We start from the raw sequence: 71,452 nt of genomic DNA on the forward strand, positions 1-71,452 counted from the left end.
CCCTGAACACTGCACAGCGGTTAAGATGACCATTGCTACAAAAAAGAAATTGAAACTCATCCTATTTTGTTTTAATTTTCCCTTACTAAATTATACAGTTACTAATGCTATGGACTGTGGGATTACTAACAGGCTATTAACAAAAATCTGTCTCCAAACCTCTTTTCTCTTTATTAAAAGTTGGTCTAGACAAGTACTACATGATAGAATCAAATGTTTTGCAAATCCGCTCTGAAGCCCCGATCAAATGATTCGAAACGCGCTTCGGAGTCCCGATCTGAATCAAATGTTTTGCGAACTCGCTCCGAAGCCCCGATCTCAAATGATTCGCGAAACACGATTCGGAGTCCCGATCTGAATCAAATGTTTTGCAAACTCCGAAGCCCCGATCAAATGATTCGCGAAACGCGTTCGGAGTCCCGGTCTGAATCAAATGTTTTGCCAACTCGCTCCGAAGCCCCGATGAAATGATTCGCGGAACGCGCTTCGGAGTCCCGATCTGAATCAAATGTTTTGTTAACTCCGAAGCCCCGATCAAATGATTCGCAAAACACGCTTCGGAGTCCCGGTCTGAATCAAATGTTTTGTAAACTCCGAAGCCCCGATCAAATGATTCACGAAACGCGTTCGGAGTCCCGGTCTGAATCAAATGTTTTGCGAACTCGCTCCGAAGCCCCGATCTCAAACGATTCGCGAAACGCGAGGCAAAGTTTTTTTTAACTGCACGTAGATCACAAACCTCTGAAATCGGTTGATAAATGTGAACGTTATCGTGTTTTTATTCAGTAAAAACCGCAGCTCCCCCGTTTACTTTCATTTGTTTTAAGGCAGTCTTGCCCTCACTAACATGGCGGACGCGTTGACGTATCGCGGCAACGGCTCAAAAGCGGCCAATGAGGCGTCTAGGTATTTATATAATGGGTCTATCCTGATCAGCGATGAGAAAAGTAACAGATACCACATGATATCGCCATTCGTTTATTTCTGAGTGAGAAACGACAGAAATAAACAGTTACAATATGATAAATATTATTTAGAGCAATTATAGACAACACATGGACTTCTAGTCTTACTTACAAACTCTATTTCTTCTTTTTCGCAATGCTTTTATTTTGCTTTAGAACTGATGAATTGATACAGCATATTTTATAGTTATTTATATTTTAACCGAATAATGAGTAAATAGAACGACCTTTAACCACAGTAAAATAATTTTGAGATGAACGATCGATTAAATATATATATTTTTTTAAGAATTTTGGTCGGCAGTGGCAAGGCGTGATGACGTCAGCGCGCCATTGCGTTCCAACGCGTGTTTCTCTGCAGAAGTAGGTGTTTGCGCATTTCGCTGTTTTGATTTTTTTATTCCGTTTGTGTTTTTATTGCTCTTTTAAATCACAGGTAAAGGGTTTTAAGAGCAGCTCTAATGGGATCGTGATCACGTGTTTGCCGTCACTCTCTGTCTGCGGTTGGTTCATCTGTACGTGTTTGATTGTGTTTTTCCATGTGTGATTTTAAATGATTTCTGTTGCTTTTGAAACACCTCATTGGTCTTAAAGACATAAGAGACCCTTTTATTGCATTTAGGTGTCTTAAGATGATGTGAACACTTCTGTGTGTTGTCACAGGTCCATCATGGAGGCTCTGACCCAGGCTCTCTCCTCCAGCTTCTCTGTATCCAGAGAACCAAACAGCACTTCTGCTCCCCATCCACGCCTGGCCCAGTACAAGAGCAAATACAGCATCCTGGAGCAGAGTGAACGCCGCAGGAGGTTCCTGGAGCTGCAGAAAGAGTGAGTTAACTCTATACAACCCCCAGAACACAAGAACAGCTGCTTATCAACCACCTACAGCACGTTATTTTGATGCACTGCCACTGATAGAATACATTATGTTGGCAGGAAGAGGCTAAACTACGTGAATCACGCCCGTCGGCTGGCTGATGGAGACTGGACCGGAGCTGACAGCGAGGATGAGGAAGATGAAGAGAAGAAGAGTCCGAGGCAGCTGGAGAACAGCGCTGATGAAGAAGGGATGGAGATCGAGCAGAGGAAAAAGCTACCGAAGCATTATGCTAACCAGGTGCTTAAAAACACAGTGATTGATATAGTTGTTTACATGAAATATACAGTTTATTTAGTTTACAAATATACATTTTCAGATTATTTGTACAAATGTTTCAGATATGATGCACGGTAATAGTTATGAAAGTTTTAATTGTTCAGGCTGAGTAGCCTGTGGGGAAAAACTGTTCTGGTGGTTGGTGCTTTGTATTTACTTATGTAAATATTTTATAATAAAAGTGATGCATTATAATGCAGTCTGGAAACAAAAAAAGTTGTATTTTATATTTCTGATCTATTTTATATTTCTTCTGTTTCTGATTTCTGATTTTTTTTCACTTCACTTTCATTTCTATTCTCTAGCTGATGCTGTCAGAGTGGTTAGTGGATGTCCCTGCAGATCTGAGCTCTGATTGGCTGATGGTGGTTTGTCCAGTTGGGAAGCGTTCCCTCGTTGTTGCCTCAAAGGTTTGGATCTTTTTTCCATCCGTCATAAAATATCATGAGACCAGACATATTCTAATGCTCAAAAGTTTGGGTTTAGGAATTCAACAAAAAGAAAACATACTTTTATTCAGAAAGGATGCATTAAATTGAGCAAAAGTCTCAACAAAATCTTTTATATTGTTAAAAGACGTCTATTTCAAGTTCTCTCTCACTTTTTATTCTTCAAACATTCCTGAAACAAATGTAGCACAGTTTTCCACAAAAATAGTAAGCAGCACAACTAATTTCAACAGTGATGATCATCAGAAATGTTTATGTATTGTACTGTACTTACTGTATTTTTGATCGAATAAATGTACTCTTTGTGAAGAAAAGACTTCTTTCAAAAACTGTTTCAAAATTTTTTTTATGATTTTATCTTCAGGGATCCACGTCATCTTACACCAAGAGTGGCTACTGTGTCAATCGATTCCCTTCTCTTATCCCTGGTGGCAACAGACACAACTCTGCAGTAGGAAAAGGTCTGCAGCATCCTACAGATTGACTACACTAGAGTGTGCTAGAGTACTGCAGTTCTGAACTATTCTGGAAAATGAGGGACAAATATGTTTTATATAGATTACACCATCCTGGACTGCATCTACAGTGACGTGGACAGAACATACTACATCCTGGACGTCATGTGCTGGAGGGGACATCCTGTGTATGACTGCTCAGTGAGTCCTCATTTCCTCTAATGATATCTATATAAACTTAAGTGACATATTCTACACTTTCGCACCATGTTATAGAATTAATATCTCAGGAGTGCACTTATGTTTGTTGCACCAAAACAATCCCGAATTTAGTTTTAAGATGTGACTGCTGCTGTTCAATTTGGGTCAATCTTTTGTTTGTTTGTTTTTTTTTTTTTAAGAAAATGAATACTTTTATTCAGCAAGGAGACATTAAGGTTGGTTAAAAGTAACAAAAAAGACATTTATAATGTTACAAAAGATGTTTTTGAACTTTCTTATCCTCAAAGAATCATGAAAAAAGTATCAGTTTCCAGCAACATATTAAGCAGCAATTTTTCAAAACTAGTAATAATAATAAATGTTTCTTGAACACCAAACCAGTATATTAGAACGATTTCAGCTGTGCATCACAGAAACAACTTCTGATTGTTAGTCTATGTAAATGACCGCAGTTCTGGCTAAAAACTTTGCATGTGGAATGAATTTTCATAAATGGTTCTGTATTCAAATTCTAGTCCCAATGAAAAGCAACCTGTTTTTACAGACAGAGTTCCGTTTCTACTGGTTGCAGTCTAAAGTGGAAGAGGTCGAAGGTCTTTCTGAAATATCCAGGATTAATCCTGTAAGTGAGCAGTAACCGCATCTGTGTGTGTGTGTGTGTGTGTGTGAACAAGGCCGAACTTTGAGCTGAAGCACTTGGTTCATGCTCTGTTTTGTCTCGGCAGTTCCGGTTTGTGAGTCTGAACAGCATCAGCTGTTTGACAGAGTCCATCCAGACTGCTCTTGCACACGAGTACAACTTTACAGTAAGAACCACCATTATTTAACATTTCTAAGTCTATAAATTAACATTGACTGAGCTAATTATTTACAGTCATGGCCAAAAATATCGGCACCCCTGGTAAATATGATCAAAGAAGGCTGTGAAAACTATTAATCCTTTTGTCTTTTATTTAAAAAAAAAAAAAAAAATGTATCCTTTCATCACATCACAATAAGAATTTAAAATGGGCGGAAATATAATTATGAAATTAAGGTTTTTCTCTAATACACACTGGCCACAATTAACGGCACCCGGCGTTTATTCAATACTTTTTAAACCTTCATTTGCCAGTTTAACAGCTCTAAATGTTCTCCTATAATGTCTGATGAGTTTACAGAACACCTGACAAGAGATCAGAGACCATTCCTTCATCCAGAATCACTCCAGACCCTTCAGATTCCCAGCTTCTCCTCTTCAGTTCACTCCTCTCATTTTCTATAGGGTTCAGGTCAGAGGACTGGAATAGCTATAGAAGAAGCTTGGTTTTGTGCTCAGTGACCCATTTCTGTTGTTTTTGAGGTTTGTGTTTGGATTATTGTACAGTCGGAAGATCCAAACATGGCCCATTATAAGATTTCTAACAGAGTCAGTCACTTTTTGAATTTTTATCTGTTGGTATTTGATAGAATCAAAGATGCCATGTATCTTAACAAGATGTCCAGGACCTCCAGCAGAAACTTAGGCCCACAACATCAAAAATACAGCAGTTTATTTCATTGTACACATGGGGTACTTTTTATCCGTGTTCATCAAACCCATCTTGAGTGTTTGCTGCTAAAAAGCTCATTTTTTAGTTTAATTTCACCATAGAAGCCAGTCCCATTTGAAGTTCCAGTCATGTCTTCCTCCCAAACAACATGTGTTGATGTAGGGTCTGTTTGAGAATTTTTTAAAAGGTTTTCTGAACCAGAAACTCAACTATTTTCTGCAATTCTCCAGCTGTGATCCTTGGAGAGTCTTTAGCCACTCAAACTGACCTCCTCACCATGCATTAGGACGATATAGGCACACGACCTCTTCCAGGCAGTTTTGTATCATTTTATGTTGATTGTAAATTATTAATTATTACCCTGATGGTGGAAATGGGAATTTTCACTGCTCTAGCTCTTTTCTTAGAGCCATTTGACTTATTTATGAAGCTCAATTATCTTTTGCTGCACATCAGAAATATATTCTTTGGTTTTTCTTATTTTGATGGATGATTTAAAAGAATTTAGGCTTTGTTTTTCCTCCTCTTTGTATCTCTGTGAAACAGGAACCCATGGCTGGATAATTTCATGTTTATAATCATGCTAGAGTGCTCAGAATTGTGAATATGAATGGTAATATACTTCAGAGATATTTTACTCATAAGAATTTATAGAGGTGCCAATAATTGTGTCTAACGAGTATTTGAGAAAAAACTTTATTTCATAATGATATTTCCCCCATTTTAAATTCTTATTATCCAATGAAAGGACACATTTTTGTGAATTTTTAATTAAAATATCAGAAGAATTAACAATGCAGATTCATTTTCACAGCCTTCTTTGTTCATATTTACTAAGGATGCCGATATTTTTGGCCATGACTGTATGATATTTTAGTGGTATTCAGGGCTCGATACTTTTATTTACACGCACAATTAAAATTAATTGTGAAACACAGGTTTTAGCCCTGGTATAGCTGAACTCAAAATGTGTTCCTCTCTTCTAGGTGGACGGGCTTCTTTTCTACCACAAGGAGACCCACTACACCCCTGGCAGCACGCCGTTGGTCGGCTGGCTCAGACCCTATATGGTGGCAGATATCTTGGGCATCGAGGTGCCACAGTGTCCCCTCACCAGCAAGCCTGATTATGCCAGCCATCAGCTTCAGCAGATCCTGGAGCACAAGAAAACCTCTACAGAAGTTCGTCCGGCTGACCAAAATGGCCGATATGAACTGGAACATCTGTCCACGCCAGAGGCACAGCTGGAGAACTCTCACAGCGCTCAGAAAGAGATCATGGAGGCCTGAGTATCTCTTTTTTTTAGAGAGCACTTTTTTCAAGCCTGTGCATGACTGTGAGGATGATCTCATTTCAGGAGAACACTTATGTCAATGGGTTTTTAACTGCTATATTTAAAATCATAATTCAGTTCTAAGTAACTCAGATGGACCTATTTCTGTAATCGCAAAAATTAATCTATTTCTGATTTGTTTGCAGATATTATTTAAGGAAGCATATAGGTATAAATGATAGTAGACCCTAATGCTCTGCTGTATTCAGCTACTCCGTTTAGTCATGCATCTTCACTGGATTTTATATATAGCTTTTTAACTCAATCTTTTCTGTGGAAATTGATCATTAAGATTCAGCTGGTGAAGAAGCTTATAAGTATTTATTTTGTGTGTGTGTGTTATGACCTCAATAAAGTTTTACTGTCTGTATTGTTAACCCCTTTGTCTAAAATATTTTTGAACGTCTAAAATTTTATTGGTTACAAATACACATTGATGAAAGTTTGAGGTCAGCACATTTTAGTGCGGATGTAGCTCAGTGGTAGAGCGCATGCTTTGCATGTATGAGGTCCTGGGTTCAATCCCCAGCATCTCCAAACACTGTTTGCAGGGGAAGTCGTGGCCTAATGGTTAGAGGGTTGGACTCCCAATCGAAGGGTTGTGGGTTCTAGTCTTGGGCCGGACGGAATTGTAGGTGGGTGTAGTGCATGAACAGTTCTCTCTCCACCTTCAATACCACGACTTAGGTGCCCTTGAGCAAGGCATCGAACCCCCAACTGCTCCCCGGGCGCCGCAGCATAAATGGCTGCCCACTGCTCCGGGTGTGTGCTCACAGTGTGTGTGTGTGTTCACTGCTCTGTGTGTGTGCACTTCGGATGGGTTAAATGCAGAGCACAAATTCTGAGTACGGGTCACCATACTTGGCTGAATGTCACTTCACTTCACTTTTATTACTATTATTATTATCATTATTATAAAAAATAAAATAAAAAATTGTGTTAAATTGTGTGATTTTAAGTATACTTTTATTTAACAAGGAAACATTAAATTAATAAAAAATGACTGCCCCAAATTTGTACATGTTTTTGAACTTTCCATTCATCAAAGAATAATGAAAAAAGTATGATTTCCACAAAATACTAAGCAGCACAACTGTTTTTGACTTGATTCTAATGAGAACTGTTTCTTGAGCATCAAATCAACATATTAGAATAATTTCTGCAGGATCATGTGACACTGGAGACTGGAGTAATGCTGAAAATTCATATATATATATATATATATAAATATATACACACACACAATTATTATTTCATAAAGTAATTAAAGTATATAATATAAACATTCTAAAAACGTTTATATATACACACAAACGTCCTAAATCAATAATTATAATAACAATAAGGGTTTTAAATACTAAATAATGTCTAATCTCTGGCATCATTGCAACAGCACTGAGTCTTTATCTTTGAAAAGGAAATGCTGGCATCATCAACATCTCCTCTGGCTGAATGTCAAACACCTCAGACACATATGTGCAGGAGGTTATAGTGAGGCTGCTTTCGTTGATTTGCAACCACTAGGTCACTTCCTTCAGAAAACCAGAGCGTAATCTGAGAGTTTTGTTATTAGTCAGTAGCTGCTTTCCAGGAACTCGCAGCACCTGTTAGCCTAGAACAGCCTTCCCGGATCACTCATGACCGACATTGAGTAAGACCTGTCAATCAATAAAGTGTGTCAACAGCCTAGGCCTATTCAAAACATATAGTATGCCAAAAGTCATGTCTAATTTTTGAGACGTGGTCTTGATTCCCTGCTTCTCAAATCCTGTTTTGCCTGACTGTTTTTGAGTTTATATTTTAATTTGGGACTATGACGGTTCACTGTGAGTGTGACTTTATTCTCTGAAAGAAAAAGAACTTGTGTGCATTTTTCCTGCACCATATCATCATACTCTCTTGTCAATCATTCAAGCCAGGGTTGCCAGGTTTTCACAACAAAACATGCCCAATTGATACTCAAAACTAGTCCAAAACTAGCACAATCTCTTTCGAGTAGCCTTCCCCAGTAAAATAGGCATTTCGTGGGCTAAATATCACATTACTGGGGGTCGCTTCAACCCGCGGCAACAATGTTAGCCCAATTCCGCGGGAAACCCGCCCACAGGAAGTTCTTTGTTGTTGCTCAGTTTCTTGCGTCAGGTTTAAACAGTGATATTTTTAAAATACTGACATCAAATATTGCTGTCATCTAGATTTAGCTGTAGTTTAGGAACAAAATTAAACACAAAAATAAGCTAAATGCTTTACATTTTGTAGGTCCCAATATATATACATTTAAGCACAATTTGAAAATTTACATTGTTATGAAAACATTAGAAGAATATGTCATCATTTACATAACTAGGTGTGTGTGTGTGTGTGTGTGTGTGTGTGTGTATGTGTGTCTGTGCGTGCATGCGTGCGTGCGTGTGTGTGTGTGTGTGTGACGTCTGATTCGCTAATGAATTGTTCTAAAATATTTGAAAGTGATTTCAAAATCACTCGGCTCACATGGAATCACAAAATTGCAACAACAATTTTCAAAAAAAAACAAAAACAAAAAAACACGTAATTTGGCGCACAGGAACTCATCTAAATACTTAAATATTTACATTTACATTTATTCATTTAGCAGATGCTTTTTATCCAAAGCGACTTACAGATGAGGACAGTGGAAGCAATCAAAAGAGCAATGTTATATAAGTGCTTTAACAGGTCTCAGTTAGGTTAACACAGTTCACGTAGCATGGGCTTTTAAGTAATATAATAAATAAAAAGAAAACAGAATAAAAAAATAGAGCAAGCTAGTGTTCGAGGTCTTTACACACACACACACAATTGTATTATAAATGAAAATAAAATAGAATACAAAAAGATTAGAAAGGTAGTTAGATTTTTTTTAAAGAATTTAATTAGAATAGTGAGTGTTAAAGTAAGAGGGTCAAATAAAGTTGGAAGAGATATGTTTTAAGCACTGATCTATATATATAGTGGTTTTAAGCCGATTCTTGAAGATGGCTAAGGACTCAGCTGCTCGGATTGAGTTTGGGAGGTCATTCATAAATAAAAACAAAACACCCGACTATTTGAAAGGAAAATACAAAAAAATCAGTTTCACTGAAAGGAGCCGTCCAAACGAACCGATTCTGTACAATGAAGCGGACTCTTCAAGGTTTTTATGAATGGAGAGGAGGAGCGTCGTTCAGTTTGCAGTTCTCCATTGTGTCCTGTAGAGGGGGCGTCATCTTTCATCTTTCACTGCTGCTCTTCAAGACCGTCTGATCTTCACTCGCCTTCTCGTGTTATAAGCGTCTTAAAGCTCCCGGATGACGCCGAGCCGATCGTTTAATTTAATAGCGTAATATCCAAACAAACTAACCGGCCTTCGACGAGTTTCGACGGAGCACCGTGATGAATTTCTCCCTCCGTCATACAGGCGGGCGGACCGAAGCTCCGCTGGAGCACCATTAATGTATGTGTGTAAAAAAATATATATATGTGGATCCAACCGAACCCGGAGCGGATCATGAACACGCCGCTGTGTCGCGTGCCGTGCTGAAGTGGCGGGCTGAAAACGGCGCGAGTCTCGCGCTGCTGCTGCGGCTAGCCTTACAGGCCTAAAAAAACGCTGACTCCAGTCTGATTTCTACAGTCTTCAACAGCCGTGTGAGCTTTAATAAGATTCTCCAGCGGGGAGAGCAGAGGATGGCCGGCCGCCTGAGCGCTGAGGAGGAGCAGGTATGAAATACTGTCACAATCCGGTGAACACCGAAGCAACGCGGGGACACCGTCCAGTTGATTAAAAAAAAATTGCAATGGTTTACCATGGTCAACTTTATTTCAGACTAACGTACCTAATTAACAGAGTTTTTATTATTATTATTGAGTGCGGTCAAATTATGCGTACGATTTTTATTAAAATGTAGACAAACATATGAAATAAAAATATTAAAAACATCAGCCAGGAAAAAAACTTAAAATTAATACCTGTCAGCGTAACCTAAATATTAATATTAAATGTTATATATGCTATATGTTATAAACCGCATTATACGTTTAACATTTTAAAACATTTTAATATTTTTAACAAAATAAAAGTTTCTGTGCTTTCTTAAGCTCAAATGGTAGATAATGGTGCTCGCGACATCAGGATAATGGGTTCGAATCCCGGTCAAATTAACATGATAAACCGATACAAATTTATGCCTTCAGTGCAGTGTACGCTTCTTTGGATAAAGGTGTCTGCCAAATGCAAAAAAAATTGACTATTTATTTTTATTTTATTTTATACTTTTTATTACACTTTATTTACATTTTTCTTAATTTACTTTTAGCTCTATTTTTTATTTTAATAAGTAAAAAAAAAGGACTGACCCAAATAATGACTACATTTCAGTCTGTTCCTCAAACAAAGCTCTATCACTTTAGAAGACTTGTAGTACGGTGCCATTTTTGTTTTATTTATAGCTGCAGTCATTTTTTTTTAATTAGCCGAAATTTATATTTGAGTAAGTGCATAACCAGCCAGTGTTAAAACGATCACCTTACTTTAGCCCGATTTCACAACGTTTATGTTATAAAATTGTTTTCTAATTTGAGTGGTACGGGTAGGTTTTCGCGGTAAATTCAAGCATGCTGCTGCATCATAACGCCACGTCTGTAATCATAAAGAAGTTGTTCTGGCTACTAAACTATCACATGTTAGGATCCTCCAGCCTTTTTTTCACAGCAGCTAGAATTAAATGTATCAGTTTGATGGCGAATTGTGATCCAGAAAGGATTTTGTGTTTATGAAATGCATGTTAATTAAATTAAAATAAATTCAGGTTTTAAATGGGCCTCTGATTACAGATAACCTGGTATTACACCGGTCAAATACTCCAAGACGTAGGCTAGAATATGTGATTGCGAAGTACATATCCACACCGGTGCGGTTACTGACTGCCACTGTTACACACATACTCTTCAAAACATTAGATTCGTCTGTGCCGGAGCACAACCACACAAAGGAAGATAATTCTGTACACAGCTGCAATTGCAGGCTTTCAAACAGAGATGGCGACAAAGAGGCAAAACTTAAGGGCTGCAGTTATAAGTTATATTAAAATACGTGAATTATATTGAAAACACTGACCAAGATATTCTTTAAAAATTCACCTTTTGTTTTACTTAAAAGAAAACCAGGTGTGTTTGGGTTAACATCATAGTGTGTTAGGGGTGTGTGCCATATCATACCATCCACGATAATACCGGTATAAATTTTTAAATGATAAAAAAAAGTGTCATATTACGATATCAGTACAGTCTGCAAGCAGAGAGCCACGTCTACAGCCCTTAAAATGGTCACATATGCGACCTTTTGAAATGACAAATCGCAGTTTTAAACAAAGAGAAAAGGATGCGAAAGAGCTCAATTCAGCACTGCAGTGTTCTGGTGTTCAGGGCGCACGCAGAGACGCGTCTCAACATCTTCTTGCTTTTGTACCGACAACAAATACATAAAAAATATGTCAAAATACCTGTCTTGGAAAGTGTGTTCGAAAAGCCTGTGGCTATGTCTTAAGTGAAAGTAAAGAGTTGGAAAGAAATCGGATGTGTTTCTTTATAATGGATGCACTGTCTCTTAAAGTGACCACGCCTAAATTACTAGCTCTGCTATCAGTGTCTTTAATGTATGAAAATGAAAGTAAATCACTCACTGCTCTTGATTGAATTACTTTGTAGTTTTAACAAGAATTTATCCACAGTCAAACAAATAATCTGATATAATTTATTATATTGTTTTACTGGTGGGTGCAGGACACTGGTTCATTTATTTAAGTGAGTATAGCAAAATACAGCGAACTGTGAAATATTATAACCAAAAATTCCTCATATTGTAGACTACCAGTAAAATTGATAAATATATATATATTAAATTAGGACCTGACCATGTTTCGCTTAAGTGTTTTTTTCTTTAATTGCTAATGCAACCTTTTCACACCACAGACAGAACTGAAAATTAAGCATTTCTTGGTAATTGTTCAACAAAGTATGGATAGTTGTGTAAATATTGTCATTCTGACAGTTATCTGAAGTTTTGGTTGATTCCATTACGGTACATATTTTTCTATCAAAGTTATGTATCAAGAGGAATTTGTTCTGACACAGTTTGACTCTTGAGTTCTTGTCATTTTATTACCAATTTCTAAACTATAACAAATAATAATAAAACCTGCACAGGAACCCCGCAAACTCCAGCTACGGCCCTGTCCCACGATCGGTCTGCTTCAAGTCGAACACACTGCTGCTGCTGCCACTTTATGACAATAGATTTACACTTCACATTATGTAGTCTGTCATCGATGACAGTAGCTCATTGGAAAAGCATTGAAAATGCCCTTCATTTTGTTTGCTCTAATAAATACTGCTGCCTATGTTTTTTTTTCTTCTATATCGTCATAAATACCGTTATCACAAATATTCTTGAAATATCGTTATATAATTTTGAGGTCATATCAGCAACCCCGAGTGCGTAAATGACCGTATTCAAATTTTTGGGTGAAATATTTCTTGAACCTAAACCGAAAACGCTCAAAAATGCCTTTAAGATTTAATCGCACGTATGCTTGTTTCAAACGTGTGTTTATGAAGCAGTGTGGTGGGAAAAACAGTTTTGTAGTATACACAGGAAATGGTCATTATATAAGTCTGCTTTTTATTTATAGCTCACTTTCAGACTGGTGTGTAGTTTAAAGTCGTGCAAATCTTTGAATGGTTTTGTTTGTACTAAAATGTAATGAATGACTCATTAAGTCTCAGTAACCTGTTTTAATAAGAGGGGAAAGTGTTGATTTCTTAAACAAGGCCTCTCTGTGTCCTCCGTCCTGCTGTGAAATCTCATTTAAATAAACCCCCAGTTGTCCGTCCGTCCATTCATTCATTCATTCATCCATCCGCCGGTCAGCAGTCAGTGTCTTATCGCCGGTCTCTGCATGTGCTAATGCTCAGGAATCCCAGCTGAGTGAATGACACTCCGGGGTCTGGTCTCCGAGGCCTTATGGGGGCTGCTGGATCCTGCTGGACAAATGTGAGCGAGTGATTAGATGTGGGACAGGCTGTGTCTGGTGCTCCTAGGTCCTGAGGGACATGAGCTGCTAAAAGCATTTCCACTGGAGAAGCTCATGCAGGGAATGCAGAAGCAGAGAGAAAGAGGAGATGTGGGTTCAGTTCATGACGTGGTTTTCTTCCTGTTCAGACATGACTGATGCCAAAGTAGAGAGGAGTGGTGACGGTTTAAAAAATAACCATGGTTTTACTATAGTAAAAGTCAAGTAACCATGTGTTTGGGAAATTGATTGCCATTTGTATAACCACAATTTCAATCGAGATTCCATGGTAAAACTCTGGTTAAGAGTGGCAAAACCATGGTTAATTTGTGGTTCTCGTTGTTTTGCTCTAATAACCATGTTTTTTAGTTTTATTTGTATTTATGTATTTAATGTTTTATTTGTTACGGACAGATACAATAAACATAGATGAAAATGAAACAACAGTCATCCCATGCATGTACCATAGTGCTTGTTGCCAAAGCTAATTTGCTACAATTACATATTACATTTCATTTACAATAAACAAGTAGCACACAAATGTATAATAGAAGTAAACTAAACGTGACTACAGGTAGTAAAACCATGGTTAATCTTTTAAAGGATACCCTCACAAAATGAGGAAAAACTAAATATTGTGATTTTTTTTCTTAAACCACCCCAAAATTATTATAATAGTAATAATAATGATTAATATTATTATTAAAAATATGGTGTATGTATATGCTTTTATGGGAATTAAAGTCTACAAATTATTTTTGTAAGATCTGTTTAAAAAATATATTTCTAGTACTGCCCTTAAAAGATGACGAAAATAATATATTTTTCTTTTTGCTAGATATTAAAAGTCTTATTTAGTTTTTATATTATTTTTATTTATAAATATTTTATTAAATAGATCTTAATTTTTTCATCTAATTACTGCCCATAAAAAAAAAAATATATATATGTAGATTTGATGATGAACATGGATCACTTTTTATAAAAATGTCTAATTTTAAAATAGACCTTTATCACAAATATAATATTTATTTATTTGATATCTTCACATATATTCTATAAGACAAAATATATACGCAAGTTACCTTCTTTAAAAGTTTACACACCCCCATCAAACATGTTTGCAGTCTGTTTTGATGCTTGATGAGTTCCTTAATTGCCTTGAGGTGCAAATCTGAATCTTAAAGTCAGTGAGACATCAAGGTAAAGACCTCAAATGTGTAGTGAAACCAAAGAAAGACATTTTTATATGCATGATATTCAGAGTTCGTAGACAGGCCATGAGCAAAAACTTTTTTAGGAGATTAATCCGAGGCCTGTGGTACAGCACAGTTCACCGCGGTGAATTCGGCAGAGTTCAGGCCTGTCTGGCATGATATGCTGCTTATCTGTCCTTTTAAGGATACAGCGTTGTGCAAGCGGTGGACTGGAACCTCTGGAGAGAGAACAAGCTTATTTTTTGTATTATTTTTGGCTTTCAGGGCAAATGAATGGTGCAGCTTTATTTGCACAGATTGAAGAATAGTTTGAGGAGTGAAGACGCTGGTGCAATGTGAGGAGTTTCTTTTGAGATACTGCAGTCCAGTGGAGGCGTAGTCTCCCAGAATGCATTGCAAGGATATTAAAATCAGTTCTGAGACAACCTGAAGTTGCTGTCATGTGATTTGCATCGGATTTCTTCTGTAGAGAATGCAGTTTCGCTTGATTTCATCACTGTGTTTGATATGAGACGAGCAAAGTCTGATGGAAAAGCCTCTCGGTTCTCCATCTGGATCTCTGTGCTTTTCAGATCCTAACATCATTCAGTTTTTTTCCATGTCTCCTACCTCGCTGTCTTATGATCTTGTTTGTATGTGAGTGTTTATAGTTCTCAGGAAATGGCTGAGAACACAGTATTTTGGCTGTAAATCTTTTGTAAATCCCGGATGTAAACCTCCTCGAAGCCGCCTGACAGACACGCACTAGTGCAGGTCTCTGCGTCTCAGACTATGAACTCGCCGCGGCACAAAATCTACCCACATTCTGGTGGCAGATGTTGATTTTGCATGTAGGGGAAAAAACATTTGACCAATATGTCCCATAGTAATGCCAGACTTAACATTGATCTCTTTCTTTCTCAGGCCACGAAGCAGTTTTTGGAGGAAATCAACAAATGGACGTCCCAACATGGTGTCTCGCCGTTGTCCTGGGACGTGGCCGTGAAGTTTCTGATGGCCCGCAAGTTTGATGTTCTGCGAGCAATTGAGCTTTTTCACAGCTACAGAGTGAGTGTGTGTCTGACAGCTTTAATATTTCATATTAAAATGTATTTGTAATATTTATTTTACAGAATTACAGAGGGAAAAAATATTCTATCTTTAAAAAGAAATATCCAAAAAGGAAAAAAAAACTATTTATTATTATTTTTATTAACAGGGTTGAAATTTCAAGTACATTTTTAATTGAATAATAATTTTTTAATGTTTATTTTTAATGACAATGAATATATAAAAATGGCATTAGAGGTCATTTATAATCCAATAACATATCCATATGGCATTTATTTATTAGTTTTTTATGATTAATCCACACTAAATTAGCTTGTTGAATTGACAGCCCTATTCATCGGGGTTAATTCTTTTCAATTATGATTATTAATTTAAAAGCAATTTAAGTTTACAGGGACAGAGACATTTGTATATAAAATGAAACTGAACTTAAAATGAGCAGGTTTTGTTTCAGATGTATTTTCAGAATGAAACGAGTCAGTAAATCTGGTTTGGGTCTACTGTTGTTTGTCTGTGTGTCTGGGTTGGACTGTAGTTTCTGTGTGGCGTCTGGGAGGTTTTCAGGTCTGTGTGCAGCAGATCGAAGCTTTCATTCTACAGAACTCTGTGTTTTTGGGTTCAGTTGAGGACGTGATCAGAACATGAGCTGACTTCTGTGTTCACAGAAACGAGCACTATTAATCTTGACATCAGTAATCCAGACACGAGGAGTGAAAATCAGCACAGACCCGCCAGAAGAATGATGCTGACTTATTCTCTCTCTCTCTCTTTTTTTAGTATTTCAATATAAGGTTTATGTAGTTTATTGGCTTGACAAAAAATTGTATATTGGGATTGCCAAAGTGTTTGGCTACGTACAATAGTGTAAAGAGCAAAAGTAAGTTATTTAACATTAAATAATAATGGTGCAAATTGAAAGTCAGCAATACAAAATGAAATGCATGGTGATTCAAACTTAGAAATATCTTTTTATTTAATGTATGATGGGAGTAAAAAAAAAGTCAAAATTTAATTGAAAAAAGAGATTTGCAAAAATGGAAACTTCTATAAAAACTGTACATTTCGGTTTTTACTCTTATTTACTAAATACTTACTAGAAATTGCTCTATAATATGTATATTTACTTTCACTTTTGTGGCCATTAAGTGGCAATTGTTTTCATTTTCTTATGTTTGTATTTTATTTTTATTTATTCATTTATATAAGTACTGATATTCATTCATATTATTAATTATTTTATTTAAAAAAAAATTATTTCAATTAATTACATTTCTGGCTTTCTCTATTCTTGTTTTTTCTTTTGTGTGTACGTGGAATGAATAAAAGTATTCAAATAAATTATCTAAATTAAAATGGAATGAAAAATAAAAAAGGTAATATTTAGTAGACAAGTTGTTAATAAAGGGTGATGTGGTTGTTGTACAGGAGACCCGTCTTAGGGAGGGCATCGTCAAACTGCAGCCTCACGAGGAGCCGTTACGCTCGGAGCTGCTGAGTGGGAAGTTCACTGTGTTGGTAAGTTCATGTCATATCAGGGCTGTGTCTTCATAAGGGATCTTTATGCTCTTTAAATCTGGGAAATGAGGTTACCGGTTCACAAATGGAAAAAAAAAATGCTGTGCTAAGTTTCATTTCCACTTCGATAATTACAGCTGTAGAGTCACTGATGCAGTTTCACTTCACACATTTCAGTCCTGTTATTATAACCAGGTCAACAAAGAATCTGATAAATTAATTCTAAAGATATTTTAACTTATTTTGCCTTGTACTGCTCTCCTATTGGTTAAAACGGGTCTGCAGTCTGACATCTGATTGGGCGATGTGGAGGAAGGAGCCCTTAAGTTCATCCGATTCTTCATTGATCCTCCTCATCTTCTTGTCTCCTCTCCTCACATCCTGCCGTCTGTATTTATAACCAAGAGAGATGCACATAAGTCCTGTGTATCCTATGAGTCATCAGATTATTGAAATATGTTATTGACATAAATATTTAATAAATGCTAAAGCCGTATGCTTGCACATACGGAAATGGGTCAGCTGAAAGCGAATCAACCAGATTTATTGTCTTATTGAATGGCAGAGATAAATATAATGTTTCTTTACTGATGGGATGTGTTGAAGTGAGTCATCATTCAGAATCAGTGAGACTCGCTCTGTTCTGCCCCCGTGTGTTCAGTTAAAACAACTACAGGACATTAGAAAAAGCACTGTCCTGACATTTTATTTTATTGATATTCATTCAGTTTATTATTTATTTTATAATTATTTTATTTTTATTTAGAATGTGCACAAAGTTGGATTAAAAATGTAATACTACTGTATGTATTTGGAAGAGTGTGTTACTGTACTGTTATTTATTTGTTCATTTATTGACTGGGTGATAGTTATTTAGATATTAGTTATTTTATCATTATCATTTTTTTTTTAATTATTCAAAACTTGCACAAAATTGAATTAAAAAATTTAAACCACCATATTTATTTGGAAGAGCTTATTACTGTATGTTTGGATATTTATTTTTTATCATTTTATCATTTATTTTGTCTCTTCAGCATTTGTACAAAGTGGAAAAACAGAGGGTAAAACTACTGTATTTGAAAGAGTATACTACTGTATTTTTGGATATTGATTTATGTAGTTATTAATTTATTCACGCATTCTATTATTTGTAATTAATTCGTTAAAATTTTTAAAACTACCGTAATTATTTCTGAAATGCTTCTGAATTCCATTCTGAATTAATTAATTAAACATGCAATCAAGTGAGGTTTTGTGAGCATTTGAGACGACTAAACGTGTAAACATTAAAACACGACTGTTCTTTTTTGAGATTGAGATTATTTTACACTGTTCTGGTATCAGGGTGTCCGGGACCCTTCTGGTGCATCCATCGCCCTCTACACGGCCAAACTGCACCATCCCAGCAAAACGGGAAACCATGTGGTTCTTCAGGCCCTGTTCTACCTACTGGACCGAGCTGTGGAGAGGTAACCAATATACACTACCTTTCTAAAAGTCTGGGGTCAACATGTGTGTTTTATTCGTCAAAGAATCCCAGAAAAAATAAATAAATCATGGTTTCCTCAAAAATATGAAGCAGTACAACTGTTTTCCGCATTGATAATAATAATAATAAATGTTTATTGTGCAGCAAATCAGCGTATAAGAATGATTTCTGGATCATGTGACACTGAAGAAATGAGGAATGATTCTGAAAAATATTCATTATTGCATCACAGGAATAAATTACCTTGTAAATGAATAGTAAAATGGAGATGTTTTAAATTTTAAAAATGTCACAATATTACTGTTTTTACTGTATCTTTGATCAAATAAATGCAGCATTTTCAGAAGAGATTTTTCAAAAACATAATCTTAATTATTCCAAACGTTTGATGATGTGTGAGTTTTTAACATCAGAAAATGGCTTATTATCATGATTTGCAACTTGTGTAATTCTGTCTTTGTTTCCTGTAGTTTTGAGACTCAGAGAAATGGACTGGTTTTCATTTATGACATGGCTGGATCCAACTACACTAACTTTGAACTGGACCTCAGCAAAAAGATCCTCAATTTGCTGAAGGTGAGTTTTTGTGTTTTATTTGTCTGTGGTTTTCCTGTTTTGATGGTGGCCGCCCATTCATGTTCAAAAGGATGAGCCGAGCTGAGTTATCGGAGTGTGCTTGAGAGATGGTTGGTTTTTGGGAGGTTTAGATGTCAGAATAAATCAGAAAAATGTTTTCTATCCTTTTGTAGGGTGCGTTCCCAGCACGGCTGAAGAAAGTGCTCATTGTTGGAGCTCCTGTGTGGTTCAGGGTCCCGTATAACCTTTTAAGTCTGTTACTGAAGGAGAAGCTCAGAGAACGGGTTGGTACACACGTTTATGTGGCAATAGCTGGTTTAAATCAACTTCACTTCAGAAGGCCTTTTATTTACCCATCCGGAGTCATGTAAAGTACTTTTTATGATCTATGGATGCACTTCTTTGGGCTTCAAAGTCTCGACCACCATTCACTGTCCTTATAAAGCTTGAAAGAGCCTAGAGATTTTTAATATAACTCTGAATGCATTCGTCTAAATTAAGAAAGTCATACACCTAGGATGGCTTGAGGATGAGCAAATCCTGAGATAATTTTCATTTATTGGTGAACTATCCCTTTAAAGTTAGTCAATCATCCCCTAGCAGCCTAACCAGGGTGTTATTCTCATTTTAAGCTCACCCTGTTGTCTCTCGTCTATGTGCTTAACCCACTTTTTGCCTCTTTTGTGGCATTTTGTGACCGTGTTGTCAGTCATTATTTGTAAACAATCTTCTCTCAGGTTCAGATGGTGAAGATGGCCGACCTGCGAGAACATCTGCCCAGGGACTGTTTACCTGAGCACCTGGGCGGCTGTTTGCCTCTGGACGTGCACAGCTGGAACATGCAGCTGCTGTCCGAGCAGAACGGGCGCGTGGACCCCGTGGATGAGCTGGTGGGGATCCCGCTGGAGAACACGTCCATACACATCCCTGGACCTGAGGTCATGAGTCTGGCCGAGCTCATGGCCCACCTGAACCGGACCCAGCGCAGCGGGATCTACCTGGAGTACGAGGAGCTTCGCAGAGAGCAGCCACCTGGAACCTTCGCCTGTGCGCTGTGAGTGTGGACACCTACCGACTTCACCCTCTGTAATGTGCCGTATTTTAGAGTCAAAGACTTTGTTTTCATGTTGCCACTGAACTTGTGCAGAGCTGCTCACAACCAGGAGAGGAATCGCTATGGTGATGTGCTGTGTCTGGATCAGACTCGTGTGCGACTCAAACCAAGGAGAAATGAGGTTTGTGCTGTCTGAAGTCATTCGGTTTAGGCCCTCTTTAAGTGATGCATGCTCCCATTCAAAAACTGAGGGTGGGAAGGTTTTGAAATGTTTTTGAAAGATCAAGCTCAACAAGGCTGCATTTATTTAATCAGAAATATAGCAAAAGCAATAATATTGTGAAAGATTATTACAATTTAAAATGTAGTTTTATTTCAGTGATCAAAGCTGAATTTTGAGCATCATTTCTCCAGTCTTCAGTGCCTCACGATTCTTCAGAAATCATTTTAATATTCTGATCTGCTGCTTCCTATTTCAGTAGAAACCATGATGCATGTTTTCAAGCTTCGTTGATGAACAAAAAGCATAAACAGCATTTGTAACATAAAAGTATTTCTGTCACTTGAGATCAATTTAATGCATCCTTGCGGATTAACAATATTCATTTCTAAACTTACTGACCCTAAGTTTTAAACATTTCTGATTGGACACTGCTCTTGTTTTCTTTCCACAGAGATCAGACTACATAAATGCCAGCTTCATGGATGGATACAAACAGAAACATGCATATATTGGGACCCAGGGTAAAAAAAATCACCATGTTTCACCCGTCATATTTAGGTTTATGACTCTTAACCTGCACTGAAACTGATGCATGTGTTGTTTCTCAACAGGTCCATTGGAAAAAACCTACGGTGATTTCTGGAGAATGGTTTGGGAGCAAAGTGTGCTTGTCATAGTCATGACAACAAGGTGAGATGTCACAGAGAGCCTATTTAACAAATATAGATCAAATGATGTGTAAATTACCATTTTCTTTTTTTACTATTACCAGGAAGTCTGGTCCAGATTGACACTCATTTAGGCCAAAATCCACCCACTTAGGGTGGTTGACCGCTATTCTGTCTTTATATGTGAAGGTTCACATAAATCACATTTAACCAGAGAGCAAAATATAAAGTACAGTTGTACTCATGAGTTCACATCTGCTTGCTATTAAATGTTTCAAAACTCTTGACTATCTTTTAGAGATTCTGAGGCACAAATTTGGGCAGTTCCACGAACTAATTTGTCCATTAGAATTTCTCATTGTAGCAGCCTGGGAACATAAATACAACTTTGTTTCCTATTGGGCTGATAAAATGAACCCTGACTCCTTGAAATGAATAGAAGTCAGCCAATCAGATTTGAGCCACTTGTTAAAAAGTTGTTCTGTAGAGCCCTAGAATCTGTTCTGAGATCAGATTAGAGCGGTGCCATATGGATGCTGTCACGGTAGATTACAAAGATCTGTGTGTGAATGTATGTGCGCAGGACGGATGAGGGGGGCCGGAGGAAGTGTGGACAGTACTGGCCCAAGGAAGAGGGCGGTCAGGAGGTGTACGGGCACATCGCTGTGGTCAATCACAGAGTGGACAAACATGCACATTACAACCAAACCACACTTGAGCTGCACAACACTGAGGTACCACACATACACCAGTTTTTATATTTTAATGTTTACAATAAACAAGTCGTCTGTATTTTCATGAGTTCATATATGACTTTTATGATTTCCATCCAGTATTATTGCTGGGTGATATTACAAAAAAATTATATTATATATGGTATTTGAGCTATGCCTTGATGTATTTGCTCTGAATTGGCTTAAAAGCACTTTTAAGCAGAATTTCAGCCCAATACCTATTTTTGCATAATGGTTTAAAAATATAAACTACAATAAATATCTAGTACATAACTTCGTTACTTTTTTTCCCACCGTTTTTTATTAAATTAAACTTTTAAATATTTTTTTATGTATATATTTAAATGCATATGCACCAATATAGTAATAAATGGCAATAGAATAAAATAATTAAGAATTTAAAAAATACAAATTTAATAATTTGTCTTTTAAAATATAATTTTATTCTTCTGATGCAAAGCTGAATTTAACATCATTACTCCAGTCTTCAGTGTCACATGATCTTTCAGAAATCATTCTAATATGCTGATTTGCATATACTAATATCCATTTCTTCTTATCATAATGTTTTTGTAGAAACGGTGATACTTTCATGATTCTTTGACAAACAGAATGTTCCAAAGAACTTTACTATCGCTTTTGATCAATTTAATGCATTCTTGCTGAATAGAATTTTTTTTTTTTTTTATCTTTTAAATGGTAGTGTACATATAAACTAATAAATGAATAATCTTTGGGTGTCTTTAAAAAATGCATTTGAAAGGAAGTGTTCACAATTTTCAGCTGTATGTCTGCAGCAAAATTATGCGTTTTGTGATTTATTTTATGAATCAGCCAAAAAAGACAAGCGACAGAAAGAGGTGTTATCTGTGTTACACAATACATAGCCGTTTTATGTCATCACATTCAATTCAGACTGCCAAATCAGAACTAAAATATAGCTTCTATTGCTGTGGCACTGAAGACTGAGGTTCTATATATCTGACTTTGAACAAAAGTAATGTGGAACTTTGTCTGACCCTCTTTTTTTTTGTTGTTGTTGTGGTTGTTTTTTTCCAGACATTCGAACAGAGACAGGTGACTCATTTTCAGTTCCTTAGCTGGCCTGATTACGGGGTCCCATCCTCCGCACTGTCTCTGATTGACTTCCTGGGTGCTGTGAAACACCAGCAGCAGTGGGCGGTCCAGGCTTTCGGCTCACAGTGGAGGGGTCATCCGCTTGGCCCGCCAATGGTGGTCCACTGCAGCGCTGGCATCGGCCGGACCGGTCAGTAAATAAATGCAAAATGAGCGGGCAAAAACAAAAATTCTGCCATCATTTGCTAAACCTGTATGACTTACTTCAGTAGAACATATATTTTGAAGAATGGTGGTAACCAAATGGTTACCAAAATTCAATGGAAGTCAATAGGAGCCAAAATTATTTGGTTACCAAAATTCTTCAAAATATCTTCTGTCGTGTTCCACAGAAGATAGACAGTTATACAAGTTTAGTCAAGTAGCATAAAAGGAGATATTTTGAAGAATGTTTGGATATTGGTGACCAAACAGTTTTGATTCCCATTGACTTCCATTGCATGGACAAAAACACAATGGAAGTCAGTGGGAACTGAAACTATGTAGTTAGCAACATTCTCCAAAATATCTTCTGTCATGTTCCAGTAAAGAAAGTCAGTCATACAGATTTAATAAATGAACATAAAGGGAGATATTTTGATGAATGTTGGAATGTTTGTAACTAAATAGTTTCGGTTCCCATTGACTTCCATTGTATGGACAAAAAGATAATGGGAGTCAGTGGGAACCAAAACAATTTGGTTACCAACAGTCTTCAAAATATCTTCCTTCAAGTTCCACTGAAGAAAGAAAGTCATGAAGTTTTTAACAACTCTAAGGTTAGAATTTTGGGTGGCCTGTCCCTTTAATGGCTTATCAGACTGACTTCCTCTGCCCTCAGGTACTTTTTGTGCGCTGGATATCTGCCTGTCCCAGCTGCAGGACGTCGGGACTCTTAACGTTTGCCAGACTGTTCGACGCATGAGAGCGCAGCGTGCCTTCAGCATCCAAACACCGGAGCAGTACTATTTCTGCCACACCGCCATCCTCGAGCATGCCCAGAGACAGGGCTTACTTTCAGCCAATCACTGAGCAGCAGGGCTCACTCCTAGCCAATCAGAGATCGAAAAGGTCTAATCTCAACCAATCAGTAAGAGGCAAGGCCTCCTCGCATCCAATCATAAGAAAGTACTAAATCCTGATTAATCGGCAACTCTTAAACTGGATAATTCCCAATTAAAATCACTGGGTTTTTAATTAATCTGTCATTATCAAAAGACAAGCAGCTTAAATAGTAACCATAACTGACTCCGTATGAAGAGGGTGTCTAAATGTTCAGTGATCCAGCTATAGTGTAGTATGTAATGTTGTGCTGCATTTTGTGCAGTTTATTCTGTGAATTTTATCCAAATTGGCGAAATTCATGTATTTCACATAAAGCTTCAAATCAGCCGCGCTCAAATGTGATCCAGGACAAACGAACGCGCCATCAGTCATTTGTCATCCTGAAGGTCTTTTATTTAATTACACATGTCAGACCAACTGTCCGTCCTCATGTTTATGAGGGGTTTAATTTGCCCATAAACAAAGTCTTTATTTACTCACACTCGTGTCGTTTCAAATCCATTTGAATTGTTTTTCTGTGTAACAGCTGAATGTTATTCTGCACCTTTTGTGTTTCACAAAAGAAAGGAAGTCACACAGGTTTGAAATGACGTAACAGTGATTTTTTTTTTTATTTTACTTTATTTTGGGATGCAGTCATTGCACACTAGAGATTTTTATATATTTGCTGGAATTGAATGCCGACTTATTATCTCAATTCTGCCTGTACTTTGAATGTCTATGTGGTTGTAGGCCATTTTTTCAATTTCTTCTGAAGATGATGATGGTTTAGACGGCCAGGAATAGTGAAAAGTCTCTTCCACATCAACTGGGTGGATCGGTAAACCTCTATAACGCAACAATTATTCAACTGATATAGCCTTTATTTAGTCTGGTGTAAATAAGAGATGGCTAAATTGAGTCATTTACACTTGTAATAATTATGTCTGTTAATATTGTACTAATAACCTGTTTAAAAATATCCAAACGCTCCTGTAAAGTGCATTTAGAATCTCTTTATTTTGTTGTGGGTTGAAAGAGTCTTTGCTACTGAATTCATATTGAATTTCCTTGTAGTGAAGCATCTGTACACACTCCCAATGATTCCAGGATCTGCAGTCCTGCCTTGATGGGCACACAATGTGACCAGTTGTATTTTTCTATTATACTCACACTTCATGTCTTTACTTATTACTCCCAAATATATATACGTAAATTATATTTTCTTTTATATCCAATTGTATCTTTTATTTCTACTGGTTTCTCATGTCAATGGAAAATCTAACCTGCAATGTCATGCTTGTGATTATCTGAGTTTGCAGCAGTTCTGTAAAGTGCTTTGCTCTGCAGTTAAAGATGTATGTTCCTCATGTACGTTTGGACTGAGTAAAATGTTATCTGAATTGACTACAGGTTTCAGCTGTCTTGGTGTCCATCTCGATCTCAAAACAAGAGCTGTTCAAACTGCAATATAATTTGAGCAAAATCAAATGTTTTAATGTTTATTAAATGGACAAACTGTATTGACCGAGTGTTTTAATTGAAACTTTCACAACTAGATTAAAGGTCCTGTAGTGATTTCCAGTTCAAAAAAGTAATAGTTATTAACTTAATGATTTTTTTATTTATTTTGGAAAGAATACAATGTTTTGCAAATGTGTGCATAACACTGAAGAATAAATGTTCTATGTATTGTTTTTGTTTTTTTCAACCACAGTATGCGTTTTTTTAAATGACGTTATTCATATTAATGCTGAACTTTATCTAGTATAATATGACTAGTGAAATACATACAACAACAAATGTTAGTAAATAGTACTGCAGGTTAATTTTACGTCCAATACCACACTTTTAAAGTAATCGTTTTCGCTTAAATAGCTGTTACAGACACTGATTTACAGACATAACTGGTTATAAACTGTAAGATGAGCGGCCTGCGATTATTTAGCCAATCAGAAACGTTCTCTACCTGTCAATCATTTTGAGCATTCTTTGCTGAGCTGCCTTTCGAAGGCGGGGTTTTGGCGAGGGGCGTGTTTTAACTCCGTAATAACTGGCGGAATCTAGCAAAGGGTTAACGTAAGTGTCAGTCTCCGTCAGTGGCATATATAGTTAAATTCAAACGGTGTTCTTTAAGAAATATCTGATAACACACATTTTTTGGTATCTGGTTTAATTGCAGAGTGAATATTATTTCCAAATTACAAAGTAAAACATTTAGTGCAATACTACAGGTGTGTCGAAGCAGCGAGTACATCTCTGCCTGCGCAAGTGCGCGTTTGGCGGGTCGTATTCAAATCAGGATGACGCATGCCGTCACGTACACCAATGGGAGGTGAGGGGGGCGTTCCTAACTATTTGTTCCAAACACGAACCCGGAGTGCAAGGCTCTTTTTCGCAGGTATGTAGCAGCTGGGCGAAAGAAAACAAATTTTAATAGTGCTCTTTTGATCGAATATGTGTTTCCAGCGTTGTTTGAGTGCTTTCTGCAGGGGACTGGTGGTTCGGGAGATTTTGGTGTGTTAATCGGGCTGTTCCGTTCGATCATGGCACATTAAGGGGAGAAAAGGGGGCAAAGCTTTGGCCAACTGAAGCAGCAAAGAAACGTGTATCTTTATGTTATGATACAAAAGCCAATCTGATGCTTTCCCGGAGGCTTTTCTAACTTGTTCTTGATCTGAAGGCAGATCGGTAGCTCTGTATGGTGTTCAGAGGGGGAGGGAAGAGGTGCTCAAGCACGGTTAGACATTTTCCCCTTCAGTCTCCCAGTAAACAAAGAATATTAGATCAACTGGCGTGTCTGTGCTGTAATATATGATCGGATCCATCATTTCAGATCCTCGCATGATCACATTAGCGAGTCTGCGTTCATGCGATCAGATTTTTAGTTCCCATTTTGACTTTGGGTCTGATTACTAAAGGACAACATGTCATGATAGAGGCGTGTGTGACTGTTGTATCATGTTCGTGTGTGCTCGTTCAATCCAGAAATCACGAGAGACCGTGAAATGTGTCCTTAATACACATTTATACGCGGATCTTTTGTCCGGGATCGTGTTATAACGCTAGCGAACATGCTGAATATTTGAGCTCTTTGTATTGAAATCAGTTCGAACTTATTCGTTCTGTAAGTTTGAGCTGATTTGGTTCGCGTTGTTTCTAGTTTTGTCCCAATTTTAAGCGAGACGCTGTACACGCACACACGCGTGAGCCTCGGCTCTGACTGACTGCGGACGGACGGGGCGAGGAGGAATCCCGGGCACTAGCTTAAGCCCCGCCTCTCGTGGGCGGAGCGCTGCGATATGAGCCTCACGTCATATGTAACGCCCTCTCAGTACTCCTGGCCAATCGGAGTCGAGATTTATATAAGAGGCGTTTATTCAAGTGCCATTTTTCGTTCTGATTGGCCAGCTGCATTGAGGGGGAGTAAAGAATGACGTAACCCCAGGCAGGAAGTTCGGCTGCTGCTGAAAGCATTCAGACGTAATGCCGAGATTTTATTAGTAATATCACAAAGAGTGATGGTGGTGCATTATAGTAAAGTTAAACCCGTTCAGATCTCTACTCACTCTCCAGTCTGAAAAGAGGTCGAGAGTACGTTGCTGCTCAAAGCCAGTCGTTGTTCGAGGAGTTTGTGTGTTGTGTGTGTGGGTGTTTGAGTGAGTGAGTGAGAGAAACCGTAGAGGGTTTGGGCTCAACCCCCCTAACAAAGTTAATTCTTGTCTGAGTGACAGTCGAGAACTTCAATAAAAACACAAACCTATGTCGTCTTTCGACCAAAGAGCCAATCAGAGACCAAATGGGCGGAGACTGTTCGCAAAGCCTATGTTAGCCCCGCCCCTCACCAGCGTTTGTTTTCAGCAGGAATTTTCTGCGTTAGTGTTTTTTTTAACTCCGTTTTAATGCGTTTTATCGTTCTTTTCGTTTTGAGTTTTAGTATTTCGGTGACATTTTGACAGCGGTGGTGTATTATAAGCGCAGCTAGCAGAAGCGGGTGAGTCTCAATGGTATATAATACCAGTTTTATTCAGTATTTCTGAACTTTTTTCCCTCTCAATAAGCTGGTTTTCTGTCAGACTGAAACTTCCGACCTTTAGTTTTCTTAATTTATTTGATAAAAGCGAAATCCTGACTAAACTCAGTCACTTTTAGACGCGGGTAAGCAAGTTAGCATTAACTGTCTGCATGTGCTGGAAACACACACACCCATACACACCAACCGCATGTATTAACATACACACATTTATAAACGCACTTATTTATACACACCTATGCATTTGCCTCATTCATTTATTTATATATGTATATAAGCATATACTCAACATGCACACGTATATTTATGTATGCATTTGTGCACAATTGCTCATGCATACACACCATTCATGTTTGTTTATACATATACTATTTTGTGGCCTTTATTCACCAGCTAGTCAGTGTCTGGAATATTAGATCTCCTGTTGGTAATGGCTTGGACTACAGCCAAATCATGATGTTTACTAAGTTGCTGTCTTTGCCTTTTCTGTTTAGGTCTTAGTTTCTGTCTGAGTATGAGTACAGCATGAGGAGGCGTTTAGAGGATCAGGAGCCAGTGTTCACCCCACAACAGCGCCGGCTTCCCGGCAGCACCGAGGGCTTGCAGCACAGGGTTCTGGCCCCAGCGCCTGCAGTATTCGAGGCTGTGGCTGACGGCATGCAGCCTACTCCAGGAATACAGTACCCGGTTCCCCAGGCATACCAGGTGCGGACACACACCATTGTGATGCATTATAGCTCTAAGGAATGTGTTCACACTGCATCCATTTAATCCAGAGCAACTCCAGAATCTAGAATCTGGCTGAATAAGCTAAAGGCCAACATTATATTTTAGGGTCAATGGCATATTAATACACACAGTTGTGTTCTGTTCTCTTAAAAGATTATGCAAAATGTTAATAATTTTCACAAAATAAGATGATGATAAAAATTGCTTGTTGTTTTTTATTAAGTACTGTCTTGAAAAAGCTATTTCACATATCAGATGTTTTTATATACACTAAAGGTGATCTGATCAGGAGGCAGATTGCCGATCACAGAAAGCAGTATCTGCCAACATGATCACAGATACCGATCTTTTTAAAGCCTTATTTTTATCATGTAGAATTATTTATAGCAGTGGTTCTCAATTCCAGTCCTCGCGCCCCCCAGCTCTGCATATTTTGCATGTCTCTCTTTGTTACCATACCTGATTCTGATAATCAGCTCGTTAGAAGTGAGCTCCGTGTATGAACTGTGTTCCCATTGAGATGGTTCGTACACAGTGTTCATTGCTCCCTACTCCCTGAGCAGGGGAAATCTGTTTGGAACATTCATTCACTTATTTGTGCTTCGCAACGTGTTACATCATATACCTCTGTAAATAAATACAATTTAAATTCACGAATCTCACTTTGAATGGAACACATACGTTCGCTTTGAACTGGAATCATGGTGGAATATCCTGTGATGTCCACTTCGCAGGGCACTTACATTCAAATAGAACGAACGTTTGAAGCCATAAGAGAAACATACAAAATGTGCAGAGCAGGGGGCGCGAGGACTGGAATTGAGAACCTCTGATTTATAGTAATACTCCAAACAGGAATTTAAGACATTTATTCAGGACCTGAATTTCATTTTTGAAAATGGAGGGAAATTCCGTCTTGTGAGAGGGGAGGTTTTTTTTCATTTGAGGGCTGGAGGGGAGCATTTTTTAGACATTTTTCCAGAAATGTATATTTATCTCACTTTAATGTTCGATCAAGCAGTGCATTTTTGATTTACACTCATGCAATTGTTGAACAATAGCTTACACACAGCACAAAAAAAGTTGCTCAAGCAAGTGGCAAAACATTTAAAATACTTTTCTTACGTTATCACAAACATTCTAAAACTTACCACTGACAGAAACAGTCAGCTCTAATGCCTATCCTTTTTCTTTTCAATCTTTATTACAAGCAATCAGGTTGGGCTGATAGACGATGCCATGGTTCATTGCAGATGGCTGATAGACATCACTCTCGTTTTCAAAATTCGCGATCGCACGTACTCTGTTTGTACTCTGGAGTGGTAGTACTTACCACAAATTTTACTAAATTATATGTTAGTCAGTGGTACTGAGGATCTGCAATTCATTTGCCATCGTTCTCAAACATCTCTCCTTACACTGTATTTACACCGGACGTCTTTACACTGTTCACGCTTCGGGTACCCCTCCCGTAATCCCCCAACACCCCCCTCCCAACCAACCCTCATCATCCATCGCAATGTTTCACTGTAGACATCGTCCGATGCCAAATTTGAAGACATCGCCAAACCCTAACAAGCAATCCTAGGTTCATAAAAAACTTTGTCTTCCTACCTCCAGGAGTGCCATCTATTATTGCCTTTTTATCTAAAAGTACTCACCACTAGTGAGTACTCATAACTGCTGGAGCACACTGCCAGACCGCAACCGTGTGCAGGGTGAACGCTTAACATGAGCGCTAAAAAAAAAAATGCAACGTACGTATATGCACTGCAAACAAAGTATGTGTGAACCTGGCGCTATGTGTGTGTGCTGCGAGTGTGCATGAGCGCGCAAACGCTGAATGATTTAAGCAGTGGCAAGAATTAAAAAGAAATGCAATTTATAAACTTTAGTGATGATGCAACGCTGCCTCGATTGTGCAAGTTGCAATTCCCATGCAACGTAACGTGCAGCTCGCTTATAGACCAGACACTATTTGATTTGAAGCCATTTGTGCATTTTGAGAGAGAATGGGAGAGTACACGGGGTGGTCCCACAGAAGGTTTTCATATTACTTTAAGAGTTAATGAAGGCATATGAATTGCACCTCACCTTCAGCTTAATTATTTTCCCTGCACCAGACAGAGACTGAGATGTTGCCGCTGCATATCGTGCTAAAACGCTCACGGCAGACACATCATCAGATTGAGATCGGCATTTTTAGAGACAAACATCCCCACCTGATTATCGGCCGATAGTGATCAGAAGCCGAAACACCCCTAGTAAATACTCCACAAGACAAAATAACTGATTTAGTAAAAATGACCCCTTTCAAAAGTTTCCATAGTATCTTAGTACGGTGTCATTTCCTGGATGATCCACGACTGATTTTATGTTTTGTGATAGTTCATGAGTCCCTTGTTTGTCCAGAACTGTTAAATTGCCTGCTGTTCTTCTGAAAAATCCTCCAGCACATTCTTTGGTTTTCTAGCTTCTTCTGTATATCTGAACCCTTTACAACAGTGATTGTATAGTTTTGAGATCCATCTTTTCAAACTGAGGACAATTGAGGGACACATACTTAACAATTACAAAAGGTCAAAAAATTAACTGATGCTCAAGAAGGAAACATGATGCATTAAGAGCCGGGGGTGTAAACTTTTGGAATTGGATGATCAGGGTAAATTGTCCTTATTTTGTCTTCCTGGAAACATGTATGTATTTATATAGCTTTTGAAGTGCAGTAGTAGGTGAAAAAATATTACCTTCAATCAAAACAAGAAAAATCATCATCCGGTTCAAAAGTTTACACCCTCCAGCTCTTAATGCATCATGTTGCCTTATTTGATGTTTTCATAGGAGCCTATTGAAAAACTCCTATATATATATATATATATATATATATATATATATATATATATATATATATATATATATATATATATATATATATATATATATAATATAGACACACACTCACACACACATATATCTCAGTCATAATTACAGTACATAATACATGATGTACTGTGTATATTTACGTGTGTGTGTATATATATAAGTACACACACGACATATATTTAAGAAATACATGTAATGTATTTATATGTAATATAAATCATATATATTAAACATACTGAGTATTTTCTTACAGAGGCTCCACATAGCTGTAAATTGAACAATTGAACATCAGGTATATTCAGAAACATTTCAACTTTAGTGAGGACAGAATCAATACTTTTGCCTAGTAAGGAGTATTTGTTATTATGAAACATATTTATTCATTAAACGTGATCTTTGCATCATTGCTGTTTTAAGGTGTCCACAGTAGCCCAAAGTTCAAGTGGTCATAGTCACACTCCCAGTCCGGCAGCCCACAGTGGTGCTCACCATCATGGTCCAGCGGCGGTCCAGACCCACGGTCCTGCGCCTGTGCAGGGTCACAGTCACCCTCCCACCCCCTCCGCATCCACACAGGGGCAGCAGCAGTTCCAGAGACTCAAGGTGAGATGGGATTTTGTGTTTGGGTTTTTTTTTGGGAGTCTAACCAATGCAGTCTTGCAATAGCAGCTGTGTGTGTGTGAGATAAACTGGAATCTCTTTTTCCTTCCTGCAGGTGGAGGACGCCTTGTCTTACCTGGACCAGGTGAAACTACAGTTTGGCAATCATCCACAGGTCTACAATGACTTCTTGGATATCATGAAAGAGTTTAAATCTCAGAGGTGAGCTTATTCACATTTAGGGTTATCATAAAATGTTAGTAGAGGATACTGATACTAGTGTATCATCACGATTCTATGTAATATGCTATTGAACACATTTCTGTTCAAATGTAAAGTAACACTTCACAATAAACATCAGTTAGTTAACATTAGGTATCATGAACACAGCATGTATTAATATATGTCCATGTTCATTTCTACACCTGAGTGGGTTTGTAATATTGCATTACTCCCATCTTCACGATCAGAAATCATTATAGTAGAGTGGTGGAACTATGATGTCATTTTATAAGCCAGTCAGCTGTTAGCATCACGATGGTTCTCTTGACAATAAGCCAATTGGATTTTTCCATAGGGTTTTGTGTTCCTGTGGCTCAGTGGTACAGCATTGCGTTAGCAGCACAAAAGTTTGTGGTTTAAATTCCCAGGAAACACACATACTGGTTACAAAAATTAAATAAAAATCTGTATACTAAGTCACTTTGGATGAAGGCGTCTGCTAAATGCATAATTATAAATAAATGTAAAAAAATAAGCTATGAATTCAACATTGTTCATGATACTTACAGGTTTTGTCCATCAAGATGATCTTCACAAAATATAACTTTTATGAATTTTGAAGCCTAAATACCAGCGGCAGAACTAAAAAGCTAAACTTAAACTACAAACGAACTACACCACGGTCGCTCAATGTAGTGTTTACTGAATAATCGTGATAAGAGTTTACCATATGATACAAACCTAGAGTCTCTGTATCAGTAGGAAACAAGCGATAAAACGAGCATCTTCCTTGGTTGCATTTCGAGGCAAAGCAAAAAACATTGTTGCACAACAATATAAAATGCGAGAAACTATGAATCGATTATTCCACAATTAATTGTATTAATTATACTCCAACTGGAAAATACTATAAATTGGTCAATTGTTCGGTGTGATGACGTGTAATGTCTCTGACAGTGCCTGCTGTCCCATGTAGCAAACTGGTTTTCAAGAAAAGTAACAGTTTCAAAAAAATCACGAGTGGTTTGTAACTGGTGTGTTTTATGTCGTAGAAAAAAACGTGAACGTTTTTTGAACTTGTGTAAACCACGGACCTTATTTTAGAGAAATAACTCAAAAAACCCATTGACTCTGGGACGATGGAACCGGAAGTGCTAAAATGTTAACTCGTTTCCGGGTTCTTACCTACGAAGTGGTGTCATAGTTCCCCCACTCCATAAGAAACATTTCTTAATGTATTGAATAGTTGTGTAATGTTTTCGAGGAAACAGGTTTTTCAGGATTCTCTGATGAATAAAAAGTTCAAAAGAACAGCATTAATGTGAAACCGAAATATCTTATAACATTACGCATGTCTATACTGTCACTTTTGATGAATTTAATATGCCTTTGCTGAATAAAATATGCATTTTTTTTTTCATTTATTGATTTAAATAAAAACTAACATTGCTTTCATCAAATTCTTCTGATGTTTCTTTTGACTTAAGCAAGCACTTGTTATCTGAAAAATATGTTTTTGCTATGTTCTCACTTTTAAATCCTGCCCTACATAATTCCCCACAAAATAGTAGATAGTTTCACTGGGAATTAGTTAATCATAATTAATCATTTTGAATACCCTCTCTCTCTCTCTGTCTGCAGTATTGACACCCCAGGCGTAATCAGCAGGGTGTCACAGCTCTTTAAGGGTCACCCTGATCTTATTATGGGGTTTAACACATTTCTTCCACCGGGATACAAGATTGAAGTTCAGACCAATGACCTGGTGAACGTGACTACTCCCGGACAGATCCACCACATCACACCTCACGGCATCTCTGTACAGAACATCCCTCCCAGACCTCCACCGCAGCTTCAGAACCAGATCCCCACAAACCCTCCCAGCCTGGCATCCACACCTCCCGCCCAACCCACGCCGAAAAGCAAGGTAGTAGTCACACTGAAAAAGTAAAGATATTTTGTAGGGTAAAGTTGATAAGGTCCCCGTGGGTCCTTTAAAAGTCTAAAATTAAGTTTAGATACCTTTATAGTTTTTTATAAAACTTTTAGCGCCCGCAGTACACTGCGTATTTTAGGCAAATTTTGTTGGAATGCCAAGGGGTTAATATTGTATGTGTAATTTATAATTTATTAATTTTTACTTATTTTTTTGTATTTTTTTTTCATATTTAGCTTATGTTTTTGTTTTAGTTCATAACGTTTCAGTTATTTCAAATAACGTTTTTTATGGCTTAAATTTTATTGGAACTATAGTAACCCTGATTTAAAGGAACACTTAACTTTTTTGGAAATAGGCTCATTCTCCAACTCCCCAGAGTTAATAAATTGAGCTTTAACGTTTTTGAATCTATTTAGCCGATCTCCAGGTCTGGGGATAGCACTTTTAGCATAGCTTAGCATACATCATTGAATTCTGTTAGACCAGTAGCATCGCGTTCAAAAGATCGGCCTAGAAAATCACAACTTTCATTTTCTGCTGATCTTAGTACACAATATTACTACAAAATAGTCTTAAATAGGAAAAATGTCAAAACTCTTTGGTCATTTTTGAACGCGATGCTACTGTTCTAATAGGAATTAATGATGTATGCTAAGCTATGCTAAAGGTGCTATCACCAGACCCGGAGATTGGCTAAATAGATTCAAAAACGTTAAAGCTCAATTTATTAACTCTGGGGAGTTGGAGAATGAGCCTCTTTCCAAAAAAAAGTAGAGTGTTTCTTTAAATCGTATTACAAAATCCATAATCATCATTTTAAGCTGTCTTAAATTTGTGGACGGAAAGCATTTATGCCAAGCGATTACTTATCATCTCATCAACAAACTACTGTTGATGAATTATGAAAATGTTTACTTTTTGGCTTTTATATTGTAAAATGCTGTAGATGATTGAAACATATTTATCTCCCTCGTCCATTTGAATTATTATATGGAAATAGCACTAAAGTTAGCAAAGGCATTTCAAAATAAGAGTCCCGTGTTAATTCAAGTTTTTTTCCTTTTTTATTAAAAGTTACATTTTTAGATGTTATGGGTTTGTTTTATAGCAATATACACTTATATTATTTGTGGAGATCTTAAAAAAGTCTTTCATATGGTTTTAAAAACTGCAGATACCCTTGTTTAGTTCAGATCTGGATCACTGATATGTTTCCATCTCTCTCTGTGCAGCCGGTGCAGTCTCCAGTTCTGACTCCAAGCAGTCATCCCAATCCGTCCATCCCTCCGTACGCGTCCCCGCGTTCGCCCCCAGTGCAGCCCCACACCCCTGTCAACAGCATGCCCACCGCCCCACCGCTGCAGAACAACCAGCCCGTGGAGTTCAACCACGCCATCAGCTACGTCAACAAGATTAAGAACCGCTTCCAGGGCCAGCCCAACATCTACAAGTCCTTCCTGGAGATCCTGCACAAGTACCAGGTCTGGTCAGGCCCCTGAAAACACTTCACAAATACATTATGATTCACAATCCACTTATACATGTACTATTTTTGTTAATCAGAAAGAACAGCGTAATGCTAAAGAAGCGGGTGGGAGCTACACCCCGGCCCTGACTGAACAAGAAGTTTATGCTGAGGTGGCACAACTCTTCAAAAACCAAGAAGATCTGCTCTCCGAGTTTGGACAGTTCCTGCCTGATGCCAACAGCTCTGTGGTGAGTTTGATTGAGGCTCCGCCTCCACTCTGACCCCGCCCACTGGACTGATACATTATTCCAGTTTTAGAATGTTTTAACCTAAAGTTTTTGAACATTCTATAACTCAATAGAATGAATGATGTCATTTTCAGAAGTTTAGAGTCTGTTTAATCAATACGGAGTTATCTGTTGTTATAGTGTCATTGAGATGCTGTTATAGTTTTATAAATATTTTGATATAATTTTGTTGTTTGTCAATTATTTATTATATACACTATAATTACATAATTCCCTTTAGAAGTTTAATAATCACCTTAGGACCTTTTGTGATTCCTGTTTATTCCTTCTCATCTTAATATGGTAATTTGTAATACAATTTAAGATATTTAAGTCTTTTAATTCAATTTTCATAAAACCGAATTTTGTTCTCACACATGCTCACATCTATTTTTGGTGGCAAATGCGAGTGAAAATCATGCACTGTTGCACCCTGTTATTTTTATTTCAGTTGTAGCTTTGGTTATTTTAGTACATGACGTACATAACTAAGTGAAAGTGACACATTTCCTGCTATGAATTTCCTTCTAGTTGCTGAGCAAGACGGCAGCAGAGAAGGCCGAATCTGTGCGTAATGATCACGGTGGAACAGCCAAGAAACCACAGCTCAATAACAAGCAGAGACCCAATCAGAACGGCTGCCAGATACGCAAGCACTCAACTACAGCCGTCACCCCACCTGTGAAGGTACAGGGCATGCTGAATAATATATTTACTGAATTTCAGTATGTTTTTTGTGGAATATCATTCTTGATATCTGAATTTTTCCAGAAAAAGCTCAAGTTAATGAATATCAAAGATCCGTCCATGGCAGAAGCTGGCAAACATGGAGGAACAGAGTCTCTTTTCTTTGACAAAGTGAGTTGATCTGGGTTAACATAGTGATGTTGATGAAATATGCAAGTTTCGTTTTCCTATTTTGATGGATTATTGGTGCATTTGAAGGTGCGGAAAGCCTTACGAAGTGCTGAAGCATATGACAACTTCCTCCGGTGCCTGATTATTTTTAACGAAGAGATGATTTCTCGTGCTGAGCTGGTTCAGCTTGTGGTTCCATTCCTGGGGTAAGTCCAGTTTGATGTGGATATTAATGGTATGGATCTTATTTTATTGTTCTCTTATTTGATTTAATTCATTTAATTCATTTTTTTTACTTTAATAATATATATTTTTATTTATGTTTACAGAACTCTCCTACCATTTATTTTGAAGTAGCTGGTTTGTGTTATTCGGTATAGATGTGGGTATTGTCAAAAAAATTGGGACATAATCTTATTTTTTTTTTTTATAAAATTTTTATTCCCTCATTTATTCTTGCAAACGTGCCCTAGAAATTATTTTTCAATAGTGGGATTTAGTTTTTCTTTCGTTCATTCATTCATTCATTTTTTTATTATTCTTTCTTTTATAATTGTATTTTTTTTTTTTTTTTTTTTTTTTTTTTTTACAAAACTTCCTTAGCGTTTGTTTCACATTAGTTAGAATTCTTTTGACATTCAATCATTCATTTTTATTTGTATTTATTACAAAGCTGCCTCCAATTTCTATATTGCAGTAGTGGATTTGTGTTTTTACTAATGAACCCGTTTTCCCCAGCAAATTTCCTGAGCTATTCACTTGGTTCAAGAACTTCCTTGGATATAAGGAGATGTCCCACCTGGAGACGTACCCAAAAGAAAGAGCCACTGAAGGAATTGCCATGGAAATTGACTACGCTTCATGCAAACGTCTGGGATCCAGTTATCGAGCTTTACCCAAGAGCTACCAGCTTCCCAAATGCACAGGAAGAACATCTCTCTGCAAAGAGGTAAGAGAGGATTTCCCTTAACAACAGCTTCTTTACAAACCCCATCACCTTTGGCGTATAATATTGAACATGCATCAAATTTACTCATGTTTTTAATAAGAAAGCATTTCTTTGTGGATGCATCAGGTGCTGAATGATACCTGGGTTTCCTTCCCCTCCTGGTCTGAGGACTCTACTTTCGTCAGCTCCAAGAAGACTCAGTATGAAGAACACATGTACAGATGCGAGGACGAGCGATTCGAGGTGAGACTCTTCCACACCCAAGAACATTTGTACTTTTTGTGATTGTAATTCTTGCTAATGATGTCATTGACTCCTCCCTCTAGCTGGATGTTGTCTTGGAAACCAACCTGGCCACCATTCGTGTGCTGGAGGTGGTTCAGAAGAAGCTGTCTCGGATGTCTGCGGAAGAGCAGGCCAAATTCAGACTGGACAACACTCTGGGCGGCTGTTCGGAGATTCTCCACAGGAAAGCCATCCAGAGGATATATGGAGACAAAGCTCTGGACATTATCGACGGACTGAAGAAGAATCCGGCAGTGTCTGTTCCCATTGTGCTCAAGAGGTAAGAGAGAACGCCCTTCGAAAGGCACATCACGTTTATTATATTTCATTGTAGTATACTATTCAAATTTAGTGGTTGGCCAGTGTGGGTTTTTCAGATATTTTGAATGCATTTATTTTTTTAATTCTTTTAATGCCCCAAAAATGTATTTAGCAGTAGAGGGTTTGTGAGCGATTTAGTTTTTACATCAGCAATAATATTTCTCTAGCACTCTATATCATAATATTTCAAATTAATAGTTGTATGTTTTATTATCTTTTAAAAGTAATTTATTTATTTTATAAAATGGATATATATATATATGCAAATACACACTCGTTCACTTCAAAATTAGTAGTTGACTACTATATATTTTTTTTTTATTTACTCATTTTATTATTAATTTAGTAGTTTTGAGTTTTTTACGTATTATATTAAAAAATTTGGTAATTGACAAATGTAGGGTTTTGTAGTGGGTTTTTTCAGTAGTGTTTTTTTTTTTTTTTTACATATATTATATCATATCATACATTTTTATATCATTAAAATTTAGTAATTGACAAATGTAGGGTTTTCATATTTTTTAAAACTTGCATTTTATTTTTAATTATTTATTTATTAGTAGTGGTTTAGCAATTAGCAATAATATTACTTTTATTTTATATTTTATTTAATTATTTATATTAAAATATCCCAAATTAATGGTTGACCGATGAGGATTATTACATTTTATTACCAGTATTTGTTTTTATTTAGCTGTTTCCAATATCTGGATTTTAGCTGTAACATCAAATTACGTATCTGTCTTCTCATTCGGGGTCTCAGGCTAAAGCTGAAGGAGGATGAGTGGCGTGAAGCACAAAGGGGTTTTAACAAGATCTGGAGAGAGCAGAATGAGAAATACTACCTAAAATCTCTGGACCATCAAGGCATTAACTTCAAACAGAACGACACTAAGGTGCTGCGCTCCAAAACGCTTCTCAACGAGATCGAGAGCATCTTTGATGAGGTGAGACGCTCTTTATCCTCTAGAAGAAGTTAAAAAGGTTGGTTCCCCTCTGTTTTCTCACACATGATTGATGGTTGTGTTTGTTAAGCGTCAGGAACAGGCCTCGGAGGACAACAGTACTTTACCGAGCGGGCCTCACGTGACACTGACCTACGAGGACCGTCAGATTCTGGAGGACGCGGCGGCGCTCATCATCCATCACGTGAAACGCCAGAGCAGTATCAACAAAGAGGACAAACACAAGATTAAACAGATCATCTACCACTTCATCCCCGACATGCTGTTCTCCCAGAGAGGAGTGCTGTCGGACGCAGAGGAAGATGATGACGAGGAAGACATGGACATCGACGAGGGGGCGTCGAAGAAGCACAACGGGCTAACGGGAGGAGTTAGTGGCTGCCCGACGAAGTCTAAACTGCTGTTCAGCTCGTCCACGGCTCAACGGCTTCGCTCCTGCGAGGACGCGTACAATCTGCTTTACGTGAATAACAACTGGTACATCTTCCTCCGGCTGCACCACACCCTGTGCTCGCGTCTGATACGGCTCTACGTGCAGGCCGAACGACAGATCGAAGAGGACCTGAGGGAGCGCGAGTGGGAGAGAGAGGTGCTCGGACACAAGCGGAACAAAAACGACAACACGGCTGTCCAGCTGCGCCTGAAGGAGCCCAGTGAGTAACAAAACCAGCTAAGCTAACCTGCCAGAAATAAAAATTAGATTTGATGGCGATTCATTGTTTTTGTTTTTTAAGTTGGTTACGGACTGATTTTAGAAACTCAAACCCTCTCTTTCAGTGGACGTAGATGTGGAGGATTATTACTCGGCGTTTCTGGAGATGGTGCGTAATCTGCTGGATGGGAATATGGAGGCGTCTCACTATGAGGATTCTCTCCGAGAGATGTTCACCATTCACGCCTACATCGCCTTCACTATGGACAAACTCATCCAGAACATCGTCAGACAGGTCCGTGTGTCCAAATCCACTTGCTTTTGCATGTCATGCCTAAAAACACCCCTTGAAGTGACCCTAGAGTCGCTGGGTTATATTCGTAGCAATAGTCAAAAATACATAGTATGGGTCAAAATGATTGATTTTTCTTTGATGACAAAAATCATTTGGACATTCAGTAAAGATTATGTTCCATGAAGATATTTAGTAAATTTCCTTCCATTTATATATCAGAACTTACTTTTTGATTAGTAATATGCATTGCTGAGAACGTCATTTGGACAACTTTAAAGATGATTTTCTCATTATTTAGATTTTTTTGCACCCTCAGATTCCAGATTTTCAAATGTTTTTTTTTTTTTATCTCAGCCAAATATTGTCCTATCATAACAAACCATACATTACGAATAATTTACCCTCATGAATGGTTGTGCGGTCCAGGGTCACGTATTATAAATTGGTTTTTTATTTCACTCTCTTTTTGTCTTCTTTATAGTGTTAGTAGTTTTATTTTGAAAAGCAAATGTAAAAAAAAAAAAAAAAAAAAAATTTACTTTTATGGAATTTGTTCATAATTTACTTGTATTTGTGGTTTTTGTATTTCTTTTTTAATATTGTTAGACATTTAATGTGTTTTTTTTATTATCTTTTTGCATATGAAAAATAACGCCCAAGAAATGAAAAAATTAAGTCAATAAACATTATGAATAACAAAAAGAATATAAGAAAACTACAAAAATGGCTGGTTTTGAAATGTGCACAAGTTATACTTTGTTTTTTGTTTTTATCATGATTTATGGAATTTATATTTTTATTCCATGTGTCTATAATGATTTAGATTTAGATTTTATTTGCTTTTTAGTTTTTTAGTTTTTATATTTGTAAAAACCATCATATTTTATAATTTCTTGAATTTTTCATAACTTTTTTTTTCCTGTTTATTCACTATTACAGTGTCTCAAAAGATCAGTTCGATTCCTCAGTTTTATAATCCATTATTTTGCCCTGTAGGATATGAAAATCTGTTTTTTTTTCTGTCTGTAATTGTAGCTCCAGCACATAGTGAGTGAGGAGATCTGTGTTCAGGTGACTGAACTGTACCTGAGTGAGAGCAGCCACTCAGCCACAGGCGGATCTCTTCTCACACAGAGCAGCAGGGCACCGGCGGAAATGTCTTACCAGCGCAAAGCCGAGCAGCTCATGTCCGACGAGAACTGCTTTAAGGTAGAGTTTCAAAAGGAGTGGCAAGTGAAGACCGCACGGAGCGAGAGTCTCATGTATAAAGAGTCTTTAATCTCTTTCTCTCACTCTAGTTGATGTTCATGAAGAACAGGAAGGTTCAGCTCACTGTGGAGCTGCTGGACACCGAGGAGGAGAACTCAGACGGGCCGATGGAGAACGAGGTTAGATTCACAGATCACACATGGATGCAAATGTCCACACCAACACAACTGAATTGGAAAGTTGTAGTACTTTTAAAACTAAATAATATAAAACATTTAAATTGAGTAAGAAATCAAAGTAAGAAAGAATGATTGAATAAAATAAAAAAAGGTAATAAAGGAAAAAAAGTTATATATAATTTTAAAAAAGTTAAAAAAAGAAAAAGAAATTAATAAGAAAATAATAATTTAAAGTAAAATCCAGTTACTTTAAATAAATGTTAATTGATTAAAAACTAAAAAAAAAAAACAACAACTGTTTGCCAAAACTATATTTACATTTTTGCTTTGTTTTTTTTCAGACACAGCTTTTATGAATGTAAACCTAAACTAACAAAAAAAAAAAATAGGTATACTTTTTTTTTTTTTTTTTTTTTTTTTAATGAGTTGAAATGAAATGGAAAATAACAAAAATGTAAACTAATTCAAAATGAAAAGAAAATAGGATGGCATCTCACTGATCTTAAAATAATAACACTGTTGTGTTTGTTATTCTAAAGCATCTTTCAAATGTAATATATTTTGCCTGTTCTCATGGTCACATGTAGCGCTGGTCAGACTACGTTATGCGGTATCTGTCGGCTGATTTCACATCTCCAGACGTGAGGGATCATCTGTCTCAAAAGCCTGTGTTTCTACCAAGGTACCCTGTGTTTGTGACCCCTGACCCCTCAACTGCCCAATCTGACTGTTCTCATGCAGCAGAGAAGTTTCGTAGAGGTAAATGGAGTCTGTTTGTGGTCACCGTCCTCCTCTGTTTGTGTAGGAACCTGCGGCGGATCCGTAAGTGTCAGCGTGACTGTGAGTCTCAGGAGAAGGAGGCGAAGGACGGAGGCAGAAAAGAGAATGCAGACAGCACGAAGATGGAGTGCATGTTCAAACTCAACTCCTATAAGATGGTGTACGTCTTCAAATCAGAAGATTACATGTACAGACGCACCGCGCTGCTGAGAGCCCAGCAGGTAACATCACACACACCCAGAAGCAATGAGACAAAGATGCTCAATCACTGGCATAGTTTTGATACTAGCAAATGCTGCTTTTCTCTAAATGTCTAAATAAGGAAGAACCGTCGCCAGTTTTGTTTTTGAGCAAAATTTTTTAGTTTTGTTCATTTGAGCACTTAAAACAAAACAAAACAGAAAAATCATTATATGTGCATAACCTTAACATTTTATGAGAAGCCTTCTGTTTATTAAATTTTTTTTGTCGGAGTCACATGAACTAGCACATCTATACTTTTTTTTTTTTTTACCACATTGTGTACTCGTTGCAGTTAGGTTACATCATGTTTTACATTGTTTTAAAAACATACTTAAACTCTAACATCTCATTTATATATTTAAATATGCAAAAATTATTAGTATGACACTGCAGTTACATATTGTTCAATAATAAAACCTCTCATTTGTTTCTTTTGATTGTTTGTTGCCAAAATTGATTTTAATATTTATATTATGGTATTTAAAAGGATGGTATATTAATACAATTTAATATATTAAAAATATTTTATATTGTAACATAATAATATAGACTCAATATGTGCAATATTTAAATTAATAGTATTATTAAGTTAAATTAGTCAAATAATAGCAATATCAGTAAATTTACATCTATATGAAACTTCAAAGTTTTAGCCAAGCTACTTCCCAGAAAGAAATATACATTTTCACCGCATAGCACATTTTTGCATTTTGAAAATACTGTGTCTGCAAAAAGATGCACATTGTCTATTTTGTACACTTTTTGTGGCCAAACTATGTGAAGGGCACCCAGAGTGCAATATCACACGAGACAGAAGTGAGAAAAGCAGCCCTAGAGCTGCTCTCTTCCTCTGAGATTGATCTGCTCCATTAAACATCTCACACTCACTCTCTCTCTCTCTCTCTCTCTCTCTCTCAGTCTCACGAGCGAGTGAGCACACGTCTGCACCAGCGCTTTCACGCCTGGACCCAGCGCTGGGCGAAGGAGCACGTAACCAGAGACATGGCTTCTGAAACCAGCAGGTGGCTCATGGGAGAAGGGCGGGAGGGACTGGTGCCCTGCTCCACCACCTGTGACCCTGAGACCCTTCACTTCCAGCGCATCAATAAGTACAGGGTCCAGTACGGCAGCCCCCACAAGAGCCAGTGACATCAGAGGAAAGGGGCGGAGCTTAGCAGCGATGTCAGATTTTTTAAAAGTGTTTTTGTTTTTCATTCGCTGTTCCTGCAGAATCGCAGGTCACCCAGTGCCAAAAATATCACAGGGGTTGAAGACCTGTCAGTCAAACCCAGCCCGGACCAATCAGCACAGCTCGTACCGTAGACCAGCCCACCGATCTGATACATATATCAGATTTTGCGCATCTCTTGAACGCCAGTCGAGTGTGTTCACTGGTTTTTAATGGTTAAAACTTCACAGGCAGCGGATCCGAGAAAAAGTGCTGGAAAAATCTGAATCAGACTTTACACGGAAACAAAACAATAGCATTTGGGGATAAGTGCACTTAACTTTAACGTGACTTTCTCGAGAGAGATTTATTCTGCCACATCACTTCAGATCTGAGGTGCGAATTTAGCATTGTAATATTAGAATGAACAAATTCAGTTTTTACTTAAAAATATAGACAAAAAATATAAATCTGACAGCAATAAAGATCTAAGGCATGTTATGAATCAGAAAACACTTATTTGTGCTCCGTACGCCAGCTTGCAGTGAACATGACCTGTGAATCTCACACACTCACGGAGTTCAACCGTTTTGTAAATAGAGTGTAAATATCACCAGACCTTTTTATGCCAGATGTGTGTTGTGTTTAGTGCTTCAGTGAAGGCGTTTAGGGAGAACGAAGCGGGAACCACATGGAAAACGATGACGGGACGGTTTATGACAGTTTTTACCAAAGGGAGTCGATTATTAAGGTTGGGGTTAGTTTTCTTTTTCCCTTTTGTGTGTTTTCTTTTGTCTTCTATATCGTCTTCCTTTCTTTTTCTCATTTTTTATTAGTAAAAATGTTAATTTTGCAAAGTAGAAATGTATCCAGGTTCTTTTTTGCAATGGAAGTTTTTATAAGAAAAAAAAAAAGAAGCATTTTAATTTTTGATGTTTGGATATGGATCTCGTTTCTGTACACTTTTATCACTGACCGTTTTGGATAGACCTTCAGCCGTGTCCCCGGGCAAACACACACAGACACAGCTCTTATGAATGTAAAGGTCTTCTTTATCGTCGTCAGAGTTTTCAGTCTTCGCTCTGGATAGATTTCTGCTGGACAAATCTAAATATAAATATATATACACATTTTAAAAATGAGACTCAAAGCATGTCTTTTCTGTGGATCATTATAGACCCTTTATTTGCATATTATTTAAATTAATAAAAATTACATTTGTAGCATAAGCATCCGGCTTGGTTTTGACTTATTTACTTCAGAAATGGGTGGTGTATTTAAGGAGTATATGTGACTCTTGTGTTCTGGTGATCAGGCTGTAGTTGTCCTCTGTGACCACCAGGAGGCGATGCTCCTCTTAGATTTGATGCTCTGCTTACAGGGTTGTTTCTGTTCAGAGGAAGGTCAATTGTTAAAATGATGCCTATAAAAAAAAAAATCAGATACCAAAAATTTAGTACTTGTAATTAGATTAAATTAAATTTTCAAATACTCTTAAGTAGTATTTTTTGTAGTACAGTTTGTAAGTAGCCTAATCTACCCAGCTCTGCCTATGTTTATATAATTATGATTACTATTAACCGTACTTTGGGACAGCCTTTTTTTATCCTTGTCTGTAAAAAATAAATAGGCATATGTTTACATGCCACATTTTAATCCAGTTATCTTACAAATCAGTTTTGTGGATATTGAAATGTAAAATCTAGTGCATTGCATTGTGTAGATTTTGGTCATGTGTGTATTTTAGGCATACATATTTGACTTGTGCACACAGCACACTTCAAAAATGGTCTTTCTTTCTCTCTTTTGAGTTAAGACTTTCACATGAACCATTAATGTATCCGATACTTTTTTTAATATATATATATATATATATATATATATATATATATATATATATATATATTATTATTATTTTTTTTTTTTTCAAAGTGAACGGTGTAAAATAATTTACCCAGTCTGAATATGTTTTGTCAGCTGACCCCATCTGGCTCTGTAGGACTGATTCTCTCTCTGTGTGTGTGTGTGTGTGTGTGTGTGTGTGTGTGTGTGTGTGTGTGTGTGAGAGAGAGAGAGAGAGAGAGACGGATACCGATGGGTTCGGAACAACATGAGGGTGAGTCATTAACGCCCGAATATTCATTTTTGGGAGAACTATGCCTTTAAACCTAAATGCTAATATTTTAAAAGAACAACAATAATAAAAATGAAATGCAGAGCAACAAAAATTTTAAATTAAAACTGAAAATATAAAAATAAAGACTAGTTCAAAATATTAATAAACCCTAACGGCATATGAATAATACTAAAGAGTACATGAAATACATCTAAAATTATTTAGCCTACCTTAAATTTAATGCATATAGCCTACTGTACATTCATACATTTTAAACCATCTGATATAACAATTGCATTAAAAAAATTATATATTAAAAAATGTATATAATATATAAAAATAACTTATAAACAAATAAAAGAACATTTAGTTATTCAGTTAGTTGCCAAGGTACCATAAGTTGAAGCACTAAAATTACTACCTGATAATAAAAATGTCAAACTTTTAAAACCATCTGTTGCAACTATTGCAGAATTTCTTTTTGTATTTTTATTTTCATTGCTATTATTATTATAATTATTTAGAAAAATAACCTTCACGACTCCTTGTCTAGATCTACTGTGATTTGGGATACATCAAAGGCAGGTTATTTATTGCACTATTTTTGCTGATATTTTTTTGCACGTGTTGTAGTAACATTATCAGCAGGGGCTAGCAGGCCCTAATGCTAACACAGGGTATTTAGCATGGATAGTATGCAAATCTGAATGCGGATAAATCCATTCTGCTGGAGCCTCAAAATCAGAATGAATGCGCAAAATCTTGTCATTAACTTCCGCAGATTCACTTCAGATGAGCTCTAATTGTTTGAGTTCACAGCGGCGCTGGCCTCGTTTTGGCTCCTGCGGGCCCCTCAGAAGATCTGGAGGACTCCAGGGAACCCTTATCAGAGCTCATATAGTGCAGAGTGTTTCTCAAAGCCCTCATCTGCTGACCGCTGCCAACTATGAGCTCTTTCGGCGCGGAGAGCAGCGTCGGAACCAAAGCCCTCATCAAATTAACATAAAACGGCGCACACTTGCACGTGGCTCGGGCTTTCTGAGTGTGTTTATGGCGGTGTCTTAGTTACCAGAACAGGCTTATGTAGCTGTTAACGTTTCTGCAGATGGATACAATAATCGTAAATTAAACATGTTCATTTTTTATTAAAGGTAAGCCTAGAGTTCTTCCAAAAATGAAAAAAACTGTAGTTTACTCACACTCGTGTTGGCTCAAACCTGTACAAATGTATTTGCTCTTTTGAATATGTGTATATTTACGTTATGTTTCTCTAAATTGATTCTGAATAATTCAGATCAGATTGCTTTCATTTATTTATTTCAAAATGTTTTGTGTTATGTTGTCTATTGTTGATAGTTTTCATACTTTTTTTGGAACATTTTTAAGGGCTCGACACAACAGCTTTTATAATGCAGAAATCCTTGTGATATACAATATTCTGTTTGTGCTGGAAATATTGATATTTTATTTGTTTATCAGTTCGAGAGTTCGGAGCGGGTTCGCGAATCATCTGAGTCCTGGAGTTCAAAGCGGGTTAATTCGCGAATCATTTGAGTCAGTTTAGGAGTTCGGAGCGCGAATCATTTGAGTCCGTTCGGGAGTTCGGAGCGGGTTCGCGAATCATTTGAGTCAGTTTGGGGATCGCGAATCATCAGTTCGGGAGTTCGGAGCGTGAATCATTTTAATCCGTTCGGGAGCTCGTAGCGGGATCGCGAATCATTTGAGTCAGTTTGGGATCGCGAATCATTTGAGTCAGCGCGTGAGTTTCAGATCGGCTTAGCAGAACATTTGAATCAGTTCGAGAGTTCGGAGCGGGTTCGCGAATCATTTCAGTCAGTTCGGGAGTTCGGAGAGTGAATCATTTAAAACAGTTCGAGAGTTCGGAGCGGATTCGTGGATCATTTGAATCAGTTCGAGAGTTCGGAGCGGGTTGGCGAATAATTTGAGTCAGTTTGGGGATCGCGAGTCATTTGAGTCAGTTCGGGAGTTCGAAGGGTGAATCAATTTAATCAGTTCGGGAGCTCGAGCGGGATCGCGATTCATTTGAGTCAGTTCGGGAGTTCGTAGCGGGTTCGTGGATCATTACTGTAAGGCAGTTACCTTTGACAGTAACTAATACTGTAACGCATTACTTTTTAAATAAACTAACTCATATGGTGCATTGTCCGTTACTTTTTTTAAATTAATTAATTTTGACTGAAGTGCAGCCTAACCTGTTTGCAGCAGCGACGCATTGTAGGATTGGTGGATGCCAACCACTGTAAACACGAAGACGCACTGTGGACGTGTTTCTGTTTATTCAAGTGTGTGCGGCAGTCATGGCGATTCAAGGCGAGAGCAACACGAGTTTCTCAAAGTGGAAATATGCTCATTATTTCACTTTAGTTGAGCATAAAGACAAAAACCTTTTAGTCAAATGTAAGCGGTGTCTTTCTGGTTCGAATGTCCTATCCTAGCTCACGAATTTCCAATCACTGCGCTCAGATTTTGTAAACCGAACCCCCGGTTTTTGAATCTGTAGCCACAAATTCATAATCTACGCGCACACTTGTGCAATCTGTTCCCATGGATTTGTAAACCGTAGCCCACTCACGGATTCATGCAGCAAGCTCCTACGTGTTAACATACAGTTTTAATTAATATTATTATGTGGAATGGGTCTACAGCAAAGTGTCTTGAGTGATTCTCTGTATGTTTTTCTCATACAGGTGAAACATTGTTGAAAACATGCAGCCTGTCTCTACTGTGGAGTCACGGCTTTCAGTCAGCTCCTTAAGCATGATAACATATACTTAATTTTTAAACAGCATTTATATATAAATAAATATGTATGTATGTATGTATGTTTCTCGAAATTGATTCTGAATAATTCAGATTGCTTTCATTTATTTATTTCAAAATGTTTTGTGTTATGTTGTCCATTGTTGATAGTTTTCATACTTAAGCTGTGAAAGGAACATTTTTAAGGGCTCAACACAACAGCTTTTATGATTCAGAAGCCACTTTAGTTTTTGATTCTGAATATATTATTCAGGTGTTTTGTTATTTATTTCAGAAATCCTTGTCATATACAATATTCAGTTTGTGCTGGTCTGACTTAATCAAAATAGTGTTTTAAAATTACTTTCTGTTTTACTTTGTGTTTGTATAGACCATAACGCATAAAAGCGCATTAATGGGAACATTAAAGAAAGTCCTTTAAAAAAGTAACTAAAAAGTTAATTTTAACAGTAATGCATTACTTTTTGGTGTAAGTGATCAACAAAGCAATTGAGTTACTTTTTGAATTAAGTAACTAGTAACTGTAACTACTTACTATTTCTTATTAACTAGCACAACACAGTATAATATACAGTACTGTGCAAAAGTCTTAGGCCACCAGTATTGTTACCAACAAAAAATTGTTTTAAGTCAGTTATTTCTATCTTTTGCTGTAGTGTGTCAGTAGTAAATATCAGTTTACATTTCCAAACATTATTTCTGCCATTAAATGTAATAATCCAGTAAGATCTGTTTGCACCAGGAGTCTGACAGCAGTCCGTGCTCCACACAGAGATCTGATCTGATCATCATCATCATCAGTCTGTCTGGAGTGACATGAAGAAACAGAACAAACTGAGACAGACTAAATCCAGAAGAACTGTGCCAATGTTTCCAAAAATCTTTAAGAAACATGCAAAGCTATGAGAAATCACATGAAATCCAAACAGCAGTGGCCTGAGGTTAAGACTGTCCATCACTACATTCGTGACTGTGGGAGAGCACAGCTGTACCTGAGTAAGCCGAGAAGACAGCTGACCTGACAGCCGAATGATCTTGAGACATGTACTACCTTTAAGTTTCCTGGAGAAGAGTGCAGAAAACTCACAATGCTGTAAGAAACTTTGAAAGTAAGAGAAAGTCATGATATTTGCCAAGTATGGTAACCCACACTTGGAATTGGTGCTCTGCATTTAACCCAGAGCCATATAGAGTGAGAGTTGCGACAACTCCATTGACTCCAATGGAACGCTTTTTTTACAGCAATGGCGGCTCGTGGAGCCTCTCAATAGTTCCCGGAAGTAGCAGCAAACCGATGCCGCGCCGTAGAGATGCAGCAGAACAAACCGTTCGCGACGCACTTTTAAAAGGTAAGACGTTTAAATAATAAGATTGAATATTATCAGTACATCTTAATAACAATACATTGCAAATTAAAACCTTCTAGTAGATTATCACTCATTAAATGAGTAGATTTATGGTTTGTTATCAGATAACTAACAGATTAGGCTAGGATTGGAGCTGAATAAAGTTAGTAACGAACACCCTAATAATTGTAAAATCTGTTCTCATAATTCAGTTTCATCCATCGTGTTTGCAATAAGAAAAAAAGGAGTATAAACATTTTTTTGCAGGGTGGGGAATGTTAGCTAACGTTACATAGCCTATTACGTTAGTTCAATATAACGTGTGACAGCGGTGAGTGGAAGTGGTAAAAATTAGATTATAAAGTTTGTTCCTTATTACACGTATTAAATTACTTAATAATAAGATGGAGCATCAGTGAGGATGCAGGTCAGGAGAGCTGAGGGGACCTTTTTTTGATAGCTGAATTTTCATTATTTTTCTTAGTGCTGCCTTTGCATTGTTTGATTTTTTTTTTTTTCTTGTCTCTTAAATTTTTTTAATAGACCCAGGTAACTGGCTGATGGTTCACTGGAATGCTGACTGCTGCTGGCTGACTTGCTGCTGGTTGACTGGGCAGTGTCACCTGTCCCTGTCTCTCCTCTCTAGCCATGTCCTTTTTCTTCACTCTCACTTTCCCTTCTCTGAGTGTCCTCGTTCTTTTTTCCTCAACCTTTGAAACTGATAGAGGTAGAATACATGGTTTTGCTAATTTTAAATATTGAAAAAATCACATCACTTTACTTCAACTAGTACGAGTTTGTACTTATTATATATGAATCACCTGAAATAACATAGCTGTAATCAGCAGCCATTTCTTGTTCACAGGTCTAGGGGTGCATCGTGGAGCAGGGCCCTCCTCTTTTTGACCACAGGACGATGTAAAAAGATTGTGGGAATAGCATCTGACCTCAGCCTACTCTTGAATTTTTTGGTCATGACAAATTGCTTTGCCGCAATTTGTCTTGCATACTGACTTCAGTTTAGTTTACACACACACCTTTTTTTTTGTCTACCCACATACAGTACATATCACATGGTGGTTAAATGCACAGTTATAGGTAACACTGATGACTCCCTGCAATGTCTCACCCTGAGTCTCACCTCCCTGGGTTTTGCAAGGGTTTGCTTGTTCCTTATTTCTAGTAAAACATTGTCAATGTAAAAAAGTGCAAATAAATGTAAGCATAATTACCTAACAATTTTTTGTTGTTGTAATTTTTATTAGTTTTTAGATTGCTGACTTGAGCCAACCATTATTTTCTCCTCTCCATGTCAGCGGGGAAGCCATACATTCGCACACCTTTCTCTGACTGAGTGGAGCATCCCCATGCAGCACAGCAAACCATGGTGGATACTATGCAAGGACAACATTAAAGAAAGGACACATACAAAATGCTTGTCATGCTATTAAATTTATTAGAAATGTATTCATGAATTGCTGTAAATAGTTTATTGTATAATTACAATTTAAAATAACTGTTTTCTATTTTAAAATGGAATATACTCCTGTGATGCCAACCTGAATTTTCAGCATCATTACTTTTGAATGGCAGTGTAACTTGCATGTTTATATACGAGTATGCTTAAGTTGTTTTAAACCTGAATATATTGTGTACCTGAATAAGTATTGTAAGAATTATAAACAGTAAGCTTCATTTTACATTTATTTAACATGCTAATTACTGCTGCTAACAGTTAATTGACCCATAGTGCGGTGCGAGCTGAAAATCACCCGTCACCAGCCTGTCTCTGTACTACCTGAAAGTCATCAATATGACATGAGTTAACATTAGATCAGTGAAAAAATGGACAATATGTAACGTAAAAAGGCAACAGCAACCCGTGTTTATACAACTTAACATTAACCTGAAATACGTTTTTAAAATAACGGTAATTGAACACTAATCCTCAAATATTACCCAATTTGATATTTTAAAAACAACATCGCTGTAACTACATACTCATGCTACATACATATGTCAGAGTGTTGTATAAATATATAAAATAAATGCATTTATTGACTCCTTATTACCAGAAATCGCAGTTCTGTCACTCTACTCTATCAGTTTGAATGGCCGCCAACGCACTTCCTGGAACTATTTGAAGTCTACATGAATCACGTGACAACCAAACATTTCGAACTTCCGTTGTCGCAACTCTCTCTCTATATGGCTCTGATTTAACCCATCCAAGTGCACACACACACACCCAGAGCAGTGGGCAGCTATAGATCCAGCACCCGGGGAGCAGTGCCTTGCTCAAGGGCACTGACGGTGGAAGAGAGCACGGTTCATTAACTCCCTCCAACCGATGACAACTGCCTTCAGGTTACAGGTCCAACTCTCTAACCATTAGGCCAGAGCTGCCTCATCGTTTGTGGTAACCCTTTGCGTTATCTTTGTCTGTGCACGTTCTTACTATCAGCCTGAGAAGCCAACTTTCATATGTAATTATTATTATTATTTTATTTTTTTATTTTTTTTTACACACCCTTTTTCAACTAAAAGAAAACCTTGAGAACGTAATGTTGTTGTCGAACATTGTTGTGTATAATGCCTTATCATAAGCTTGTTCAGAAATGTTGTCAAAAGCTTTATTATAAAACATTTTTTAAATAACGTCTTTCTAAATAAACGTCAATTATCAGCTCCTTCTTCACCACGACAGACCGGTACAGCGACCGCATTACTGCAGAAGCTGCACCGATCCGTCTGTCAATCTCACGTTCCATCCTTCCCTCACTCGTGAACAAGACCCCGAGATACCTGAACTCCTCCACTTGAGGCAGGAACTCTCCACCAACCTGAAGTGGGCAATCCACCATTTTCCGACTGAGAACCATGGCCTCGGACTTGGAGGTGCTGATTCTCATCCCAGCCGCTTCACACTCGGCTGCAAACCGTCCCAGTGCACGCTGGAGGTCCTGGTCTGAGGAGGCCAACACAACAACATCATCCGCAAAAAGCAGCGACGAAATCGTATGGTCCCCAAACCGGACACTCTCCGGCCCTTGGCTGCGCCTAGAAATTCTGTCCATAAAAATTATGAACAGAACCTATGACAAAGGGCAGCCCTGCCGGAGTCCAACATGCACCGGGAACAGGTCTGACATACTGCCAGCAATGCGAACCAAGCTCTTCCTCCGGTCGTACAGGGACCGAACAGCCCTAAGTAGGGAGATACTCCCGGAGCACCCTCCACAGGATGTCGCGAGGAACACGGTCGAACACATGCCTTCTCCAAATCCACAAAACACATGTGGACTGGTTGGGCAAACTCCCATGAACCCTCCAGCACCCTGGAAAGGGTATAGAGCTGGTCCAGTGTTCCACGACCAGGACGAAAACCACACTGTTCCTCCTGAATCCGAGGTTCCACTATCGGCCGAATTCTCCTCTCCAGTACCCTGGCATAGACTTTCCCAGGGAGGCTGATATATATATATAATTTCAAATTTTTTTGGCTTACTATTGTTACATAAATTATTGCAGATAACTTCACCCCTAAACAGCATCTAAAATGTTATATTATATACATTAAAACATGGTTGGTCGTCTATGTAAGTCAGATGAACTCTTTCTGTGTGACTGGACCAATCTGAGCCAGAATAAGCAGCAGTGAAATCCAGGCTTTGTTTCAGTCAAAAGTCAAAATCTGGCCACATAAACACTAAACCGTGTATGTGGTAGTCTATGGTTTTCTCCTCATGTAAGACACACACACACACACACACACACAGAATTCCAGCAGCACTGTCTGAAATCTGCACATCCTCTTGGCTCTGTTGTATTGTCGTCACAGTCAGCGAGGAGCGAGACAGAGAGGAAGATGAGGACAGTCTATCCTGTGTTTCTCATCGCAGTGACAGATTTCCTCATCCATCAGCTTAAATCTCACTGCAGACACCAGGCCAAAACAGCTCCATCTCTCCCACACACTCGTCCTATCCATCCATAATTCTGTCTGTCTGTCTGTCTTTCATTTTCTGTCTGAAGTATAGAAAGCTTCATCACAAGACCTCTAGTTTTATTGTACTTCATTAACAATAATTTAAGCCTTCATATCTGATTGCATTGCCTGTTAGCAGTGTAGCCAGCTTTGTTGATCATAGTGTGTAGTATTCTAGTTCTTTCAGTGTAGATTATGTGTTTGCATCCCTTTGTCTGGATTTAGGGTTTAAAACTCGCCTCTTTGTCTGTGCATTTGGATTTTCGTTCTCCCCCTGAGCATGAGATCCAGCTAAATCTGATCACTCACTTCAGCATCACGTCCCTTAAAGGGTGGAAGCGTCTGCGTCTGCCACCCGCCCGAATCTGACTGTGGGCCACAGTCTGTGTCTAATGACAGAACAACTGTCTCCCTGCAGAAGAAACTCATCAGTTGAGTCTCTTCTCATTAGTTCAGCAATGAACCATCTTCTGATTTTTACTACATTGGATTCTTGAGTTGATCTTTGGAGGTTCTTAGAAGAATCAAAGGTTCTTATTGGAACTTAAAAAGTAGCTCTTCAAAACAATTATGACTTAGAGAGGACCACTGATGTTCGTTTCCATTTTTATTACTGCTTTTGTTTGCAATACACACATCTGTGTCAGAAACGGACAAAGAGAGAGGTACAAACAGAATAAAAACACCCACAATGCACTGAACGGACGCATGTTCACATGTAAAGAAGGGTTCTGGTGTTTCTAGACACAAGGTTTCTTGGGACGCAGGGCTGTTTGGTTGTGTTTTTCATGGTCACGGTCTCCACTTCACCTCATTCTCGCACGTAAATCCTTGTGCACACCACGTCGTCGGCCCCAAAGATCTGAAAATGAGAGAAAGGAACAAAGACATCTGTCTGAAGCTCTAGCAGAGACGACCAGCCGAGTGTCTTGCACTCAACCTCCATTGTGTTGTGTTTATGAAATAAAGACAATCTGAACTCTCCGTAATCCCTTTTCTGCGTTATTTTGGACTAAACTAAAGAAAGCACATTCATCTTATGGAAATGTGTCCTAGATTCGCAGGGAGACGCCAAAGACAATCAGTGCTTCATTCTGGGATTGTTGTTCTCCACAAATCGAGCTCTGAATTCACTTAGCAAACCGTGAGAAATGTCAAGCGGCAGATTTAAAGTGATCGCTTCTGATTTGGGTCAGAGCTGCATATGTAACTAAAATAAACTCTTTGCACACTCTCACAAGTTTATTGAACTTGTCTTCTGATAATATCCAACAGTGGACATCCATCATAGGAGAGTATTTATTAATTTTTTTCATAAGATGTCATAAACATTTCAGACATTACATATTGTGTTTGAAAGCATTATGTGGTGGAAAGACATTTTAAACATTTTAGAAATAAAATGCCCAACTCTTTTGTTTTTCTAAGGTTTATGGCATAGCAAGCATTTCATGTATCTTAAACAGAAACAGTTTTCTTAATATAATTTCACTTACATAAAATACCATTAATTAGTGGTTGGGAAGATTTTTAAATGTTTCTTGAAAGAAGTATCATATGCTCACCAAAAGGATGCATTTATTTGATTAAAATACAGAAGAAGAAAAAAAAACAGTAATAGAAATTATCATTTAATCCATCTATTATTAATGGCTTGAATTTTTTTTTTTCGAACCCAAACCTTTGAACAGTGTATATCATTTACTATAATAAATCTTTTTTTTTTTAATGGTGTTATTTTAAGGTGGTTTCTTCATATTTTATTATTTAAAGTCTGGGACAAGTGCAAAACAGTCAAATACTTTTACCAGTTTTTACACAAATTGTAGTGTAGAATGCATTTGTCAAGCTCAGCCTTTCAGCCCGGTTATAAAGCTATTGTAAGAAGATAAGTACATAAGTGTTTTATTCTAATGGTGTTCTTTTTTAAATAAGTCTTTTAGAGTGAACAGAACTTGTCCAAAAACAAAAAAAGATGCTCATTGTTCCCTTTTTGTGGCCAGACTATGTGAAGGACACCCAGAGTGCAATATCACATGAGACAGAAGTGAGAAAAGCAGCCCTAGAGCTGCTCTCTTCCTCTCAGACTGATCTGCTCCATTAAACATCTCACACTCACCGTCTCTCTCTCTCTCAAGCTAAGGAAATAAATCCATAGACTGTTTACTGCCTGAAGTCATAAAATATGATCTCTCATGTGAACACTGTCATGTTCATCCAGCTCTGGAGAAGTGAACATCAGAAACATCCTTTGCCTTTACAATCTCCAAAACAGCAGATAAGTCAGTCGGGATTTACTCTGTTTTCTATACACCAAAGTTGATATTTAAATGAAACAAAAGAATCAGACTTGTAGCAGAAGTCTTAGCGATGATGTTGTGTTTGTGTGTCTCTTACCAGGATCAGTTCGTCTCCACGTAGCTCTCTGCTCCAGAATGTGACGGGTCCGTCTTGATCCACAAGGGTCTGTTTGCAGTAGATTTTATTCTCTGTCTCCCATGTGGCCAAACTCTACGGAACAACATTTCTGTGTTATTATCTGTAAATCTAATAATTAAAAAACAACCTATGCATCCACTTGATCTGTTAGCTGCTGCAAAACCTGAATGATTCATTCGAGAATCAGTTTGTGTTGAGTCAGTTCTTGAACAGTTCAGCACGTGACAAATATTTGGTGATCTAATCATTTGTGTTTCTCATTATTTATCTTTTGCTGCATTCAAATGATTTCCCACTTTGGAATATGTCAAAGATTGTGTAATGGGTTTGGGAAAATCCTGATCCGGTTCTCAAATTCAACTCATTGACTCAATGATTCATGAATCAAACAATTCACTGATTTGACTCAAAAGAATGAATCATACATACTTTTTAGAGCATGACAGTCCCACGGCCATCACTTTTTTTTCAGATTACGAAGTGTATCTAGGATTTTATTTGAAATTTAGTACTTTTTTTTTTTTCATAAATTTGTTCATAAAATTATATTCTAAAGAGTAGAAGTTTGAGATGTTTAAAAATTTGAAAATTTAATTCTAAATGTTTAATATAAATATACATTGTAAAAAGGAAATACAATTTCATAAAATAAAGTGGCAGTTTTTGAGTGAAAATTTTAAAATCCTAAACAGATTTTTTTTCAGTGTAGTTTATTGCACGTTATACACATTTTTACTAATAAATATGTAATACAAATATACTATAAATAACATATAGCATATATAATTTGACTATTATGGTATGTCCTCATAGAGATAACTCAGTAAGTGTGTTACTTTGGATGAATGTGGAGGGCCAGATAAACAGCATCAGCAATCAGACTCTCTCTTGCCCCAGGCACCATCTTTAAACCAATTTATACAGTGTACAGCATCCTGACACACTCATTTGTCTCGCTCAGACTAACCAAAACAGAGACACACACACACATGCATCTTAATTTACAATCTAAGATCAACCGAATAACCAGGACAGAGTAAAATTCAATAGAGAAAAATCCACTGCTATTTAACTAAAGTAAAAGTTTGGTAATCTGGCACTGAAAATACTAATCTGAATATCATTGTCTTGATGGTTGCGATAACTGTGGGATGTATTGTGAATGATATTTCAGTGTAATGGAAATGAAAACTGGAATAGGGACTTTTTAACCCTCTTGCAATTTTACGTTATTTAGTGCAACTGGAACAGCATGGTGCTTGCAACACTGTGGGTTTGAAAATGCACTTGATGATTGAATGTACTTTGAATGCACTTTAAATAGCTTTGGAGACAAGCTTTTGCAAAGTGCATAATGTAAATGTATGTGCATGCAACTAAATCATAAAATCCCTCATAAAATGAGTAATGCAAACCAAACATCCCTCTCTCTGTTAATGTGCTTTCCTTGCATGACGGATACCAAGACTACAATTGCATTGTCAAAGCATCTGTAAAGATAATGCAATGAGAGTCTGAACAATAAAGTAACAAAGTAAAAATAAGTTGAAATGAAAGAAAATAACACTGAAACAGTCTCCGTTCTTCCTCTAGGGGTTGATTAGCATCTTTTCTCCCCGTCTCTCTCACTAACCATCATTTAGTCTCAGCCTTCTGCCCTGTGGCAGGTGAGCAGTCGGTCTCTATAGCAACCGGTTCTGAGAACGTCTGGATTACTTCCAGTCCCTGTCTGTCCCCCCAACGACAACACGGCAGCTGAAGTAAATAAAGGGTCTTATTTTTATAACACTCGCACACTCTCAGAGAATGTGCAGTGAGATTTGAGAAGCGAGTGCATCTCAGTTCACCTGCTTATACACTATTCACTGCTGTTTTATAGAATAAGTGTGAGTATATATACAATTCCATTGGGCGGTGTCAGAAATGGCACACTGTCTGACCAATCATAATGGCGAATCTGCCATTTCCACTGACTAACAAACCAGACAAGAGTTAGGACATAAGTCGGTGGACTTGAATTAGAAAAAAAAGGTGTGTGTTGACGTATTTCTGTGCTTGAAACAAGATACTCTCTGAAGTTCACTCACGTTTATTTTGTGCTATGACTAGTAAAGACGAAGAGATGATCGGTTCACATGCCGCTTGAACTGAGTCGCTTAACCGATCTGTCATTAAAAAGCCCAAAACAGCATTTATTGTTTGAATTTCTTAAAAATGACAGTGTTTGCTGAGACTGTTTCATTGTTTCTTTTTGTTTTCACTGTGTTAGAACATGATGTGGGGGGGGGGGTCAATGACTTCCCTACCATTTCCATCTATTGTAACTTGGGGTATTAATATATAATTCAATCAAAAAGCTTGTTGCTTCACATTGCCAACTCACTGCATAGCTACAAATATCAGGATGAACATTTCGGAGCGCTTCCATTATAATTAAGAAACCTTTCCATGGATTTCTTCCAAGGTTCTTCATGGAATAATTAATGTCAATAAAGAATCTTTATTTTAATTGTATGCAATTTTCATGGTAGGCTTTTCCCATGATGCTCCAGGAGCCGATGGTCCAGCTCTCCCAATCCGCTAGCTTTTTGGCATATTTTTTTATATGTTTCATTTCCAAACCCATAGGTAGGTCGGAAAGACACACATGTATAAATAAATAAATACAGAATGTCTCCGGTCTTTCAGAACGCTCGAAACAGACAGTTACGTGACTCTCAGGGGCTGCAAGACTCCGAAAAATAATAATCCCCCTCCCACGGCTGTCTGTTCCAGAACAAAATGAGGTCAATTCTCTGTCTATACGCTCATCCTTTGACTATGTCTCTCTGTCTATCTCACAACAAAGCCATTTCCACTTTTCTTTAACTAAAAAGTACAAGACTATATTTCTTGGGGGAATAATATTCAATATGATGTTCTCATTAAGTCCAGAGAAGTTAAAAGATTGTAGATGTGTTTCAAAACACATTAGTGAGCTGCCTACAAAGACAGTTTTCCAGAGAATTAAATATAAGGTTAATGTGTAAAAATGTCACTGAAGAACCACTGAGTGAACCGTCCTGAAAATGATTTGAAAAACAGTTTAATGATTCCACTATAAAGAACCTTTCCAAACTAAATGTTCCATGGATGTTCTTTATGGAACTATCAGTGCAAATAAAGAACTTTTATTTTTTTAAGAGTGTAGATTTTTAAATCTTCACACTAAGAAAATAAACGTGTCTTTTAAGAACTGTTCAATGAAAGGATGTTTGGGAAACCAAAACTTGTTCTTCTAACGCATCACTGCAAAAACCCTATTTTGATTCTTTCATATATAAGCGTGTAGTTGTAGTTAGCGACCCTATTGCCCTTGTCTCATTTCTGGGTTTTCGTGTACAAAAAAGTCCCATAGTTGTTCAAATTGACTCTCTGCTGAGCTTAGCAGTCTGAGACCTGGTTTGGGTTTCTCACAATTTGATCACGCCATCATTTTGCTCAGTGAGATGTCATCGTTAAGGTCAGGGAAATAAAATCGGTTTTATGGACGAGGTTCTAGATTGTGTAGTGTAGGATGGCTTTTGTTGTATGTGAATGGAGGGATTGGGTTACAGAGTGGAATTGGACTGCTTGGGCAAGCAACAAAAAACTGCGCCTCTGCAAAACAAGTGAAGACCCAATTAAGAGGATATAGAGAGATTCATCTGAGGGACATTAGAGTAGATGGACAAACTCATGCTGGTGAAATTGATACTCACATTAGTGGCTAATTTGTTCTGATGGATGCGAGGTGAACTAATGTAAATCTACATAAACGTGTCTGTGGGTGTATCTTCTGAAATCAGAGTCCATGATGTCTGGGGACATTAACAGCGGTTTCCATTAACAGCCGTTTGTTTTGTTACAGGTGCTTGCTGAGCTCCACATTTTTTCTCTGAATTTTTTTTTTTTACCCATTAATTTTCTCTATAGCAATAAAAAAATATATATGTTCAAACGACGAATTTAAAGCTAAGAACCAAACCAAGAAGCTATGAGATAAATCACAACATTAACTTTTAAGCAAAAAAAAAAAAAAAGTATTTGATAAAAACGAGTAGGGTACAAGCTACTTAATTTCAATTTTAAGGGAATAAATAAATAAAATTACAAAACGCTGCACGTCATACTTTTGTCTTTTTAGCATATTTTCTAATTAGAAAAAAATATCTTCTGTATTTTTAAACTACCCAGCCTTTGTTAGCCTCGCTATGCAAGTCATAGGGCAGTCCAATGTCAGTAACCATCATAATTTAATATTTTTTTTTTATATATATATATATATATATATATATATATATATATATTAAAAACGAAGTAATTTTATTTACATTTTAATATTTAAAATAATTACATAATTATATATATACATCATTTGAAAATATGAATTCACAGCCTTAAAATCTGAAAAATCAGAATTTTAGGTTTTTAAGAAATCATAAAATCTTACGGTAATTTACGGTATTTTCTAGTAAAAAAAACATTTATTAATATTACTTTTTCATATATATATATATATATATATATATATATATATATATATATATATATATATATATAAACTATATATATATATATATATATATATATATATATATATATATATATATATATATATATATATATATATATATATATAAACTATATATATATATATATATAAACTATATATATATATATATATATATATATATATATATATATATATATATATATATATATATATATATATATATAAACTATATATATATATATATATATATATTTAAACTACTTCTGCCATGGAGATTTTGAGTGGCATTTCATTTTTTCTTATGTTTATCTCTGTTTTCTGGAGCTCAGGTGGTTTTTAAGGGGTTTAACTGGTCACTGTGAAGCTCAGCAGGTCAGTGTCTCGTTTCTGACTCACCTTACATTTCCTGCCGTCCACCGTCTCCTCGTCAAACTCCTCTCCGATGCGAAAGTTGATTTCCGTGGTGCGTACCGAGGTGGAGGTCTTGATGTAGAACTGCTCTCCGTCCTGTCGGATCTCCACGTGAGGTTTGGCTGCTGCGGCGCCGGCCACTTTCCGGAGCATAGCGTTCACACCTGGGTTGCACAGTTTAAATATATGAAACAAAAAGGAAAATAATGCATTTAAAGGTAATGAAACTAGCTGAACTAAACAAACAAAGCTGCATTTAAACACTGTTTCTCATGAATTAGCATATCTAGCACATGCCTTGCATCGTCAAAGTACACACTTTTAGTGCATTGTGTGAAATATGCAAATTGTAAGGTTAATTATTTGCTCTCCTAGGAACAAAATTTAGACATTTTTCATTAAAATCTTCCATTTTTTTTCATGTGTTCTCTGTAATGTTACTGTATGTGAATAATGTATTATTTGTGACTATTTTGAGACAGTGTTGTTGTTATTACCAAAAACAAAAACAACTTAAAAAATAAATAATTGTATAATTCATTATAAACTTAAAACATTTAAACAAAAACTAGAAATGCTGCCTTGGTCACTTACTGAAATTAAACGAGTTGAAGCTGAAGTACTAGAAAGAAAAAACTATTAGTACAATTTACTTTTTATGAAAGCTAAATATAAATATTTAAATATTAATTAAAAAAACTGCTAAAATGACAAAAGCACATAACAAAACTAGTTAAACTTAAACTAAAATGAAAACTGAAACCAGCTCATTTAAAATATTAATAAATAAATCATAGTGAAATTGTTGCATTGTTTTAAAACAGAGTTGATGAACTGAGCTCAACAGCTTTGAAAAAGCAATGAAATTGTTCCTCAGCTCAACTGTTCGAGCAAAGTGCTCGCAACGTCACCATAAGGGCTTTGATGCCACGGAGCACACGTTTAGACATAATACAATCCTTAAGGCAGCTGGCAAATGCATAAATGTCACACAGTCGCACCCAGTCGCTCCAGACTGGCTGATTTCTGCCCAAACTGTTCCGAGACCTTCCTATCTTAGAGTTAAACAAATCACTGTGAGTGAATGTATCCAACACAAAGACCTCAGTTAACTTTAACAGCCACATGACCCACTTTAACCCATCATGATAAATGTGAATAATCAGCCCTCTCGCATTCTACCGTGCGATAACATCTTCCCCGAGAGCCGAATCTAGTCTGAACCATCTCTTCATCCTCTCAAGATGTTCTAATGTGAACGCCTGGAGGAGAGAAGGTGAGTGAACGTGATGCACAGCTGAACAGATGAAATGAAATATTACCGAGAGCTTTCAGAAGTTCATCGAAATTCTCACTGCTCTTCATTTTCCAGGTGCCGGCGAAGTTAGGAGGCATTTTGAGCTGGGGATTGTCCTGCTCTGTCTCTTTTCTCCTCTGGTCCCTCACTACTCTTGTTCTCCTTTTCTCCTCTCTTTGTGACCGTCCGTTCCCTTTCTATCTTATGTTCTCACTCACCCCGTCCCTCCCTTCTCTCTCTCTCTCTCTCTCTCTCTCGGTCTGTCTGTCTCTCTCTCTCACTCACTCTCTCTCTCTCTCTCTCTCTCTCTCCCGCCCACTTGCAGTGCTGCTGTCTCACCGTCCAGACTGCTGCATCAAACAGCCTGTTTCAGCATCAGCATCTTACTCAACACATGTATTGTGGTTGTGTCACTCAGGCTCTGATTTAAACATGTGTTTGTGCAGAAGCGCCTCAGCACAGATGACATGATTCCAGACTTGAAGTGCTTCAGAAAAGCACTAGATTGCACAGCTGCAATGCATACGAAATGGTTTTAATGAGCCACTTTGTGACTTCACTGCAAAAATCTGAAATATGTTTGCTTTGTTTTCCAGTAAAAATACCAAAAAATCTAATCTTTAGATACAATTTCTCATGAAGCAATATTGCTTAACATATAAAGACTTTATTTAGTAATGCATCTTTAATACTGCTGTATTGTTCTTGCTTACATTGACAGATTTATTCACAAAAAAATTGGAAATTCATCATTTATTTTGTTGATATGTCTTAATGATGATATTTTAAATGATTCATCCTTGGATATTTCATTTATTTATTTATTTTGAAACTTTGTATTTTTTTATGTCAGTTTTAATCAAAATAAAATAACTGGACATGAAACTAAAGCAGAACCAAGTCTTTCAGAAAGCATTACTGAACAGCAAATTTCAACTGAATCTCGGACGCCATAGTGCATCTCATTATAGAATAAAGCACTGCTTAAAGTCCTTCATGATGACAAAATACTTTCTGTACAAGCTCTTAATTAGGTTTGGACACAAGATTTGTGCTTTGTCCAGCATGAAGGTCTTTATATTTTAGTTTCTAAAGTTCCCTGCCCTCAAAAGTGCTCGAATGAAAGAGATAAAAAATTCCAGTGGCTGTGAAAAGGCTGCCTTAGTCATTTCTCCCTCTTTATCTCAGTGTATTAAGCCATGAGAAACCATGAGCAATCATTTTTCACATGCAGTCTGAGAGGCTTCGAGAGCCTGTGCCTGACGCCGCACGCAGAGCTTTTCTTTTACTGAAGATGGACACAAATGAACTCCACAAACTCTTAAATGCTAACTGGTTTGCAGAAGGCACAGTAAAGGGTTTCTTAGTACGATGCATCTCAGGGCAAACATAATCTTTGTCTGGTTTCAACAAAGGAAAATAAAGAGCTGTTTTGCTGAAATAATGGACTGGTTTGCGTGAGCACAAAAACATGATCAAATTAAGCATTAATTACAGCTAAACCCTAATGGTAAATTTAGTCTTTACTGAGTCAGAATTTGAGCCAAAAGCAATTCAAAGTCAAGAGAAAAGAAGGAAAATGCACACAGACCTTATAGCTGTTTTATGGATGGTAACTGAAATAATATTACTGAAATCTTATTAATAATTAGTTACACTACTAGTTACTGCAAATAGTAATATTATTACAGTAATTAGCTACTGCCAAACATTGGTCAGGACAAACCCGATCTCATGAGAAAACAGAACTATTTTACAAGGTGTTAATTGCATATGAATTTGTACAATGTGATTTTTATGGAAATTTATCATCTTTAGCATAAAAACATGATCTTCCCACAACCCCATGCCTAAAATGTATCTTCATTGTGGCATAAGCAGACCGTACAAAAATGTACTAATGAGCAGTGTTGGGGGGAACGCATTACAAGTAATAATGCATGTAATCTGATTACTTTTTTCAAGTAACTAGTAAAGTAACACATTACTTTTTAATTTACATTAATTTAATTAATAATGTATTATTTGTGACTATTTTGAGACAGTGTTGTTGTTATTACCTAAAACGAAAACAACTTAAAAAATAAATAATTGTATAATTCATTATAAACTTAAAACATTTACAACAAAAACTAGAAATGCTGCCCTTGGTGACTGACTGAAATTAAATGAGTTGAAGCTGAAGTACTAGAAAGAAAGAAAAAAAACTATTAGTACAATTTACAGTATTCCTCAAAATGAATAAAAATAATATTCCTCAAAATGATTAAAATAATCCACCTCAGAATATGACACAAACCTGCAATAATTAAATGTTAAAGAACACAAATATCCTTTATGTATTTAATCCCATTGTTTTAACCAATGTCTTTGCTTCTGATCTTTGATAATCCAGTTCAACCATAATAAGCAAAAATTGCTCTAGACAAAATTATGTGTCATTTTTTATTGTAAATTTACTTTCCCTTCAGCCTGAAGCGTATTCAGTTCACTTTTGGTGTGAAAAGGCTTTTATATTGGCAAAAAATATAATTTTTTAATTTAAAAACAAACAAGTAAGCCCTGATTTAAATGCAAAAGTAACGTAACACATTACTTTCCATAAAAAGTAACTAATGTAATTACTTTTTTATGGAGTAACACAATATTGTAATGCATTACTTTTAAAAGTAACTTTCCTCAAAGCTGCTAATGAGATCTGAGTCTGTAAGGCAATAAAGAAACCGACGATTTCAGTCAGAACGAGCAAATTGGTGATTTTACCATGGAAAATATAAAATAATGATTTTACGACAGGCATACAAGGTACATTTAACCACTATGTACATACCATGGTATATGAATATTTGAATCCAACAGAAACATGATCTATGATACCATAACTTTACCATGGTATAGTACTCTTTTGTAAGGGGGCCAGGGAATGTGACTATATAAAATCAGCTTCTTTTTACTACCCATTGAGATCAGTAATATTAAACATCATGGGTTTTACAGAAGGACATTTTTTGACAAGTGCTGCTATCATCAGTTCAGAGCCATAAAACAGACCATATTTCATTAATCTCTTCTAAACTATAAAGCAGCACGTTCTTCTCTCTCTCTCTCTCTCTCTCTCTCTCTCTCTCTCTCTCTCTCTCTCGCTGGTGCTGTCAGATCTAGGTCAGTCGATGTTGAATTCCCTCTGCGAGGCACATTGCACCTCAAAGGGCATCAGCTGAGAAACTCAGCTCAAGACATAAAAGGATAAAATCCCATATAGCATATGGACTTCCTTCTGTGTGACTCGCTAACACAGAGGAAAGGTCTTCGATTGGACTTCTCTGTAATCAAATGCCGCAGTATGCTGCGTCTTCATGTCTTATGCTTTTCTGTTATGACTCACTTTCAGAGCCTTAACACTGTAGCAGCAGAATTTTTTTTATGGAGTTGGCATAAAAATGGAACAAATATCCATTTAAAAATATCTTATTTTAGAAACTATAAAGACAAAGCAATAAACAAAGGTCTGATCTGATCTAATCTGATGAAGAGACTGTTTATATTGCTCTCTTTATTTGTATTTACAGTTATTAGCCATGCCAATAAAACAAGCTAAATATTTTTTTTCATTTTGTTTTGATTTTAATATTTAAATGTATTATAGTTTTTTTTATTTAATTTTTTTAATATTTAATTTTCTCTTTTTTAGGTGCCTGTTGTTTTATTAATTATTTGCTAATATTTATTTATTTAAAAAAATATTATTATTCTATTTTCATGCATTTGTTTCATTTAACATATTTATTTCAAATGCATTATACATGATAGGTATTTATTTTATTAATTTATAAATACATTATTTATTATTCTTTTATCATTTATGTGTTTGTTTGTTTTTTATTTGTAATATTATTTCATTACCATCACTAGTAAAGTATTGTAAAATACTTGTACTATTATTACTATCGCTGGTATCTGTTATTTGCTTTGATTATTTTCAGTTATGTGTAGAATTATTGTAGTTAGCTTTTATTTAGTTATTATTAATTAATTTAAAAAGTATTATTTATTATATTTTAATTATTTTTATTTTAATTATTATTATTTTTTAATGTTTTTACAAATACATTTATTACTACTACTAATTTATTACTATCGATGCCACCTTATATTATAATATTGCACGTTTTGAAAGCCAGTTCAGGGAGGGCGGAGTCAGACGGTTGTTCCCATGGTACTTTGCGCGCAGGTGTCATGGCGTCCCTCTAGACAGCATTAGCGCGGTTGTTTATTATTGTTAATAAATCGCTTTCATTTTTCATTGGATGCATGTAAACAAATCTGAAGGATTATCCAACTTTTCCGCAAACGCGCTAAAACATCTTCAGGACGCGTTGAACTCTCGCAAAAGCTGTTTATTTAGTCAAAAGCTAAGCTACGCTAGCAGCTGTGCATGAAGTTAGTTAATAAACCCATGATACAGATTTTGAAACGAAGACTATGAGCACACAAGTGAGTCCATCTCTAATATGTCTTTTATAGTATCTATGGTGATCAGAATAATGATTGTGTGTGATGTTAATATGTTAATTATTCTGTTTTTAGTACAGTATTCTATTCAAGCAGGAGCATGGTGAGTACACACACACACACACACACACACACTTAGTCATCAATTCTAATTAAGAGGGGATACAACTAGTGAGCTGTCTATCTGGACACAGCCAAAGAACCTGTGTGTTTGTGCAGCTCACGAAGATGCCATCTGGACGGCGGCTTGGGGTCGCAGTGAGAAGGACGGGTCAGAAACCATCGTGACCGGCTCTTTGGACGACCTGGTGAAAGTTTGGAAATGGTGGGATGAGAAGCTGGAGCTGCAGTGGACGCTGGAGGGTCACCAGTTGGGCATCGTGTCGGTGGACATCAGTCAGAATGGAGCGATCGCTGCCTCCAGCTCTCTTGATGCTCATATTCGGCTCTGGGATCTGGAGACGGGCAAACAGATTAAGTCCATGGACGCAGGCCCAGGTGAGCTGTATATGTTTTTATTTTTAAAGATTGCTTTGAATGCGTGAGTTTGACACAGGTTTTTTTTAAAAGGTTAGTTCACCCAAAAATGAAAATTATGTCATTAATGACTAACACTCATGTCGTTCCAAACCCGTAAGACCTCTGTTTATCTTCAGAACACAGTTTAAGATATTTTAGATTTAGTCCGAGAGCTCTCAGTCCCTCCATTGAAGCTGTGTGTACGGTATACTGTCCATATACAGAAAGGTAAGAAAAACATCATCAAACTAGTTCATGTGTCATCAGATGGTCAGCTAGAATTTTTTGAAGCATCAAAAATAAATCTTTGGTCCAAAAATAACAAACATGACGACTTTATTCAGCATTGAATAAAGTTGTCATTTTTGTTACTTTTGGACCAAAATGTATTGAGGGTGAGTCATTAATGACATAATTTAAATTCTTGGGTGAACTAACCCTGTAATGCTTTAAGTAAAATAAACATTAGCTGAAATAAAATATATAAAAACTAACAAAAACTAAAAAGTTAAAAAATCAACTAAATAAATGGAAACTTAATAATAAAAAAGCATATAGACATATATATAAAAATAAAGACTAACAAATTGCTATAACTTAAACAATTTTTTTAATAAAAGCATAAAATTTTAAAAATCTAGTATCTAAATACACTAAAATAACACAGATGGACTCTTACTATACCATCTGCAGTTGACGCCTGGACGGTTGCCTTTTCTCCTGACTCCAAATACATTGCCACCGGCAGCCATCTAGGGAAGGTCAACATCTTCGGTGTGGAAAGTGGGAAAAAGGAGCACTCGCTGGACACCAGAGGGAAGTTCATTCTGAGCATCGCTTACGTAAGAGCAGTGGTGGACAGTAACGGAGTAGCTTTACTTCGTTACTGTACTTAAGTACATTTTTCAAGTATCTGTACTTTACTGAAGTAGTTTTATTTTGAGTAACTTTTACTTTTACTTCACTACATTCCAAAACATAAGATCGTACTTTTAACTTCACTACATTTCATAAAACATATCGTTACTCCCTATAATATATCACGTGCTCTGACACGCAGAAGCGGTGTCTGATTCATCATGAACGAACTGAGTCTTTTCAAAATAAACCTTTAAATCGGATCGCGAATCGCACCAAACGATTCGTTTACGAATTAGAATGATCCGATTGCAGCTGTTCTGGAGTCGACCACCCACTGATTCAAATGAACCGTTTAGTGTGAGTCTACAGAAGTAAGAACCGTGAAATATTGTGAGCGCGTGCGTCTGATGTTGCTAAAAGTAAGTTATTAATGTCGGAATTTAGGATTAATTATTGTAACTGAAAATCATATTTTTTATTATTTATTTTATATATTTTATTTTGATAATTTAGAATTATTACCGAAATACAACCTTTTTTTGTTTCAAACAGTTCATTGAACAATAATAAATGAAGCTGACAATGAAGTAAATGTATAATAATTAGCAAAGATGATTAATTTAGCGCTGTAAACGCGCGTGTGAGGGGCGGATACGCGATCTGAGTCTTTCATAGAGTTGTAGAGTTAGAGTTATTAGAGAAATAGAATTATTTTTTACATTGATTCAGATCGGCACTTCGGAGCCTGTTCGCGACTCGGTTGATTCAGATCGGGACTTCGGAGCCTGTTCGCGACTCGGTTGATTCAGATCGGGACTTCTGGACTTCGGAGCATTTTCGCGACTCTGTTGATTCAGACCGGCACTTCGGAGCATGTTCGCGACTCGGTTGATTCAGATCGGCACCTCGGAGCCTGTTCGCGACTCGGTTGATTCAGATCGGCACCTCGGAGCCTGTTCGCGACTCGGTTGATTCAGATCGGCACCTCGGAGCCTGTTCGCGACTCGGTTGATTCAGATCGGCACTTCGGAGCCTGTTCGCGACTCGGTTGATTCAGATCAGGACTTCGGAGCCTGTTCGCGACTCGGTTGATTCAGATCGGCACTTCGGAGCATGTTCCCGACTCGGTTGATTCAGATCGGCACTTCGGAGCATGTTCGCGAATCCGTTGATTCAGATCAGCACTTCGGAGCCTGTTCGCGACTCCGTTGATTCAGTTTGGCACTTCGGAGCCTGTTCGCGACTCGGTTGATTCAGATCGGCACTTCGGAGCCTGTTGGCAACTCGGTTGATTCAGATTGGGACTTCGGAAGCATGTTTGAGATTTTTTTTAAATTCAGATCTCGAAGCAGGAAGTGTTTGTCAAACAGTTAATTGGTGATGAATGAATATTTGAACTTGAGGCTTTTTTTTTTTAGACGAGTAACGTTAGACAGACATGAATGTTTATTCAGAACGGTACTGAAAATAAGTAAATATTGTTAGCTGATGCTAAATGTCTAGCAGGCTTGCTGGTGCTAACTTGAGGTAATTTTTATAAATAATGTAAAAATATTTTTTTTCAACCACCTATATATATATATATATATATATAGATAGATAGATAGATAGATAGATAGATAGATAGATAGAGATATAGATATATAGATTACATCTGGGGAGAAAAGAAAGGATGTGATGTTCAGAACATGGTTACTACAGTAATTATCAAAGAGGGGAAGAGATGCACCCCGTTTGGCCAGGGTTGTTTTTACACCGCAGACAAGGTTTGAGAAGGAAAAAAATCATTAAGAAAATATAATTATATTTTCCTTAAGATGTTCTTCCTAACTTCAGGCCTTATTATCTTGTCATATATAACTGTGGTTTTCTGTAAAACCACAAACTTTAAAATACTTTTTTCTTACTGATGAAGATCAGATTATCATCTCTGTTTTCTCTCAGGTATATCACAGTGCAAGCTTCACAGTGAACATTACTCTCGTCAGCGTAGTCCATATCAACAACAAAAATATATCTTGACTCCATATAGTGGTTATTTGGGAAAAAATCCCAGGTATTTTGAGCAGTAGCAGTGCTAATATAAAATTTAATTAGCCTATATAAAATTGCAAACATCTATCTTTCAGTAATTTTTTACTTAAGTACATACAAAATTGAGTACTTTTGTACTTTCACTTGAGTAAAATTGAAAAAGGAGTACTTTTACTTTTACTGGAGTAATATTTTATTATTCTTATCTGTACTTTTACTCAAGTACTTGATTTGTGTACTTCGTCCACCACTGCGTAAGAGTCTCTGCACGGGCAACGGGCAACATGAATCTCATCTAAAGCCAATGGCACTAATGTTTTATTTCTGTCAAACAAAAAAAATATTCAGGGGACAGAAGTTTTTAGCATTTTATGCTTTTGTACTGAATTGGATCATAAATTATATACATATACATATTAAACTTTTCTAATATATATATATTCTATTATATATATATTTTTTTTTTTAATCTATATAAACTAAAGTTTGGAGACGGTAAGATTTTACAGTAATATTATTACAATCTAATTACATTACTGCAGTCTTCAGTGTCACATGATCCTACAGAAATCTTTATAATATGCTGATTTGCTGCTCCAGAAACATTTCTGATTATTATCATTGTTAAAAATAGTTGTGCTGCTTAATATTTTTTGTAAACTTTTTTTTTTTTTTTGG

The 71,452-nt window shown here is 36.9% G+C and overlaps 5 protein-coding genes and 1 long non-coding RNA gene across 7 annotated transcripts in view; 5 read left to right on the forward strand and 1 right to left on the reverse strand.

The window, feature by feature from the left end:
- Positions 1-1,267: 1,267 nt before the first annotated feature.
- Positions 1,268-6,489, forward strand: LOC113066644 (snurportin-1-like). 2 transcript variants are annotated; one of them, XM_026238580.1, is made up of 10 exons: positions 1,269-1,328; positions 1,402-1,480; positions 1,629-1,793; positions 1,902-2,082; positions 2,427-2,531; positions 2,935-3,031; positions 3,129-3,226; positions 3,792-3,869; positions 3,973-4,053; positions 5,766-6,489. In XM_026238580.1, the coding sequence occupies exons 3-10, from the start codon at positions 1,636-1,638 to the stop codon at positions 6,066-6,068; spliced, it is 1,101 nt and encodes a 366-aa protein (XP_026094365.1). In that variant the 5' UTR covers positions 1,269-1,328; positions 1,402-1,480; positions 1,629-1,635; the 3' UTR covers positions 6,069-6,489. The 2 variants fall into 2 exon arrangements, with proteins under 2 accessions (XP_026094364.1, XP_026094365.1); XM_026238579.1 differs by lacking the exon at positions 1,402-1,480 and having other exon boundaries at positions 1,268-1,328.
- Positions 6,490-9,295: 2,806 nt separating this feature from the next.
- On the forward strand, positions 9,296-25,278 carry LOC113066645 (tyrosine-protein phosphatase non-receptor type 9-like). The gene is made up of 13 exons (XM_026238581.1): positions 9,296-9,832; positions 15,303-15,446; positions 16,875-16,964; positions 18,312-18,436; positions 18,927-19,032; positions 19,206-19,316; positions 19,770-20,086; positions 20,180-20,267; positions 20,761-20,830; positions 20,921-20,999; positions 21,561-21,711; positions 22,771-22,978; positions 23,669-25,278. Exons 1-13 carry the CDS (start codon positions 9,800-9,802, stop codon positions 23,857-23,859), a joined length of 1,713 nt encoding a protein of 570 aa, XP_026094366.1. The 5' UTR covers positions 9,296-9,799; the 3' UTR covers positions 23,860-25,278.
- Positions 25,279-28,405: 3,127 nt separating this feature from the next.
- On the forward strand, positions 28,406-43,917 carry LOC113066646 (paired amphipathic helix protein Sin3a-like). Its single transcript, XM_026238583.1, has 20 exons — positions 28,406-28,609; positions 31,934-32,119; positions 32,232-32,338; positions 33,980-34,265; positions 35,510-35,758; positions 35,841-35,993; positions 36,564-36,719; positions 36,804-36,890; positions 36,978-37,096; positions 37,629-37,839; positions 37,966-38,082; positions 38,166-38,404; positions 39,209-39,392; positions 39,481-40,063; positions 40,188-40,357; positions 41,393-41,566; positions 41,656-41,745; positions 42,333-42,427; positions 42,551-42,746; positions 43,687-43,917. The coding sequence occupies exons 1-20, from the start codon at positions 28,430-28,432 to the stop codon at positions 43,915-43,917; spliced, it is 3,813 nt and encodes a 1,270-aa protein (XP_026094368.1). The 5' UTR covers positions 28,406-28,429.
- A 6,214-nt stretch (positions 43,918-50,131) lies between these two features.
- Positions 50,132-51,066, forward strand: LOC113066427 (uncharacterized). The gene is made up of 3 exons (XR_003279157.1): positions 50,132-50,182; positions 50,723-50,906; positions 51,045-51,066. It is a non-coding gene; the product is annotated as an uncharacterized LOC113066427 (long non-coding RNA).
- Positions 51,067-54,756: 3,690 nt separating this feature from the next.
- Positions 54,757-63,041, reverse strand: LOC113066647 (cellular retinoic acid-binding protein 1). The gene is made up of 4 exons (XM_026238584.1): positions 62,874-63,041; positions 61,537-61,715; positions 56,565-56,678; positions 54,757-55,029 (listed from the first exon to the last, which is right to left on the reverse strand). Exons 1-4 carry the CDS (start codon positions 62,944-62,946, stop codon positions 54,979-54,981), a joined length of 417 nt encoding a protein of 138 aa, XP_026094369.1. The 5' UTR covers positions 62,947-63,041; the 3' UTR covers positions 54,757-54,978.
- Positions 63,042-67,045: 4,004 nt separating this feature from the next.
- Positions 67,046-71,452, forward strand: part of LOC113066648 (WD repeat-containing protein 61) — a 7,356-nt gene continuing 2,949 nt past the window's right edge. The window contains exons 1-4 of the mRNA XM_026238585.1: positions 67,046-67,342; positions 67,436-67,463; positions 67,580-67,858; positions 68,573-68,721. Of these exons, the coding sequence (XP_026094370.1) occupies positions 67,331-67,342; positions 67,436-67,463; positions 67,580-67,858; positions 68,573-68,721 (468 nt within the window). The 5' untranslated portion in view covers positions 67,046-67,330. The remainder of the gene's footprint in view (positions 67,343-67,435; positions 67,464-67,579; positions 67,859-68,572; positions 68,722-71,452) is intronic.

The sequence above is a fragment of the Carassius auratus genome, chromosome 50, assembly GCF_003368295.1.
Source record: "Carassius auratus strain Wakin chromosome 50, ASM336829v1, whole genome shotgun sequence".
NCBI lineage: Eukaryota > Metazoa > Chordata > Actinopteri > Cypriniformes > Cyprinidae > Carassius > Carassius auratus.

Excerpts from the sequence above, each read along its gene's own strand:
- LOC113066647 (XM_026238584.1), bottom strand. The coding sequence starts at position 62,946 with ATGCCTCCTAACTTCGCCGGCACCTGGAAAATGAAGAGCAGTGAGAAT. Across the intron at positions 56,679-61,536 it reads TGGACGGCAGGAAATGTAAG|AGTTTGGCCACATGGGAGAC; the intron begins GTGAGTCAGAAA and ends GTTGTTCCGTAG. Across the intron at positions 55,030-56,564 it reads GTGGAGACGAACTGATCCTG|ATCTTTGGGGCCGACGACGT; the intron begins GTAAGAGACACA and ends TCTCATTTTCAG.
- LOC113066646 (XM_026238583.1), top strand. The coding sequence starts at position 28,430 with ATGAGGAGGCGTTTAGAGGATCAGGAGCCAGTGTTCACCCCACAACAG. Across the intron at positions 35,759-35,840 it reads AGATCCTGCACAAGTACCAG|AAAGAACAGCGTAATGCTAA; the intron begins GTCTGGTCAGGC and ends TTTGTTAATCAG. Across the intron at positions 38,083-38,165 it reads GCGAGGACGAGCGATTCGAG|CTGGATGTTGTCTTGGAAAC; the intron begins GTGAGACTCTTC and ends TCCTCCCTCTAG.
- LOC113066644 (XM_026238579.1), top strand. The coding sequence starts at position 1,282 with ATGACGTCAGCGCGCCATTGCGTTCCAACGCGTGTTTCTCTGCAGAA. Across the intron at positions 2,532-2,934 it reads CCCTCGTTGTTGCCTCAAAG|GGATCCACGTCATCTTACAC; the intron begins GTTTGGATCTTT and ends TTTTATCTTCAG. Across the intron at positions 3,227-3,791 it reads ATCCTGTGTATGACTGCTCA|ACAGAGTTCCGTTTCTACTG; the intron begins GTGAGTCCTCAT and ends CTGTTTTTACAG.
- LOC113066645 (XM_026238581.1), top strand. The coding sequence starts at position 9,800 with ATGGCCGGCCGCCTGAGCGCTGAGGAGGAGCAG. Across the intron at positions 20,268-20,760 it reads TCAAACCAAGGAGAAATGAG|AGATCAGACTACATAAATGC; the intron begins GTTTGTGCTGTC and ends TTCTTTCCACAG. Across the intron at positions 21,000-21,560 it reads GTCATAGTCATGACAACAAG|GACGGATGAGGGGGGCCGGA; the intron begins GTGAGATGTCAC and ends GTATGTGCGCAG.